Raw genomic sequence first — 72,089 nt, forward strand, 5'->3', positions numbered from 1 at the left:
TGTGAGATGGAAGCGGAGACATTACTTAACGTAAACCGTGCTTTCCTTATATCTATTATTTACGTGTGTAGAGACACATTTTCACCCCCAGGAACTTTTTTCCTTAAAATTGCACCCCCATACAACGCAGTGGGTCACAATTCTTCTTCTAAAAAGCACCAAAAGCAGTAAAAGTAGCCTCTCTAATACACGGGTGTTAATGGCACACGAGTAGCGGTCGGTGAAAGCAAGATGGCTAGTTGCGCAAAATTGTTCTGCCGGCCGGCTTCAGCGCCACCGTGAGGAAAACATAGGGACTGCCAATCTAGAAGTATATATCTGTGGGTTTAACCATTTCGATCAAAGGTATCTACTAGCTGTTGCGAAGGAGATATGTTTCATATTTGAAGCAGTTTTTCTTTAGGGATACAGCAAACGATTATAAATTTTCATTCGTTTGTGCGCTTTTAATTTGTGTTTGATTATATTACTGATATTACTTAGTAGTAACTTTAGTAATTCTAGTAACTTTATCGTGAGCTTTCGGCAGTGTTCCGCGTATTTCGTTGCGCTGTTGTTTTTGTTTTGGTTACGGTACGAGTGATAGTGGAGAGTGAGATTGGAAGTTTGTTGATGTTACAATTTCTGGTTTAAAAATTTGTTTCAGCCTATTTATTTCATTGTCTACGTAATGGTAATGTGAAATAGCATCAACTGATTCTAAATCATTAGTGATGAGTGGGAAGTGAGATGTGAAGAATTCTTTCGAACGTCAACGAGTGCAAATTATTTTGGTGCGTGTAGAGTGATTGGAAAACTGATTATCATTGTTTACTACCCAGACGGCACAGGAAGTTTTCGTACCTAAATACGAGGGTGGACAATCAAGATACAAAAATCGCGCTTAGGAAGTTACTTAGAAGGTTTTGTTTCTTTATTTCCTTTAATGACGAAAAAAGATGCAAGAGGACTGGCAAATTCATATGCATCGATAAAATTGTATCTCATCGATAAAACTGTATTCGGTCTGGGACTATTTTCTTTCGCGGGTGGTGCCATCTGGTGCCATCGTGCCATATCCTCCTAGAAAGATCACATGCCTTCACAAGCCGTTGGAGATGGCATGGTTTACGTCACGTCTCACCACATTTCAGGGATTTTTGTGGTTAAGTTTGTGAAAAATAGAGTGTCTGGTAATGGTGAAGTTTCCCCTATTCTTTAATTTCATTCTCTGGGCTTCAGAAACGTGTTTGTGAGATATTTTTGTTAAAAATGCCTTCCGTGTGTGTAATGTCGGGATGTAATGGAAACTCCGGGACATGGCTCAAGTTTTTAGCTTTCCAAAAGATCCTGAGTTGAAGAAGAAGTGCATTTGGGCGATAAGAAGAAAACATTTCACCCCTACGAAAAACTGTGAGGTATGTACTCTTTCTCGCTGTAATTATTTGGATGTAATTTTAAGTTAGAAGTGGCTTCGGGATGTTGATGCATCAACATCCCGAACTATTCAGTACTGAAGTACTATAGTACTATTCAGTACCTAAAATGATGATTCAAAATATTGTAGCAGCAATTCTTTTGAAAATTCTTGCATTTTAGTTGTCTTTTTTGTATTAATTCATTCGGTAAACGTGTGGTTAAAGGAGAAACTAGGAATAAGCTGCCAAGTTTATAGGATCGAGTATTGCTTCTTAGCTTGCCCTATGGCGTATTACACGTCGGCTTTCATCATTTCAAATTATCTTATGCTATAGTTTAAAACAATAAAAATATCAGGCATAAAAATATTTACTATATTTACGAGCCTAGTAATTTGATTTCTCATGCAGAAATACCAAAAATTGGAAATGATTTGACCTAATAAGTTACATGGTATTTTATTATTTATTAATTTTAGGTGTGTGAGCTTCACATCGCACCTTGTGATATCAGAAAATAATCTGTGGCCTTGGACGAGAAGACGAGGAGAAAATTCTTGCTGAATTGAAGGTGCCCAGATTGGAGGAAGGTACCATTGCTTCACTGTTACCTGTCGCCAAGAAGACAGACATTGTGGCAGAAGTGACATATTTGTGGATGTGGATTTGATTTGTGCAAGTTGGTGCAGTGATAGTGGACGTTCATCGGAGAAAGTATTGACGATAGTTTGTATGTATCGACCAGTCCTCTTTTAAATAATTTTCTATTCGAAAGAGAATAAGAGTAATTGTTTCGCTAAATTAGATGTGGGATAGAAGAGAAAATTGGAAATATTATTGTGGTTGACAATAGAAAATATATAATATATGTATTGTATTTCTGTGGGTTTTTTCTTTCCTGCCTCTTTAAAATTTCTTGCGGTGGTGACTTCATGCAAAGTAAGTATAAAATCGGAGGTGTGATCTAAGAGATGCCATGTTTTATTTTACAAGTGTTTATGCTGGTGATTTGGCAGGACTTTCATATTTTTAATAGGTTGATACATTTACTGCAGTGACCTAGGGACTTTTACTCATACCAAATAATTTTTCAAATACTTTAGCGCCTGATATGGGTAAGTTTTAGTAGCTGAGACTGAACTATACGTTAATTTTTGCTTGCATTTTGATGAATTCGATCATACTAATAGCAGATGTGTCAGCAATCCGGTTTCATCGGCAATTTTTATTTAAAAATTTTATTTCGTCAGGCTTTAGGGTAAGCTTTTTAATGCTCGTGGGCTATGTGATGTCTTATTTAGTGTCAAAATTAATAAGAATTAACTCTCATTAACATCTCAAGGTTTCCAAGTAAGTACGAGCCACTTAACAATGCTGGATGCTGGGGGTGCGTGAATTAGCCATGAGAATCTCATTTTTCGCAGAGTTATTTAAGTGGCCGAGTAAGTTTTGTAAGTTCTCAATGGGTAAATAATACTATATCATGAATTCTAATTACCATGAAAAACTCACAACCGACAAAAACTTTGTCGGTCGTGAGTCTTTCATGGTAATTAGAATTCATGATATGGTGTTTTTTACCTATTGAGAACTTACAATTCATAATGATTCGTATCAAGGTTCTCGCTACGGTCGGTAGCTATCGATTGTGTTGCGTTCGATACATTTTTCGATCGTGCGAGTTACGATATATCTAATTTCGACCTAATCGATTGAGATTAGCCTGAGTGCCGTGTTCCTGCGCGCTTCGTATCCAATCGTACGTGCTTAGTAGCGGACATTCACATGCTGCGTACGCGCTTCGTCGACAGGCCGCGAACGGAAATTATCCATTGACGAAAAGCGACGGAGCGGCATAGTATCCCCTTAGTCAATGGGTACTATGTACATACGAATTAGATACGGAGGGTTCTGTGCCGTCTGGGTATAATTACGTTATAGTGTTTTAAATTAAGTGTGAGTCAAGATTTTCATTGAACCAGTTGATTCAGAATGTACGGATTATAAGTGTCATAAAGACAGCTCGTGAAATGTGAAGTGAAATGTTGTGTGCGTTGTAGTGCTATTTGTGATATGATCAGCAATAAATAAGTAAAACAAGATACGTTAATTATGCTTTGTTTTTTTACATTAACCACCTCTAGTAAACTATATGCCCTATATTTCCGCACGCTGTCAATATTTGAAATATTTAAATGTAGCGAAACAGATTGTTGTTTCCTTGACTAACATTTTAGGAGTTGCAAACATATGTTACTAATTACTCGCACGTAGATGTTTGTAACGTAATAAATGTGTATCATTCCCACATTTATCTCAACGTTAATTTGTTAACGTTTCATTTCTGCATTGCAAAAGTTTTCGTTTCTACTCCGGCATTGAGATGTATTTCTGCTTTCCGAATACAGATATGTATAATATTGACGTTGCTAGTTATGTTTTTCCATACTAATCACGCATACACTAATGGAAACAAATATCGGAAGTGCAAACAATACGCAATGTATATGATCAATAAATATACGGCCGTTTGTAAAGCAATAACTGCATCTCAAACATACAAATGCTTCGGTATTACTCATAAATCTACCTTTTCCCAAAGGTATTGCATAATTTTTGTGTACAGCAATCAAAAAATATGTCTGAGATGCGATATCACATCGAATTATCCATTATGAAGTAAATATTTAAATGCATTTTGCTGAATCAATTTCTTTTGTTTGATAGTGTTACGAATTTTGCGCGCCGCGGAGGAGCCAGATGCAGTGTTGTCAAGCGTAGCCTAGCGGGTTGAACCCAAATCGCTACCGAGTATCGGCTGCCGAGCTGGCTAGTAGCATACTAAGTTAGTAGCTCTTAGTAGCTCACGTAATACAATCCATGAATACCATATCTTAGTAGGCGACTAAAAGGTCTTAGTAGCCGACTAAGTTAGTCGCCCTACTAGCGTGTTTTAGCGGAAATCTATGAATACGGCCGATACTATATATTTGATTCCATTGATTCTGCGGAACTGATACTCCACACGAATATTTGTTTTAATTTTTTGAACGATTGAAAACGTCTTCCATCAAAATCCGATTATATTTAAGGATTCAACGCCCAAATGTTGGTTCGGAAAATTCATAACTCGCACTGCGTGTAAGGATCAAATCATAGAATAGTTTTGAAACTTTCATCTCTACCGAACTGATGCTCCACACAAATATTTGCATTAATTTTCTGAACGTTTTAAAAAGTCTCCAAGTAAAATCTGATTAGAATTACGGATTTAACGCTCAAATGGTTGTTTAGCAAAGTCTCTTTTGGCACTCTGCGTCAGGAACAAATCATATAATATTTTTGAAACAATTATAGATGTTAAACTGATGCTCCGAGGAAATATATTTTATTTTTCTGAACTTTTTAAAACTTCTTCTACCAAAATCCGATTAGAATCTTCTCTATTATAAACAGCGCTTGGGGTAACTGACTGACTCATGGATACAAATTCCCGACCACTTCTTGAAGTGCTGGAGAGCTGAAATTTGGCACGCGTGCGGGAAACCCGAAATGATCCGGAGGAAAAATCCGAAAACCGGAAGTTTCAGCCACGTGTCGCCGCTACGACGACAAAATGGCCGAAATCGCGCTTTTTCCGGGGACCCTCTTTCGGTTTTAATTTTACTGCACGCGAACTGTGCGCACCACACGGATCGTTTATGCTTTTTTTGATAGCTGATAAACGTGAGCATGTAATTAGGTTAATTTATTAGTTTCCATTTGAAAAAACTGCAGCCAAAATGGCGTCCAAAAATTGATTTTTCGAAAAGAATTTCATACCTTCCCCTCCCCTCGACTTAATTTAAGGTGTTGGATAACGAAAATTATTATTATATATGCTCATAACATCGTCTACGAAATGTAGGTAACAATTTTCTTTCATCGTGCTTGGTACTCATAAAAAAAATCAAAGTATTCGGAAAATGACCGAAAATTACGATTTCCAAAAGATTAACACAAGGTCTTGTCAATTTAACCCGACCGATTTCTTTCAAACTTTGTAGTTAGATACAGCTATGCATTGTCTTTCAGACACCATAAACATTTTATAAATGATTTTATGGATTTAACCGCGAAAAAAAAAATGGCGGGCACTATTCACTTTTTTCAGGGACTGGTTTTCTTCTTATTGTATTACTCTCGAAATATGGATGTCATAAGGCACACTTCTTTTAGATATGACAGTAAATGAATGTGATCATATAGTATCGTCATCTTTAAACCCCCGAAAACCCCGAAAAAATTAAAATTAGCATATAAGTTGCATTTTCGGATACTTTTCGTCACAATTCCGCCGCTTTTCCAATCCTTACCACTCATCGCTACGGAATTGATGTGGACGATTGATGACCGCTGGCAGTAAAAACCTTAACCCCCGGTAAACACTCACACACCCCCCCAAAAAATAAAATTTTTGCATATAAGTCTACTGTTTGGGTACTTTTCGTGACTATTCCACCGCCCCCAGCGACTCATCCCCACGGAATTTATGTAAATGGATGGTGACCGCCAGGAGAACACACATTTAAACCCCCGGTATCCCCCTGAAATCCCCCCAAAATGTAAAATGTGTCATTTAGTCTCCTATTTGGTAACTTCTCGCAAACATTACGCCGCACTACCCGTACCCTCTGATCTCTAGATCCGGAATATTTGGTAAGGGCGAGCCACCGTAAACCATACGGGAAAAAATACCAGAACACCCCCGATCATCCCCTGGAACATCGCCGAAAAAAAGATAAAAAATTATAAAGTCGCCTTTCCGAATAGTTTTCGTCACAATTTAACCGGTGCCCGTACCACTTAATAAAACCCCCGATAGCCCCGTGAAACCTCCCAAAAATTTCTAATAAATGCCTCTCAAGGTAAATGAATCGTCATACCACTGTTCCAGACCCCTAGGACTTATCGGCATGGAATTTATGAGAACGATATGTGACCACTGGTTTAACGTAGGGATAAAACCCGCGGTATTCCGTTGGAATCCCCCGCAAAAAATTGAAAAACATGCCATTAAGTCTTCTTTTATGGGCACTTGTAGTCACTATTACTCCACATTGCACTACGCTTTACAGTCATCGCTACATGATCACTGTGGACGATTGGTGAACGCATGCATAACAAATTAAAACCCCCGAATCCCCCTGGGCACCCCTCTTGGTGGAGAACAGCATTAATGAGGACTAAGCGGAGCAGCCGCGGGGGGCTCCACAACAACAAGGCGGCGGAGCCGCCCCAAAACGAGGAACGGCGAAGCCGTTCCGAGGAGTAACTGGCGTAGGCGAGGGGGAGCTTCAGTAACCCTCGGGCAGCGAAGCCGCCCCGATGTTCAAGCGGCGAGCCGCTGTGGATCCCCCCCATCTGTGGGCGGCGAAGCCGCCCCTCAAACGAATAACGGTTAAACAGTTCCGAAATGCCCTCACCCTCTGGGCGGCTATGGCGACCCCAGACGAGGAACGTCGAAGCCGTTCCGAGTATTAAGCGGGGTAGCCCCGGGGGGGCACACTCAACCCCTGAGCGGCGAAGCCGCCATGCAACGAGGAACGGCGAAGCCGTACCGCGGAATGAGTGGAAGCCTGCCTACCCCCTGGCAAGCGAAGCCGGCCCCTAGCAGAGGTGAGATTATTCGAACTTCAAAAGTCCTCGAACGACCACAAATGTTGACGGCGAAGCCGGAACCGGGGTTTTCAAGGGTCGGAAACGTCAATTTTCTATTATCATAAGTCATCTTCGGAATATCAAAAGTCATCTTCGGAATACGGAATGACATCTTCGGAATAACGAAAGTAATCGTCGTAATATCGAAAGTCACCTTCGGAATACCGACATTAATCTTCGGAATACCGAAAATAATCTATAACCTTGGCAACAAATTGTTTTGTCACCATTGCTTGCCGAGAAAAAAAATAAAAAATGCTGAAAATCACCAAAAAGTACAATTTCCAAAAGAGTAATACAAGATTTCGTCCAGTTTTACGCGATCGATTTCGTTAAGACTATGTACTTACATAAAACTATGCATTTTGTTTCAGAAAATTAAACGTTTTTACAATATTGCCATCGATAAACCAGCAAAAATAAAAAATGGCGGACACTTCCCATATTTTCCCGGGAGTTCGTTTACTATTTACCGTTATACAGGCGATAAATTTCCGTCACACGGACCCTTGTTGTATATGATGAAAGCAAATAAATGTCGCTATCTACTTATGTAATAGGGAAATTGCATACTTTTTATAATCAGTATGCTGATATACTACAGTAAACACTTAGTACCGCAATATACTTTTTTCCGCTTAAAATTCAGTTTTTACCCTAGAAAATGACTCCCAAAAGTCTCCCGAGTTTCGCGGGCTAAAAAATACCGCCCCCACTAATCTTTGGCCGTGACGTCATAGTTCAGTACGAGTCCAAGATCCAAGCCCAGTAACTGCAGGTTTGGAAGAGCCACGTTGCGTTTAAAGGAGAACATGGCTGAAATAAGGAAAAATTACAAGTGGTGCATTGTTCCTCTGTGCAATAAAACCCCAGAAAAAATTTTCGTCTGCATTCCCACGGAGGAAATTAGAAGAAAAGCCTCGATGCATGTCGTCTGTCGGGATGAGCGTTACGGAAAAATAAGAGTATAATTAACGGAATGATAAACCCGTGTGCTATGTGAGCGAAGATAACTTTAATATTAATAATATATCCATATTTCATTGACTGAATAACTTGAAACTGAGATTTTTCGATAATTCGGCCGCCGTAGAATAAAAACTCAACTTCACAACAAAAATCGAGATAGGTGTTTCTCTATGGTTATGATGGACTTAAATTATTTATGGCACTTGTTCAATTTCAGTTACGGAAGGACATAGAAAATTCCATGATGTTTAAAATCAAGAGAGGAAATATGAAAATACAGAGCAACGTTGATCCTCATGCATTCGAGTGCCAGCCAAGAAGACAGCGTTTTCTTCTACTGTCGGCGTCAAAATGATGTGCCGCAGTACTTTGCAAATTTATACCCTGGCTTCACTGCATGCAGTACATAATGAACTATATGTCATTTTAAAGGAAATTTTATCTTAAATTCTGATTTATTTTATTACAAAAAAATTGAAAAATGTATAGACACGGCCAGTGCAATATAAATGACTCCGCGCACCGAAAAATTAGCCGTTTTGTCAACTTCATGAACTTTGCAACTCAACCTAAGGAAAACTACTACGTCTACAGCATTCATCATCCACATTAATTTACACTCGTCAGTGCGGATTAATAAAATGGCTTTTGGGTATTTTTAGAACTTATATTTTGTTATAAATTAATGAAAATATTTAAACATCGTCTTGTCCCAAAGATAAAGGAAGTTGTAGATGGAAAAAGAATGGAATCCAGAGGTGGTCACAAAAAATGAATCGCAGCATTCTTTGATTTTATTCTACGCCGGCTTGCTTTTCAGAAAAAGTTGAGTCACAATGAGGAATGTTCCGCGGCCCTTGATTTGGAAACTGTGGAGATAGAGGAAGACGTGTGGATCAGCAATTTCCATTTAGTTAGTTGTCAGGATAAACCAAGGATCCATTTAAAGGTTGTTAGGCTATCGTATAAAGATAGGACTGATGTGCACCACAGGGGAAATGGGATGTTTGAGGGAAAGTCAAACCCAAAGTTGTCCAAAGAATGTGCAGTTCTATGTTGCTCTTTCCCAGTTAAAACCAAATAGAAATTGGATTGGGATGATATTTTCACCACGGGTTCCAGTGAGAGTGCAGGTGATCATGGTCATCGTCGAAGGTCATCCCTCTAGGATTTCCGATACGGAATTTTTAAGTGACAACCGATCGCAATGACGATGAGCTCGCCTTTAGAGTAGGTTTCAGATATATCGTGAGAAAAGCTCCCAAAATGTATTAAATACTGTTTGGAAAATATTCAAATTTTAATGTTACTTTAGGAAGGCCTTCTAATTACAAAAGTAACTTATTAACACCTGAAGACGTTGTATTTATTATATTAATCGAAATGCGATTGACCGATTCTTTCTGCAGAATAGGAAGTGGTTTCGGGGTTTTGAGTTACAAGATGGTAGATTGTGTTGGAAGTTCGTCTATATTATCGCTACTAAATTGAAACATTAATAGTCTGGCTTCCTCAGAGCTTCCTGTCGCCCTCCAGGCAAGGTATTTTTAAGTTGAAAGTATCATCGACAGCTTCGAGGTGGAAATAAGTTCACCGTAAGACTCTCTACCGGACTGCCAAAAGAATACACATTTCACATGAGTATACGCTTTCGCCAATGTTATACGCAAGTCTCACTTTGTTATGAACTATAAAACATTTCAGATGCACATCGGTTGGTTCCTTTAATTGCGACGATGTTGCCCGGGCGACCACCATATCGAATTCCCATCGTAAAAAATGCCCCAGATATGATACGCTAAATTTTTTTCGCGTATAGAAGCCGATATTCACTTTTAACATTGTTTCTTATGGGATATATGTTTCGATTAACGTCATTTCGTTTATCGTCACATTTTTCAGGAACGAGGACTCACTGTACTGGAACTAAGAAATGCCTCACAACCAAGCCGTCGCTTGTGTCCAAATGCCTATGCTGCTTCCTTCGCTTCCTCGTACTGAACTATGACGTCAATTTGCCGCTAGCCAATCATCGGGCGTTTTCGAGTCCCACTCGTATTTGAAAATTCTCTTGAACTTTAATGAATAAAATATCGCTAACGACATCAAAAAGTAATAAAACCTTTTCACTGTGATACGCAAACATGTATTTCTACATGATTTTGGAGCTCACAACTGTTTATGAAATGTATGCAAGTTCCCTATTCTTGAAGTTAATTTCAAACTAAAACGCTTTCAAAATGGCGTCCAAAATCTATTTGTCGGAAAATATTTAATATTTTCCACTGCAGTCGGCCTAATTTTATGAGTTGGACAACGAAAATGATTATTATATATGTTCATAACATCGTCTACGAAATTTAGGTAACAATTTTCTTTCGTCGTCCTTGGTTACTCAGAAAAAAGTAAAATATTCCGAAAATCACCGAAAATTACGATAGGATTTTGTCAATTTATATCTCACCGATTTCTTTCAAACTTTGTAGTTACATACAGCTTAGCATTATCTTTCAGAAAACATAAATATTTTATAAAAAATTTAATGGATATAACCGCGAAAAAATAAAAATGGCGGGCACTCCTAATTTTTTCCGGGGAGAGATTTACTTTTTATTGTTTTACTCTCGAAATATGGATGTCATAGGGGCAACTTCTCTTAGATATGATAGTAAATGGATTTGACCATATATTATCGTCATTTTTAAACCCCCTGAAAATCCCTAAAAAATTAAAATTTGCATATAAGTAGCCTTTTCGGGTACTTTTCGTCACAATTCCGCCGCATTTCCAAGCCTTACCACTCATCGCTACAGAATTGATGTGGACGATTGATAACCCCTGGCTGTAAAAACCTATAAACCCCCAATAAACCCCCGGTAAACACACATACACCCCCAAAAAAATAAAATTTTGCATATAATTCTACCTTTTTGGGTACTTTTCGTGACTATTCCACCGCTGGTTCTTACCCCAACGACTCATTCCCACGGAATTTATGTGAACGGATGGTGACCGCCAGGAGTACACACATAAACCCCCGGTATCCCCTGAAATCCCCCCAAATGTCAAATGTTCCATCAAGTCTCCTATTTGGGAACTTCTCGCAAACATTACGCCGCACTACCCGTCCCCTCTGAGCTCTAGATCCAGAATGTTTGGTGAAGGCGGGCCACCGTAAACCATTCGGGAAATTATACCAGAAAACCCCCGATCCCCTCCTGGAATCTCGCCGAAAAAAAATAAAATTTTTAAATTCGCCTTTCCGAGTAGTTTTCGTCACAATTTAGCCGGTGCCACTACTACTTATTAAAACCCCCAATAACCCCATGAAACCTCCAAAAATATTTCTAATAAATCGCCTCTCCGGGTAAAAGAATCGTCAGAATTCCGCCTCTATTTCGGACCCCCAGGACTTATCAGCACGGAATTTATGAGAACGATTTGTGACCACTGGTTTAACACAAGTATAAAACCCCCGGTATTCCGTTGGAACCCCCTGCAAAAAATGAAATACTTCCCTTTAAGTCTTCTTTTATGCGTACTTGTCGCAACTATTACGCCGCATTGCACTACCCTTTACAATCATCGCTACATAATCACTGTGGAAGATTGATGACAGCATGTATAACACATTGAAACCCCGAATCCCCCTGGGCACCCCTCTCGGAAGAGAAGACCATTTATGAGGACTAAGCGGAGTAGCCGCGGGAGGCTCTTCATCCCCAAGGCGGAGAAGACGTTCCGAGGAGTAACTGGCTTAGGCGAGGGGGAGCTTCAGTAACCCCCGGGGGGCGAAGCCACCCCGATGTTCAAGCGGCGCAGCCGCCGTTGGCTACAATACACCCCCCCAAAACAAATAACGGTGAAAAAGTTCCGAAATGCCCTCGTCCTCTGGGCGGCTATGCCAACTCCAGACGAGGAACGGCGAAGCCGTTCCGAGTATTAAGCGGGGTATTCTCGGGGGGGCACACTCAACCCCTGGGCGGCGAAGCCGCCTCTGTACAAGGAACGGCGAAGCCGTTCCGAGGAATGAGTAGGTCGCTTCCCTACCCCTTGGCCGGCGAAGCCGGCCTCTAGCTGAGGTGAGATTATTCAAACTAAAATTCTTCGAACGATCACAAATGTAGACGGCGAAGCCGGAACCGGGGCTTTTAAGGGGCGGAGCCCCTTAACGAGCGCGCGCAGCGCAGCGAGTCTCTATTATAAACAGCGCTTGGGGTAACTGACTGACTCATGGATACAAAATTCCCGACCACTTCTAGAAGTGCTGGAGAGCTGAAATTTGGCACGCGTGCGGGAAACCCGAAATGATCCGGAGGAAAAATCCGAAAACCGGAAGTTTCAGCCACGTGTCGCCGCTACGACGACAAAATGGCCGAAATATCGCTTTTTCCGGGGACCCTTTTTCGGTTTTAATTTTACTGCACGCGAACTGTGCGCACCACACGGATCGTTTATGCTTTTTTTGATAGCTGATAAACGTGAGCATGTAATTAGGTTAATTTATTAGTTTCCATTTGAAAAAACTGCAGCCAAAATGGCGTCCAAAAATTGATTTTTCGAAAAGAATTTCATACCTTCCCCTCCCCTCGACTTAATTTAAGGTGTTGGATAACGAAAATTATTATTATATATGCTCATAACATCGTCTACGAAATGTAGGTAACAATTTTCTTTCATCGTGCTTGGTACTCATTCCGAAAATCACCGAAAATTACGATTTCCAAAAGATTAACACAAGGTATAGTATATTTTTGAAACTATTAATTCTGCCGAATTGATACTCCGCTTAAATATTTGTTTTGGTTATTTGAAGGTTTTAAAATGTCTCTCATTCAAATCCGATTAGAATTACGGATTCTACGCCCAAATGTTGGTTTTGAAAGGTCATTCTTGGCACTGTGTGTCAGGTACAAATCATAATATATTTTTGAAACTATTAATTCTGCCGAACTGGTGCTCCACTCAAATATTTGTATTAAATTTCCGAATGTTATTAAGCGTCTCCCATCAAAATCCGTAAATATTACGTATTTTACGCCCAAATAATGATTTTGAAAACTCATTTTTGGACTTATGCGTCAGTTACAAGGAATAGTATATATTTGAAACTATTAATTCTGCCGAACTGATACTCCACTTAAATATTTATATTAGTTATTTGAAGGTTTTAAAAAGTCTCCCATCAAATTCCGATTACAATTACGGATTCTACGCCCAAATGATAGTTTTGAAAAGTCATTTTTGGCACTGTGCGTCAGGTACAAAGCATAGGATATCTTAGAAACTAATTATTCTGCCGAACTGATACTCCACACAAATATTTATTTTAGTGAACCTATTAAAACATCACCCATCAAAATCCGATTACCCTTACGGATTCAACGCCCAAATGTTGGTTTCCAAAAGTTATTACATGCACTATGTGTCAGGTACAAATCATAGTATATTTCTAAAAGTATTAATTCTGCCGAAGTGATAATCCACTCAAATATTTGTATTAGTTTTCTGAAGGTTTTAAATCGTCTCCCATCAAAATTAGATTTGAATTACGAATTCTGCGCCCAAATGTTGGTTTTAAAAAGTCATTTTGGCAATGTGTGTCAGATACAAATCATAGTATATTTTTGAAACTATTAATTCTGCCGAACTGATCCTCCACACGAATATTTTCATTGATTTTGTGAATATTTAAAACGTCTCCCATCAAAATCCGATAAGAATTACGGATTCCAAGCCCAAGTGTTGGATTTGCAAAGTCATTTTTGGAACTGTGCATCAGTTTCAAGGAATAGTATATTTTTGAAACTATTAATTCTGCCGAATTGATACTCCGCTTAAATATTTTTTGTTTTGGTTATTTGAAGGTTTTAAAATGTCTCTCATTCAAATCCGATTAGAATTACGGATTTTAATCCCAAATGTTGTTAAGTCTTTAATGCATGCAGCGCCATTGTAGGCAAGTTGACGAACTACATCAAATTCGCGGGTTAGAACGGTGAAAAGAGTTCGACGTGGGGAACCTAAATTGATCCTGGTGAAAAAATCCGACTATCCCCGGTTTCCCCCACCAGGAAAACCTCAGTCCCGTGGGATAGTAACTACGTTGCACAATTCCCAAAATTCCCTAGCTCCAGGGGCGGATCCAGGATTTTTTTCTGGGAGGGGACAAGCAAGGCCGTATCCAGGATTTTGTTCTGGGTGGGGCACAAGGATACCTCGTAATACAAAACAAATGCAATGATAATGGGACCGTATTAAAAATCATGCATATTTTTGAGGGTCTGGGGGGGGCACGTGCCCCCGTGCCCCCCCCCTGGATCCGCCTATGCCTCCTCCATCCATCAGCCATCGGCCCCTCCTCCGACGCTTTCCTCATCTTCGAAATCAAACAAAAGGCCCCAGCTCGCACAGGTTTCGTACCGGGTGAGACGAAGTGTTTACCATGTGTCATTTATGGCGAATAAGGACAGGCACTTAGTTTGAATCTTTTCCAGGAGATGAAACTACCATAGGGAGAAACTCAATGCCGTGGCAAGAGGTGCCACCTGTGTAATATATTTATGGCCTGGCCGATCTAGTACGTACTCCAAGGATAGATGGCGTTAGTTGTCACCGGGAAATTCAAACCGTGCTTTTCCCCAATTCTGTTTAAGTTTTCGATTTAATATTTTTACATGGAGATTTCGGCCTATAACAATTCAAATTACCAACAATTAAATAAACTGGAGGTAATTTGAATTCTTATAGGCCAAAATATCCATAGCAAAACCACTTCATCATTATTAAGCAGCTAAAGCAGCTTGTTGAGAATTATTTGTCACTTTACTGAGAACTTCAGAATTTAATGAGCATTCATTCATCAATCATTACAAAAGATGATGATAAATCATATTATCGATAAAAATACCCCTAAAGCAATGGAATAACTCTAAAGGCAATTATAGGCAAAGTTGAAAATAGCATGCGCTGCTTTAAAAAAATTCAAATAATATAATATTGTCAACACAAAAATTTAATTAACTCAATAATGTGCAGCTACACAGTAACACAATTCATGATTAATAATGAAAAAAGTACAAAAATATCAATTTTCCTCTTTAGTCTTGCCAGAAATTATAGCTGTTCTTCACTTTTTCCACAATGATGATCCCTGATTGCTAAATCAACCAAATAACCTGAAAGAAATGAAGGACACGAATAAGACATGGCAATCACCATCATGCTCTCTAAGGTAGAAGTAATATTAAAATCCTAGGAGAAGGGAGAACCAAACTTTTTCTAAAATAACACATTGGTCACCGACTTAGTAATGCCTTTATACTATCATGTTTTTTGTTTAGGAACAATTGGAACAATTTAATTGGGCCTCACTTCATCATTAGGACCTAACATGATGTCTTGGGAGCCCTACTCCCATCTTTTTGGAATGATTTTGTAGGAATACAGAAAAATCAATTTAAGGTTGTCATGAAATTTATAGGTTGTTCCTAATACATTTGTAGTAAAAATTTAAAAAGCAGGTGATTTGGTAAAAATTAAAAAACATCAGGAGATACTGTAAATATGAATGTTTGCTAACACACACTCAGGAGTTAATACAAAGGAGCTGAAGATAACTCATCTGTCACCTTAAAGAATAGGCCGAATGCCACTAACTCTTAGAATGAAAAATTCAATCGCTGTCATTCAAAGGAAAACTGAGTGTATAAATATTTTTTGTTGAGATAAATTATGTCACCATATGCTTAACAGATCCCTGACAAAAATAAACTCCTCCATTGTGGTGAGGTGTACCCTCCAATGAGGGTAAGGGAAGGATAGGTGTACCCTTCGTATACCCTTCAGCAAGGGTAGACGAAGGGTATTTTAGAACATTGGTGGGTAGGCCCTCTCCTTCCTGGAGTGTACGGGAAGGGTTGGGCCAGCCTCAATAAAGGGTACAGGAAGGGTAGGACTAATATAAAAACTAAATTAAAATAAATGGGGATGAGTTGTAACAGTGATTTCTAAAGTTATAAGACAGAAAAAAAATTAGCCTTTACATTGTCTTGAATCCAGAACCTACATATTGGAGGATAATGAACTAGTGCTTTAACAACCTCAGCTATTGAGGTACTTGTCAGATGTTGCTTCTCAACGGAACTTATACTACAAAATCTTAAGATGAGATTCGCACCCAGGCCTATGTGGAAGAAAGCTGTAACTTTTTTCTACCTATTTCGTTTCAGAAAATAAGATCGGCATTCAAGTACGGAACATCACTCTCGCGATGTCCCATTGTCAGCCACACAAATATGTTACATCCTAAAAATGTGAATGAAAGAACTTCTAAATGAGCTTTTTTTCACACAATTATAGAAACTATTGTGTACAGTGGCATAGCAAGGAATTTCGTTTGGGGGGGGCCCAAAACCAGGTGGGGAAAGTTTTGAAACACAGGATACTAAATAATGGGTTTTCAACTAATTCAAACACTTTTCATAATCGAAAAAACTTCAACAGTTAAAGAAGTACATATTTTTTAAATTCATTATTTTTCAATATTTTGTTTTCTTTTATGAAGGAAAATGATTGTTTTTATATTTCGGGGGGTGAGGGTCCAAATCCCCCGGGACCCCACCCCTCCCCTGTGAAAAAATTCTATAAACCTCTTTCAAATTTTTATACATTCTTATACATTGCCATGGTAATGTATAAGAATGTATAAAATTTTGAAACAGGTTTATACAATTTTTTCATAGGGGCTGGCTACGCCACTGAATATGTATATTATTGTTTTCCTTAAGGGAGTTTTAAAGATAGGTTGTGTAGCCCGTCTATCTTTGCTTTCAAAGACTGCTAATGTTCTTGTACAGAACTCAATACTCTTTAGCAGGTGAAAGTAGCTGAGGAGACACTTTCAGGATATGTTTTCCTCAGTTATAAATGCTAAGTCCCAAGGAAGGGTAAACGAAGGATTTTTCTACCCTTAATGGTGGCTACCTTACCCTTAATGATGGCTAGAGGAAGGGTACACAGATGGTAAGGGAATGAGTTCCAAGGAAGGGTAGACGAAGGATTTTTCTATCCTTCCCTTACCCTTAATGGTGGGTAGGGCGTGGGTTGTGCAAGGGTAACTACCCACCATGAAGGCTACTACCCTTCCTTTACCCACCATGGTGGAGTTAATTTTTTTCAGGGAAATTAGTCATTAGTGTATCATAACCTAAAAGGCGTTAGCGTAAAGGCATTACTCATTCGGTGTCCACTTAATGAAAATGAAACAGGAAGCACTGAATGATAGAATGATTCATCAAATTGTTGGCACACTCTTTGAGGAAATATCCTTATGAAATACTTCTGACTTTATGAAATTGTAATACTAAACTGAATAAAAAATTTAAACATATGAAATAGTTTGATCAGAAGATCTGAAGGCAGAGTGACAGAATTAAAAATAACAGAGGACCAAATGTAGTTGTGAATTGATTTCTCAGCTGCTTCCAACAATGAATATGTTACTGTATTCATGAAGTAACAAGTAATGGCAGAATACTTGAATTCATAGAATAGCTGAAGTCATCAATAAGTTTGGTTTAGAGCATCAAACTTGTCAAAAATTTATGAAAATTGCATGCAGTATTACAAGAGAATGACAAAGAGTTAGAGAATCCACATTCATATAATAGTTAACAATCATTCTGGACAAAATTTTGTATGAAGTGGAATATACATGCAAAAATACATGGTGACTTCATTTCAGGCCTTGGTCAATATACTTCCAAGACATGATACTAAAAATCCATCAATGAATTCTTTTCCTAATCGATACATACTTTTTAAAATGTGAGCCTCAACATTCGATCAGAAAAGTGAGGATGGAATGGAGAGATTTAGAAAATTATTACATTTCCTCTTGAATTACTTACCTTTAGCAAAACAGTAGATTCCTAGACCATATATACGGCATGCCATCAGAGGTAACTGGAATACATCAACCGGCTTGCTGCAAGTAATACAATGGATATACAGTGGAACTTGGTTAGTACGTTCCTCCTTAGTACGTTTTCCTCTTTAGTACGGCGATTTCCCTCGGTCCCGGTACCATCCGAACAAAATACAGGTAAAAGAATTTGGTTAGTACGTTTGAAAAAATTGCGCTTTCCTGGTTACTACGCTCAATTGCTTGCCGTGACGCAACCCGCAATTCGTTCTTAAGTGTCGTCTTAAGGGTCGCAAACGTCTGAATTCATGATTTAATTTATTATTATTAGCCATTAACATTCTTCCATTCATTCCACATCTCTTTCTTCTACCGTAATTTATCCAAATGCATTTCTGAATTCTTGTGACGTGCTGAATAATAAAATGCGGCCATTTTTCGGGAATGTCTGACTATGAAAAACTGCAGCCAATAAGAAGCCCCAATTTTCCCCACCCCGAGCTTCTCACCTTATGTTGCCTTTGGAGCGCTTGGGAGTGCCCACTGCTGAGCACAAAGTTCGTGAGTGGGCAATTGTTGCTATTGCACGAGTTATCATGATGAAGAAATGAGTCTTAACGGTATTAGACAATTCCCACATTATCTAAAGCAGTACTGCTCCATAAACTCGACGTCGTGCATATTAACTTGACTACTGTTGCGAGAGCAGACGATTCTCTGGATCTCCTCGCGAAGCTTAGCTTAAAAATACTTGATCTCGGAACGAAAGCAGACGACATTAGAAAAATTTTGAAAGTAAATTTCAACTGTTTAATATAAAATTTTCTTGTAATTACGTCGTAATCTAATAATCTTGCGTGTCATCAGTCGATATATCGATCGATTTTACAATCGAAATGGTATCATTCCAGAAGCGAATGTCTACGGCTGTTGCCGTAATTTGAAAGTCAATATAATTTTGCCCAATTTTTATGATGTTTAAAAAACCAGTTGACTTACTCCGGGTTGTTGTTATATTCTCCGAGTACGCTGTGAGAAAGAAAAATGACTTATCTGAGCTTCACTCGTCCTCGTTCTGTAAATATATATAGCATAAATCACGGGAGATAGACGCCGTAATCATGAAATCGTCTCCGGGATGTCCATGAAAAATTGCGATTTTTAATCACATGGTATTGTTTTTCATGGTAGCGCTCATTTTCTTGATTTTAAATGTGAAAAGAGTTCAGGAAGGCGATCCTATGAGAACTACCGATAGTAATTGTAATTATGACGACTTTTTCACTGATTGCAATAACCCCGACTGCTATTATTTATACTTTCCTCGTTAGTACGTTTTCCTGGTTAGTACGTTCATTTTTCGTGGTCCCTTCAGAAACGTACTAACCAAGTTCCACTGTATTGGTGGCAATGATGACAATTGTTTCAGATCTAAAAATTAATGTATACATATGGTTCAGTCCCTTTGTAGTAACATACCTTTGTTTCAACAGCAACACATTGATCATCCTCATATCTCTGTCATGCCATCTAGAGGTAGCCAGAATGCATCAAAGAGCTTGCTGAAAATGAAAATGATTGATGGCAATAATGAAAATATTTAAATGTCCAGCTATTGAGTAGTCATTTATGAGCAATATAATTTCAATTCATACCATCATATATCTTCATAAATGATGGTATGAATTGAAATTTATATATTTCATTCATACCATCCTAATGTGTCATAAGAACCAATTAACTGCAACTACATTTGTCAAACAGCAACTACTCATTTGTAAAATTTTCAGTGGAAAATACTCTAATCCTATATCTAAGGATTATTTCACATCTGCTCAGTTATTTCTAAGCTAAAATTCAATTTACACTCCCAAAATTTGCTATACGAAGAATGACTGATGGAAAATAAGAATCACTTTATAAATGGACACTAATTAAGTAACAACAGAAACCCTCCTCCTTTTTCCGGGCTTGGGACCGGAAACACAGGCCCTGAGATATCAATACCTCCACTGCAAAAATAGGTTAACAATCACCCACCGAATCAAATCTTTATACAAACAGGAGGTCCACAAATCACATGAAAAAGTTCTTATACTACAGCGTATATTAATAGAAATACTTCCATGCATCTCCACCGATGGCTTAACAAGTTATCACTCTGCCTCTCCTCCTTTTATAGAGAAAATAATTGTGTTCAGTTGCTACATGCAATTAAAACGGTACGTGGAAATTGCTGATGCAATGATCATGTTAACAAGTACACTCTGAAGCATTTCACCAATCTTGCAGAACGAATGTCGGACAAATATGAATGACAATTGGTGAAAAATAACGAGGGTATCTTGAAAACGTTGCATCAACAACGTTCACCACCAGCATTTCCAACAACCCCATCAACTTAATAGACACATTGGAATGATTATCGAATGAAAATCAAAATTCCTTGAAGAAAGAATTACATTATTAGCTAATATGGCTTGAAAACTTAACAGATTATATCAAATAATTATATATATGACTGAATGAAGAAAACACTCACCTGGAAACAGTTCGCGGAAATTGAAAAAACTTGCAATCTTTCGATTGACAACCCCTAACTGCACATTTATCGCGCATTTTGAGGCGTTAAATGTCACTACACTTCCAGAAAATTGTCAATTAACAAACCTTTTCTGCGTTAAAAGCAAAAAAGAACACGGCCCACAACGAGTATGACGACAACAACAACACAGCTGATGGACGGCATGGAACGGTGCGCAATGTCCGTTGAAACGATTCAAAACATAAACACATGTGCGAATGAAAATATTACTTTTCGTTATGTAGTAATGTCAAAAATATCAATAAAAATAAAAATACGAATATCTGAAAGTACTTCATCATTAAAATTGAAAAAATATATTTGAGTTATAGCTTACTCCAACTATAGGCGGAGTGGCGGTCGCTGGTACCTCTTCCCCCGGGCCTGATAAACGGCCTTGGCCGTGGGATAGTAACATTAGCGCATTTCCCATGATCTGCTATCCCCCTCCATTCAGCACTCGCCTCACCCACTCTGATGCTTTCCTCTTCTCCAAAATCAAACAAAAGGCCCTCGCTCGCGCAGGGATCATATTACGAAGACCTTAGCTTCGGAAAATATATCAAGTTACACGAGAACAATAAAGACGTGTCTCACGCCCCCCTTTTCTAACCCAATGACCTTTTTCAGCCTACCTGCTTCGAACTTCCCCATTTCTGGAGGTCAACTGCTGCATAAGTACGGTGAGATAGTTACATTAGCGCATTTCCCAAGATCCGCTATCCCCCTTCATTCAGCACTAGCCCCCCCTCTGAGGCTTTCCTCTTCTCCGAAATAAAAATAAGGTCCCAGCTCGCGCAGGGATCATATTACGAAGACCTTAGCTTCGAAAAAATATCAAGTTACATGAGAACAAAAGAAATGTGTTTCGCGCCCCCCCCCTTTTTCTCACCCAATGACCTGTTTTAACCTACCTGCTTCTTTTCCAGTTTCTGGAGGTCAACTGCTGCATGAATCACCTATTAGCCCAAAAGGTGTCTAACAATGACTTTCGGCAATTGATATTACACCTTTGTTGGATTGGAGTATTAGTAATGATGGCGTAATTTAAAAAAGAACAAGACCAAACGCGACGCATTTCTGACTTTATTTAAGCAGTTTGCGCGAGGAAATAAATGTCAAAATAGGACGGAGACTTGGCATTCTGGCGAGACTCGATATGAGCAGCAGAGCTTCTCGGAAGTTGATGCCATATTTTTTTCCGAAACATATATCAAGTTACAATTTCTGAGTGGTGCCATAAAACTTTATTGTTACAGTCCCAGACGAAGGGATATTTTCTCAGGATATTTGGTTTCTCCCTGATAGCAATTCCAATTCATCTTCGTATCTCGTGAGAACTCCCAAAGATGGACTGAAAATAATTGAAGGGAATCCGGTGGAGGAGAGCATGTATTTTACGAAGTGCCTCAGATTGTCAGCTAGCACTTGGCAGCAGGAGTGGGGGTAAAGCGATGTTAGTTGAATTAATTATATGCCCAATTGTGTCCATAAAATTAAAATATTCCATTAATCAGCTAAATTCCTGTTCGAATCCTTTAAAGGAAATCGAAATTACTCCCCAAAATCTAATGTTGCCTGCAGCATAGGTAACCGAGTCAAACATTCCAGCATTCATCGTTTAGTATTCGACGTATTCGAAATTCTAGGTATTCGAATATTCGAGCAATGATTTAATATTCGAATTCGATATTCGAGTTCCAGAAATCTGCTATTCGACCCATCTCTAGTATATTTTTGAAACACTCAATTTTGTCGAACTGAAATTCAAAACAATTTTTGCTTTAGTTTTATGAACGTTGTAAAACGTCTCCCATAAAAATCAGTAAAGAATTAAGGATTCTACGCCCAAATGTTGGTTTTAAAAAGTAATTTTGGCGATGTGTGTCAGGTACAAATCATAGTATATTTTTGAAACTATTAATTCTGCCGAACTGATACTCCACACGAATATTTGCATTGATTTTGTGAACAAACGTCTCCCATCAAAATCCGATATAAATTACGGATTCCAAGCCCATATGTTGGATTTGCTAAGTCATTTTTGGAACTGTGCGTCAGTTACAAGGAATAGTATATTTTTGAAACTATTAAATCTGCCGAACTGATACTACACTTAAATATTTGTATTAGTAATCTGAAGGTTTTAAAACGTCCCCCATCAATATCCGATTACAATTATGGAATCTACGCCCAAATGTTGGTTTTAAAAAGTCATTTTTGGAATTGTGCGTCAAATACGAAGAATAGTATATTTTTGAAACTATTAATTTTGCCGAACTAATACTCAACACAAATATTTGCATTAGTTTTCTGAACATTTTAAAACATCTCTAATTAAAATCCGATTACAATTCCGGATTCGAAGCCCATTCCTTGGTTTTCAAAAGTCATTTTGGTACTGTGTGTCAGGTACAAATAATAGTATATTTTTGAAACTCTTAATTTTGTCGAACTGATACTCCAAAAAATATTTGCTTTAGTTTTCTGAACGTTTAAAAACGTCTCCCATTAAAATCCTAATAGAATTAAGGATTCTACGCCTAAATGTTGGTTTACAAAAGTCATTTTGGCAATGTGTGTCAGGTACAAATCATAGTATATTTTTGAAACTATTAATTCTGCCGAAGTGATACTCCACTCAAAAATATTTATTAGGTTTCTGAATGTTTTAAAACGTCTCATATTAAAATCCGATAAGAATTACGGATTCTACGCCCAAATGTTGGTTTTGAAAAGTCATATTGGCAATGTGTGTTAGGTACAAATAATAGTATATTTTTGAAACTATTAATTCTGCCGAACCGATGATCCACACAAATATTTGTATTGGTTTTGTGAACATTAAAAACGTATCCCACCAAAATCCAATAAGAATTACGGATTCCACGCCCAAATGTTGGTTTTGCAAAGTCATTTTTGGAACTGTGCGTCAGTTACAAATCATAGTATATTTTTGAAACTATTAATTCTGCCGAACTGATACTCCACTTAAATATTTGTTTTAGCTATTTGAAGGTTTTAAAATGTCTCTCATTCAAATACGATTAGAATTACGGATTCTACGCCCCAAAGTTGGTTTTAAAAATTCTCTTCAGGAACTGTGAGTCAGGTACAAAGAATAGTTTCTTTTTGATACTCTTAATTCTCCCGAACTGATACTCCAAACAAATATTTGTTTTAGTTTTCTGAACGTTTGAAAACGTCTCTTTTAAAAATTGGATTAGAATTACGGATTCTACGCCCAAATGTTGGTTTTAAAAAGTCACTTCTGGAACTGTGAGTCAGGTACAAAGAATAGTATATTTTTGAAACTCTTAATACTGCCGAACTGATACTCCAAACAAATATTAGTTTTCGCTTTCTGAACGTTTTAAAACGTCTCCCATTAAAATTCGAAAAGAATTAAGGATTCTAAGCCTAAATGTTGGTTTACTAAAGTCATTTTTGGCACTGTGTGTCAGGTACAAAGAATAGTATATTATTGAAACTATTAATTGTGCCTAACTAATACTCCACTAAAATATTTGTATTAGTTTTCTGAAGGATTTAAATCGTCTCCCATCAAAATCCGATTTGAATTACGGATTCTACGCTTAAATGTTGGTTTAAAAAGTCATATTGGCAATGTGCGTCAGTTACAAATCATAGTATATTTTTGAAACTATTAATTCTGCCTAACTGATACTCCACTTAAATATTTGTATTAGTTATTTGAAGGTTTTAAAATGTTTCTCATTCAAATCCAATTAGCATTACGGATTCCAATCCCAAATGTTGGCTTTGAAAAGTCATATTTTGCACTGTCCGTCAGGTACAAATCATAGTCTATTTTTGAAACTATTTATTTTGCCGAAAAATGTAGTGTCTTTTCTTGACCTCTTCTTGTGGCATTCCCGGCACCTTCTTTGCACCGTTCGTTCCTCCTGCTTTTTTCGTCAATTGGTCGGGTTAAATGGAAATGCCGTTATAAGCCTATGCCTCAGAAGGGACTGCAGGTGAAGGGCCTGATGGGCGAGTGAAAGCAGGTGAAAGTAAAGATTTGATTACCGAAAGTAATAAAATGAATATCTGGGATTCAGTTTCTGATATAAATAATAGCTGTTGAGGAGGAGAAGGTGGAAGATGTGAATGCCGAACTTCTTATACTACTTGAGAGTTTTTTGCTCATTTGGCTAATAGGACATCATCTGACCAGTGTGATCTATGTCCCCCATTGCCACCTTCCTACTTGCAATTGCCTCAGGTTTGGGAATAGATCCCCCTCCCCTTAGTTGGGGGACATCCATCATTTCGCCGCCATACTGCGAACTGATCATCAGTACTTCTCTCTTGTCTTTCCACTTCATGACGTCATCAGTGTAGGCATTCACAACTCCCCCCTTCTTTAATTTTTTGAACTAATTTGGGGAGCATTACCCTTCCAGTTAGTTCTCTAAGTTCCGGTACAATAGGTCTTCCGCTTCAGCAGTTGGCAGGCCAAATAGACACTGCTGTAATAGTTATCTATAAATAATGAATGGCCAGCATCAAGTTGACCCTCCATTAGTTTATTTACAGCAGTGTCAACGTGGCCTCGGCCTCCTACATCAGCATCACTAGATCCTGTGTAAACAATAAATCTGAGAACTATCCCGAAGGTTCCGTTAGCATGTAAATTTTGTCACGGCATTAGTAAGTGAGTCATGAAAGAGGTCGATTAGGGGGCGAATTCTATTTAGTCGGTCATTTGGCTGAGGCTGACCAGATTCTGGGATTTTCGCTAAGTGCAAGCTTTGCAAAATACCCGAGAACCTGTCACAGCTCATACATCCCCGAGAGCAGGGAAAGTTAAATAGGAAGTCCTTACTCCAAAAGTCTGATATCCTATTTAATCGGATTGTTCCCATGTGGCACAGGATGCCTAACAACGTAAGGAGCTCCTCTTTCATCAAGGACTTCCATTTAACAATCCTTGCTTTCGGGGCTACATTCTGCACCTTTAGCTCGTCAGCAAATCTATTTGTCTCTCTCACTGTCAATTCGAGAATACTGTCAGTCAGTAAAAGATTATTAAAGTCTGGATTAAAAGTTGGTCTCCTTGAGCCATACCAGGGGTCTGGGTAAATGGAATGGGGTCTATTGCCGGTCTGTCAGAAGTCCAAGTGCAGGTGGTGTCTCTCAGTCTGGCAGTGGTGGCTTGCGAAGAGGTGCTCCGGCCTCATTGTCATAAGCTGGGGTAGGATGGTTACCAGCGGAGGATTGTAAGGGTCTGACCAGCAGGTACCCGGAGAACAGCGGCCGTCCCGTTTTACACAGAGCACGCGCAGATTAGCTATTCGCTGCCGCGAGATGACATGCATTCCGAAATATTCCCAGAGGGAATCCCCGAGCCAGTCGGTAGACCATTGAACTCTGCTCATACTAAGAAAATATCCTCTGACGCAGTCCTGCTTGAGGGTTCTTCCGCCCCAACACCCTCATCCCTAATGCTTTTCACGTTGCGATAAACCCTCTTTGTGTCTGCGAAACTTCCGAAAGCAGGGCCAAGAAGGTTGCGTGGCACCACGGCAATTGATGAAACAAAAGAATTTACGGAGAGAGTGAATATGGTATCTGAAAAGAGTGAAACGTCGAAGACTACTAAAGATATTGCTAGCAACCACTTCAACTCCAACTTTCAAAACATACTTTCCTGAACGGCCAAATGTCTTATGGGAATGACAACACTTCCACGGACAATTATTTTTCTTGATTTCCTGATGATGCAGATACCAAGAACACAAAGTGATTTTAATTAGCAAAGAACAAAAATATATTTTGTTACGCAGCAAGCGAGTACCGCAAATTTTTAACAAGAATACCAAAATATTCTTTGATATTTTGAGGTTTCCAGCATTATGCTAGTGGTAATTAATCACAAATAAATGCAACACCACTTTCATCCTTCAGTAATGAAGGCATTATATGCTGATACTAACTAATAATAGGTACGAATTTACGAAGAAAAATTAGCAATCTATGCATAAATTTGTAATGCATTGATCCGAGGATTAAATATAAAAATTTAGGAGCGCATATCTGTTATTTGAAAAATAAAATAAATGAAAACATTTTTTGAGCAAAAATAGGAAATAGCTACGTTTCACAAAAAATATTTTGAAGCAAAAAAATATAACATAATTATGTAATCGTTAACTCACCCACATTGAAGAGAGACGAAGGAAACAAAGAAGATCAAATCACAGGATCGGGATATTTACAGCTCCTGCATTCTGCAATCGATTCTTTGCTGCTGGAGAATCTTGTGTAGGAAGTAATTAGAAGAAATAATGAATACATGGTAAATGGGTGTTTTAAATGGCAAATAGGATCTATGTACAATAAATGATAAAAAATGCATTCAATACTTCATCACCGTATTTCATCGCTAGTTAGTGAAGAATATTCAAAGAATATTTTGGATAACGACCATTTATCGCTGTAAAGCCGAAATAAAATACCTAACTCTGAAAATTTTCATTTCCTTTTAACTTGTAAAACATAAACCTAATTATCAACATACACATATATAACATATATATCAACACACAATAAGCTAAATAAAAGGCACATCACGCATATTTACCACAGAAAATGACATAGCACAAGGAAAAAAATGTTTACATACCTCCAAGTGAAAGCGTCTTCGATCGTAAGATTCACCGAAGCAAGAAAAACTGACCTTTCCCAAGCAATGGTGGGAGTGTAACTTACGGCTGTGAGCCCGCTAGAGCCCCTCCGAACGACTCGGATGCAGTGGTGCAGCTATTAAAGCCGCCAGGTAGGGGACAAGAATTCACGTCGAGCCACCATTAGCCCTGGACGTGAATTCACGACCAGCCACGTGGAAAGGGTTAAGTAACAGAAAACACAAAAAAATGTATAAATAATAGTATATGTCAAATCAAAGAAATCCTTATCACAGCAGGGCCAAACAAAGAGGCCAAAATAAGCATTCAATATTAACACAACGAATGCCACCACAAAACATGCCTATTGAATTTTCATCACTATTCAAGTGACAGGTTAAAAATATATCACATACGCTATGATTGATAAATGAAAATTGTCTTTCAATGTAAGATGATGGAGCAAAATATAACTGAACTGTTTTGACTTCATACTTCTCTCTTACACAGCCACTCAAGACTGGTAATATCACTCGTATTCTCTGTCATAGTGGTTATGTAGATGTAAAAAAAGCAAATGTGTATGTAACTACTCTTCGGCTTCATTAGAAATAAAGCCTTTCTTTTGTAGGTCGCACTCGCACTGCCCGAACAGCTGTTTTTGCCTTGAATCCCTTTAGCGCAGCCTTCCTGGTGGCCTCACTCGAGTGACGAATCTTCAGAAAACGATTTCCACCCTCCTCATCAGTATCTGAATCAGAGAACTGTTCACTTCCTGAATCCTTCATATCCTGAAAATGAAGACATTATAAGAACCACTGTGAGCCAGGAAAAAAACAAGAAAACACACATCCCTAGCTACGAAAGACACGGGGGTGACCGGGGCACAATTAAAATAATTTAGGTTTTTGATTTGTGCATTATTTTCTCTAAGTCTAATTAAAAACAAAATTTATGTCCCTGTACAGAACAATTTCTTGCATAGCTTCTGATCATTTTTTTCATATAGTCATAGTATTCATCAGAAGCTATGAAAAAATGTCATTAGTCATAGAAAAAATGTCAAGAAGGAAAACTCTCCTGTGTATGTGAAGTTTACCCAAGCCACCTGGGACATGCTTAAATTTCTAAACAATTTCAGTTTGGGATATGAAATAAAAATTTGGAATATGAAGTCTATCATATGAGCAGTAGATGATGGCAATTTTTTACCAAATCACCAGGCAAACTTGTAAGTAGGTTTAATTATAGTGTAAATATATTTCTGTCAACTAGCAGCAAAAGAAAATTGTACATTGACTTTTATTTATTATGCACACACGAAGAAAAGTAAAAGTATTAATGCTGCATATTTGTAATTTCATTCAGATGGATCAAATCAATGGATTTTCGATTAATCAACTTCAATTTTGATTTTTAAAATCAATATCCAAAAAATTCAATTTTTTTGGACCACATTAATTGAAAAGTCAAAATCTAAGTTTAAAAATGGTGAAGTAATTGTCAACTGAAATACTGGAAGTGCTGTTATATTAAAATGTAAAATATGGTCTAATTGAATCACTAGGGATAGGCAATGTTAAACTCATACAATTTATCATGTTAAATGTATAAACTTGTGATATAACACCCATTTCATATAAAGCAATAGCAAGCAGGAAAAAAAAGACATATACAGCTAAAAAAACATAAATAAATAAGCAATGGTTACACATTGAATACTTATAACAAACCAACTAATTCACAAACATAAAAAATGTTTGATTTAATACTTTCCTGGTAAGCACAATTTTTTTCATGAATTTCTCCATAGCGAGCAAATTTCTCCATGGTCTGAGTGCAAGTCAGAAAAATTAAAGTAGCAAAAAAAAATGATAAATGATAACAGACTCACAACCAACAAAACAGATTGCCAAAATTTTAGCCATGACTTAAAAACTAATTGAAATGAAACAGCAAAAAATTACAGGCAGTGTGAATTTGACAATTTCCTGCTTTAAAGTTAGGAATTGTTTTTTTTACCACACTATCATGAGGGCAAAAGATAAGTGATCCTAGGGCAGACTAGCGGGCCTTCAGGCCTGCTGCCTGCCAAGACCGTCATGTGTGGTGAAGAGCCACATCCTCCACAAGGTGCCCCTGGTTTTCACAGAACATAATGGATCTAGACGTGGCTGGTCGATAAACTGCTCCCTTCACTACGGTGGACCCCTGCGCCAAGGTGACCACGTGAGGTGGGCGCAGGGTTAGACGTCTCTAGCAGGGGTGACTCCGGAAAACAGGCGACCTCCCGTTTTATCAAGCCTTACTCATGCAAGCGGGGCTCTGTGTGGGTGGACCCATTTCTACCTAGCTACTCGTGGGACCAACTATGAATCAAGTTAAACCAAAAACTTCATCACAGGCTGCTGAAAGGCAGTCTCTGCGTTTATCTGGGCAGGAGGAGGAGGCCCTGTTGATGAGCCCCTGTGGGGATCGAGAGGGGAGCAATTCAACCGCCCTGACCATGGGGGGCCCTTTGGGATCCCCACCAAAGCTGGCCCTACTTCCAACCCCTTATTATCAGACTCTTCGGATTCAACACTCAAAGAGGCACCCCATACTCCCTTTGCGGTAGAGTCTGACTCTGGTGCCTCCACCTTAGGGAACGTGGCCTCTGACATGACGAGGCTCTTCTCTGAAAGTAAGAGCACCGCCAAGAGGGATTAGAGGTTGCGGAAGAGGGAGAGGCGAAGGGCTGCTAAGGCTGCCAGGGGATCTGTGCCCCCACTGCAAAAGGGTGCACTGCTGGGGACAATGTACCCAGCAGGGGCCCCGAGCGTGGTGTGGTTAGTATGGAGACTCCAAAGGCCGCGGCAAAACGGAGCCGAACCCAAGGCGACACTCCATCCGGCAAGGTGCGCGAAAACAAGAGGGTCAATCCCTCATATGCCGAGGTCACCAAGGACCTCAAGAGGATGGCCATCGTTCCTCATAACTACCCGACAGGGGTGGTGACGGAGGAATAGATTTCGGAGATTGAGGGGCGATTGGAAAAACTCTGGAACGCTGTCCCAGAGGGCCAGGAGCTCCCGATCTTCATGGGCACCAGACTCATCAACGGTGCCATGGAGGTTGCCTGCTGCAACGACCATTCAGCGTCATGGCTGGTGACCGCCACGGAACAGATGGAACCTGTAGAAGGGACCATCTGCAAATGTGTTGAGGCGGACACCCTCATAAAGAGGAGGAGACTGATGGTCTGGGTCCCAGGACACAGCAGGCCAGAGGTCAAGCCTCTACAAGAGAGACTCAAACATGTCAATCCTGGGCTTAACATCAGCCTTTGGAGGACATATGACAGGCAGGTGCTAGCAAAAGGGCACCCAATTCATTTTGGGTGTCGATGAGCCATCTGCCGATATTATATCTGGGCCCAACTTCCAAAAGCATATCGGCCTTAGCAAAGTCGAGGTTGCTTTCTTGGGGACTGCAAGGGGGACGGATAAACCGAAACCCCCTGATGAAGAAGCTGCCTCAACCAGCAAGGAGGGAGTGGAGACGTAGCCATGGCAGGCATCACTATGCTCCAGGCCAATCTCCAGCACTCCAAGGCCGCCTCAGGGGTCCTGCAAAGGATCCTTTATGAAGGTAAGGTCAAAGTTGCTCTGATCCAAGAACCATGGGCTTTTCAAGGGAGGATCAGAGGCCTGAGTACAACATCTGGTAAAATGTTTCATTGTACCAATGTTGATAGACCAAGGACATGTGTCTTTGTTAATGGGTTGAGAGCCATGCTCTTACCACAATTTACCTCCAGGGACCAGACGGCAGTCCTGCTGACTCTGGGGACTGGTGCTAGCATGAGGAGGATTGTAACCTGTTCTTCCTACCTTCCTTATGACTCTCCAGAGCTGACACCGACTGCGGAGTCGGAGAGGTTGGTAAGTTATTGCAGAACTAATGGTCTAGAATTACTAGTGGGGTGTGATGCTAACTCTCATCATTTTGTGTGGGGGAGCAGTGACTCAAATGATAGATGTAGAGCCCTAGTGGAGTACCTCATGTCAACAAACCTGCAGGTACTGAAAGGGGCTCCTTACCCACATTCTCCAATAGTTTGAGGGAGGAGTCCAATGAGGTCTCATTGTCAGACCACAGGCATATTCTCTTCACTCTTTTGTATGCCACTGAAAAGCGAACCACATACCGGAATCCCAGGAGCGTGAACTGGGAGATGTACAGAGACTATTTAAGGGATACCCTGTCACAGACCATTCCCAATAAATTTAGCAAAGTGGAGGAGATTGATGCTGCTGCGGAATATCTGCAGAAGCACATCATCACTTCTTATGAAGTCAGCTGCCCACTAAAAACCAGGAAAGAGAGTGGTAATACAGTGAGGAGCAGAGTTAGAAAGTCTCCGAAAGGAGGCAAGAAAACTCTTTAATAAGCAAACAAACAGGGAATGCTGGGCAAAAGAATAGGGGAAAACCCTTCATCGTGGAGCCCAAGTGTGGTTCATGCATGGCTCCATGGAAGAAGGGAAAGCAGGGGCATGTGTTTACAGCCAATCCCCCCCTAGGAGCATATATGTCCCCCTAGGAAGATATGCCACAGTGTTTCAGGCAGAAATTTTTGCTATCCTTACCTGTTTGTATGCTATTGAGGAGACAGGTCTCTACAAGAGACCGATCCATACATGCACCGATAGCCAGGCTGCTCTAAAAGCCCTGAACTCACCTTGGTGCAGGTCCAAGCTATTGGCTGAATGCCACAAGGCACTCAATATTTTGGGCAGCCGTTGCAAAATAGAACTTTTCTGGGTACCAAGACATTCAGTTATTACCGGAAACGAGAAGGCGGATGAACTGGCTAAGGCCGGCGCTGAACAGAACCCAACTGGTCCAGAAACAATTGTGCCAGTTGCCCCCTCAATGGGGATGGCTGCAATCAAAGTGTGGGGATCTACCCAACACTCAAAGATCTGGCGAGAAACACCGGGGCTACGTCAGGCAAAAACTCTTATAGGAGAGCTCTCTCCTAGACTCGAGAGAAGACTTCTCCTTATGAACAGAAGTCAATTGCGGACGGTAGTAGGCCTGCTTACGGGACACTATCATTTAATGAGACATATGCACCTGCTGGGGGTAACAGACTCAGATAGGTGTAGATAGTGTGAGATGGGAGAAGAAACAACCACCCATCTAATATGCGAGTGCCATGAGGACTCGATATAGACACCTGGGCTCACATTTTATAGAGCCCAAGGAAGTAAGAGATCTTCCCATTGGGGACATTTTGTCCTTCGCTAAGGACATTGGCCTCTTTGGGTCATCCATTAACAGTGGTTAGCACAATGGACCTACATGTCTAAGTGCCCTGGGAGCTGATCCCCCACCGCATAAACAAACCTATCTATCTACCCACGTTCTACAACAGTCTGAGATAGGAGGTATTAGATATTACCTTTTGCACCAATACACTGGTTAGCTCAGCGGGTGAATGGAGTGTCTAACAAGGTCTCATTGTCAGACCACAGACATATTCTCTTCACTCTTTTGTACGCCACTGAAAAGCGAACCACATACCGGAATCCTAGGAGCACGAACTGGGAGATTTACCGAGACTATCTGAGGGATAGCCTGTCACAGACAATTCCCAATAAATTTAACAAAGTGGATGAGATTGGTGCTGCTGCGCAACATCTGCACAAGTGCATCATCTCCTCCTATGAAGCCAGCTGCCCGCTAAAAACCAGGAAAGAGAGTGGTAATCCACCCTGGTAGGGAGCAGAGTTAGAAGGTCTCCGCAAGGAGACAAGAAAACTCTTTAATAAAGCAAAGAAAACTAGATTGCCTCAAGATTGGGAAACCTTTAAGGACAACCAACGCAGGTACAAATCAGCAATTAACAGCTCTAAAAAGAAATCTTGGAGGCGCTTTTGTGAGATTATGGAGTCAGCCACTACTCTCAAGATTTCATAAAATCATTGCATAAGACCCGGAAGCTGGAGTAGGGTCTCTTTTGCTTCCCTCGTGAGAATACACGTCTTCTGACAAGGAAGCATTAAAACTTCTGTTAGAGACTCATTTTCCTGGCTCCAAAGAGTCAGAGGAGATGCAACAAAGGAAACCTCCCACCCATTCGGCTTGGACGGACTGGAGATTGGCCTCCAAAATCATAAAATATGACATAACAAGATGGGCTATAATAAGTTTTAGCCCTGACAAATCGACCGGTGAAGATAATTTTTTTTGCCACCTCTTCAAGAGGGACAGGAGCTGGTATTACTACCCATGGTGGGGATATTCCACTCCTTCCTTGCGTATGGGTATATCCCAAAGATTCATACATCAGAGATAGTATCATTGGGGATCCCCCTTCGGGACCATCCTCTGCATTCACATCAGCACGCATACCAGAAGGGCAGGTCTGTGGAAAATGCACTCCACAACCTAGTCTGCAGACAAGAGAATGTGCTGGAACATGGTTCGTTTGGATTTGGAGCCTTTCTAGATATCGAAGGAGCCTTCAATAATACATCCTTTGAAAAAATCTGTCTGGCAGCAGACAGGCATGGAGTCCATACACACATTGTGAGATGGATTAGATACATGCTCGAGCAGAGAACTGTTACCGCTACCCTTGGGGGGAGCTTACTGATGGTGACAGTGACAAAGGGTGTCCACAGGGTGGGGTGTTGTCCCCATTACTATGAAATATGGTAGTTGACAGTTTACTGTCAAACCTCAACAAAACCGGTGAATTCACACAAGGATATGCAGATGATATTGTCATCCTGGTTTCAGGTAGATTCCTAGAGACAGTATGCGAGCTTTTGCAGAAGGTCCTGGATAGAACAGCCCAGTGGTGTTCCAAAACAGGACTCTCTGTTAATCCAGAGAAGACTAATCTTGTCGTCTTCACTAAGAAGAGGAAAAGAGAGGGATTTATTTCCTCATCAGTCAAATATCTTGGCGTCATTTTAGATTCCAAGCTCAACTGGAGAGAGCACATGGATAGCAAACTCAAGAAAGCAGGTCCTCACTATGACAATGTAGAAGAGCCCTTGGCAAATCCTGGGGTCTTCAACCCAGAGCCATTAGCTGGTTATATAATGCAGTGGTGAAACCTAGTTTCCTCCACCGCTGAATTGCATGGTGGAAGAAGACAAAATAAATTACTGTAAGGAATAAGCTTAACCACCTACAAAGAATGACCTGCAGCGGCATTACAGGAGCAATGAGGACAACTCCAATCTTGGTGACGGAAACTCTGCTGAACCTAGCTCCACTCTATGTGGAAGTGGAGGTTCATGCAAGAGCCACTTTATACAGATTGAGAAATCTAGGTATGTAGTATGAAAGAGGAAATTTCTCTGGACACAGACAACTGTGGACGAGACTGAGGGAGTCCGGCAGTATTTTTGAGATGGGGTCGCATTCCATGGTGGCTATGTTCAATTCTTCACTGCCTCTTTTTAAAACCCACTTTCCAAACAGGGAATGTTGGGCAAGAGAAGAGGGGAAATCCTTCACAGTGGAGCCCAAGTGTGGTTCACGCATGGCTCCATGAAAGAAAGGAAAACAGGGGCTGTTGTTTACAGCCAATCCCCTCCTAGGATCATGTATGTCCCCCTAGGAAGATATGCCACAGTGTTTCAGGCAGAAATTTTTGCTATCCTTACCTGTTTGTATGCTATTGAGGAGACAGGTCTCTACAAGAGACCGATCCATACAAGCACCGATAGCCAGGCTGCTCTAAAAGCCCTGAACTCACCTTGGTGCAGGTCCAAGCTATTGGCTGAATGCCACATGGCACTCAATATTTTGGGCAGCCGTTGCAAAATAGAACTTTTCTGGGTACCAAGACATTCAGTTATTACCGGAAACGAGAAGGTAGATGAACTGACCAAGGCCGGCGCTGAACAGAACCCAATTGGCCCAGAACCAATGGTGCTAGTTGCCCCCCCAATGGGGATGGCTGCAATCAAAGTGTTGGGATCTACCCAACACTCAAAGATCTGGCGAGAAACACCGGGGCTACGTCAGGCAAAAACTCTTATAGGAGAGCTCTCTCCTAGACTCGAGAGAAGACTTCTCCTTATGAACAGAAGTCAATTGCGGACGGTAGTAGGCCTGCTTACGGGACACTATCATTTAATGAGACATATGCACCTGCTGGGGGTAACAGACTCAGATAGGTGTAGATGGTGTGAGATGGAAGAAGAAACAACCACCCATCTAATATGCGAGTGCCATGAGGACTCGATATAGACACCTGGGCTCACATTTTATAGAGCCCAAGGAAGTAAGAGATCTTCCCATTGGGGCCTCTTGTCCTTCGCTAGGGACATAGTCCCCTATGGGTGATCAGTTATCGGTGGTTAGCACAATGGCCCTACAAGTGCAAGTGTCCTGTGATCTGATCCCCCACCGCATAAACAAATCTAATCTAATCTACCACACAGTCATCATCTGTATTTTGGCAGCAATGAATATGCAGTGGATATTTTATGCCCAGAGGATGTCAACACATATTCTTTAAATTTTCTCCTAAATTTCTACATGAGCAGTAAACAGGTATCTTTCGAGTTCTACCAGAGTTAACAATGAGAATGACAATAGTACATATTGCTCCAATGTTTATTAGAGTGACAAAATGAGCAATTACCTCCTGGATATGCAACAGAAGCAGTAGGACTGCTAGTGGCTGCTGAAGCAGTAGACTGCTGGTGGCAATTTTTAAAATGCTCACTCTCGTCCATGGAGTCGTAAAACATACTAAGAATTTCTTTTGTTTTCATTTAAGGATCCAAACTATAATCTTAATTAATTGTAAAGAAAATTAAGACCACATTATGCCCTTGTGATTAGAAAGACATCAATGTAATTTCTTTTCTGAAAACCAAAAATAATATTTCCAAGAACTCTATCCTTCAAAAAATGTTAGTGAATAACATACATATTTCGGTATCCTTATTTTCACTTACTGTTGTCATTTCATTTTTGTTCCACAATACCATTTCACTAAAAGCTGTAAAGGTAACTTTTACGACATGAACGAGCAGTCAAAAGTAGCATCTCTTATAATTCTATAAATATTCTGAACCAGTAATTTCTATGCTGAGTCTAGCGAGTAATCACTTTCATGAGGGCCATGACAATGTTTATCAACAAATACATGTGTTGCCTATGCATATGTTTCTGCTCAGCAGCAAGCTATTACTCTGATTTAATGTTTAGGTTGTTAACCTTGCAAACATGAAATCTGCATCAACCACAGAAATGTGGCAGCATCTCACTCTGTAATTACAACTCCCAACAATTAGATACTAAATTATAAGGGAAAATATACACATACCTAACTAGGAAAAGTTTGATTTTTTCTTGGACTCGTTTCATATGTGAATGTTGTCAAATCTTAGAATTTGTAGTAAAACTTAAAATTTATTTGTGCCTGTCACAATACCTAACTAGGAAAAGTTTCATTCTCAAACAAACATTCATATCCATATTATGTACCTGTTTTAGAGGGATCTTAACCTGGATCCGCCCAATGTAACAAAAATGTCACACCCTGTATCGCTCCACTGTAATGGCTCTTGCATCGTTCGGGCACAGTATATTGTTGTGTTTTATACCTTATGAGAAAGAGGAAGCTAAGTGCTTCAATTCAAGGTAAGAATTGTCAAGTGAGAGTGAAAACGTATCCTTTAAGTACCCCTGGTACTTAGGTGCCCTCCCTAGACACTAAAAATGGACGTTCGCTTTGTGTAAATATTCAATTTTTTCATTAACTATATGTGCTACAGCGACAATTTCTGGTATGTATCAACATAATGGTACAATATTATTAATAATACATTAATATGTTTGGTATTGCTTTCCATTTCTGTAATATATTCTGATAAATGTTACTGTGACATAAATGTCACATTGGGCGGATCCCTATGCAAATCTTCAAAGTTTCGAATTTTATGCTCTAGTTAGAATTTATTGCATTTTCAACATTTTTTCCTTCGTATTCCCGCCAAAATATTTATTATTTATCAATTAATCGATAAATTTGCATTTATTAACTTTTATACCGGTAATTACTTTTGAATTAAAATTTTTAATATTAGGGATATCGATAGCTCAGAGATATTACACTGTGTGAAGCCAAATAGCTTCCGGAAAACGAAGACTTTGACGAAGTATATTCAATATACCTTGAGCCATCAGAAGCAGCAATTGTCACTGATGAGAACATTGCAATTGACCAGGCTGGTGGACTTGTGGAAAATTGAACGGGATGACAACTTCGGGCAAGAGTGGAGCTTGTTTTGCAGCTTGATAATGATAATACTAATGAATTTCAAGAGAAGTCCGGAAGAATTTCGGTACCAGTTACACGTAAGGCAAAGGATTCGAAGTCAACGAAGCGTACATCACTTCTCCAACAGAAAAAAGTAAAAATAGAAGCAGCCAATTGGCGACGGGAAGATCTTTTTGTAAGATATGGGTTATTCCCGAAACAGATCTTCCTGAATTGAGGGAAAAATCATGCGTAGAAATTTTTGAAATGGTTTTTTTCGGATGATATTATTTTCTCACAGCAAAAACAGATAATTATACTACATTTATTGTTTTTTCATCTCCTAGTATCAGTAAAGAGGAGATACTAAACTACTTGTCTCCAAAATTTTGCACTCGTTATGGTCTCATGCAGCCGGGAATTTTAGAAGCTATACGCCCCTTATACCAGGGAAATAATCACATCCATCGTATTATGACATTGCACAAAAGATTCAGCAGGGAATTCTTCCCCATATTCTCCGAAGTGTGCTTCGCCCACGTCTCACCTAGAATGGAATTTACTATCGTCGGGACAACTGTGGACACAGGCGACATATTGGGCATTGAGACTGCCTCAGAGGACAATCATTTCGGTGGTGTAGTGGATAAAATATCTAGTAATGAATCATAGGTTTCATGGATCAAGTCTCAGTGACGGATGAATAGATGCTGCACACACACTGCAGACATTTATCTGATCTTAAAACCTCAAAATAGTCTGCTGTATATGAGGAAAATGTTAAGTAAATATTTGGTGGCTTAATGAAAATATTTTTTTGGTAAGACAATGACTAGATTAGATAAAACACTATAATACACAGGATGGGTAAAAAAACTCGCACCTCTTCATTGAATAGAGAATGTTGGCAATTTGGCCAGCAAATGAACACATTGCAAAGAATTGTCATTAATGTAATCAGATGAATAAAATCTCTTCATTATTAGGTAAAGATAATGAGCAACTCAGTTTGTATTGGGTACATTTTTTTTGCTTTTGAAATTGTTACGACAAAAATCCATGTCAGATTAGGGGGTTTTATACATTATCATGATAATAAAATACTGTCACACAACCACATTTCTAAGGCGAAATATACCCATGTCATTGAGCTCTTTTCTATTCCTAATCCTATGTTGAGTGTTAAAAGTCATCATATGCTGAAAGTATGGACTAAATAAACAGAAGAAAACACCGCAGTCAAAAATTTCTATGACTTCGAAATACAATTAGTTCGAAGTTAATGATGAAGTGTTTTTAAAAACTGTATGCATAATGCACATTTTGTCAAAAAATTTAAGGGCAAGCGTAACATTTATGTAGTTACCCCAATCATTTACTCAATATTTCTGACAAAATACATACAGAGACGCCCCAAATTTCCCAACTGAAAACTAATGACTTTGATATTCTGCCTTTGCTCAGCTCTGCGGAATGTACGAGGATTTTTCCCTTGAAAAGAGGAGGAGGAGAAGGCCATGACATATCGCACATGCTGATAATGTTAGGGGCCTCAAAGCTGAAGAAGGGCTGGACAATTCGGAAAAAGTAGTCAAAATTCACTCCACAGTCAACTGCCCAAATGGTTATGCAAAAAGGGTTGAATTTTGACAAATGAATAAGTGCGTAAGAATTAAAGAGGCATGCAGCATCCTCTGGACCTTGTGATAGGTTTTTCGAGGTTTTAAGATCAGATAAATGTCTGCAGTGTGTGTGACGCATCTATTCATCCATCACTGAGACTTGATCCGTGGAACCCATGATTTGTTACATGATATTTTATCCGCTACACCACCGGAACGATTGTCCTCTGTGGCAGTCTCAATGCCCAATATGTCGCCTGTGTCCACAGTTGTCCCAACAAGAGTAAACTCCATTCTAGGTGAGTCGTGGGCGAAGCACACTTCGGAGAATGCGGGGGAGAATTCCCTGCCGGATCTTCTGTGCAATGTCATAATGCGACACATGTGATTATTTCCATGGTATAAGGGTCATACAGCTTTTAAAATTCCTGGCTGTATGAGAGCATTACAGGTGCAAAATTTTAGAAGACAAGTAGTCCCTGAACTGGCTGCTTTCAGATGCCAATGAGCTTTGCGTTAATTTTTTCCGCCACTGTACACATGTACATGGCGCTGCAGTTGAAATTACATTGAGTGCCAAGAGTTGAGCAATGCAGTACATTTGTGAGTCGTCAGTACTACCTTCTCAGTTTTGTAATGTAGTGCTTAACATGTAAAGTCACAACATGGGACCTTAGATCCAGGAAGGCTGGTTTACCTATTTTCTTTATTTAATTTAGAATGAAAGCATGGGTCTTTAAAATTAATTTTAAATGCATTTTCATAATTACTTCTTTTTATTTTAAATGAATAGGTGGATTTTTAGATAAAATTTATGCCAACTGTAATATGATTTGTATTTATAATTATCATATGTTATTTGCCAAAAATGGTGACTCGTACTGCCACTGAAGAACTATAAATAGCTTAAGGATTCTGTCTCTTGGTTCTGAACTTAAATGAAAATTTTAAGGTTTATTCCAAATAGCAACATTTTGCATGGATGGACAGACAAATAGACAAGAAAGTGACTTCATACCTATGTGGTACAAATCATTTGGCTTAGTCATGATTCAATACCGGATCTCCCAACGGCCAATCAAATAATATTAAGCAAAATTCATACTGTTGAGTCCAGAATACTAACAAGATGTTTGTGTAAGAGGCGCACCCGTATTTTGAGCATTGAAGCTAAAGAAAAAAATTTGCAGCATTTTTCTAATCCTATCGCATGGTGTTGCAGACGCATGCCTGGACTTTCGACAATTATCAAAATTTCCTCTTTCACTACTAATTATCTAAATACTATGATATATTATTTTGAAATATATTAAAAATGAAATATATTAAATTGAAATACTAATTGAAAGAGGAAATTTTTATAACTGCGGCGGCAATATGTAGCTGCATTTTTTCAGCAAAATTTACACAATATGTATGGTGCTTGGACATAATTATGTTTTCACTAGCAGTCTTAAGCCGTGTCCCAATTGGCCATTTGGCTATGCCAATTCCAGGATTTAGCCATGACGCCATCTTGGAAGGATGTCCCAACTCGTTAGCCAGCATCAGGGAGGGAATTTAGGCAGCTAACGCAGCCGCCAGATTTAGGCATTGAGGAGTGCATCCTTCGCCCGACTTTTCCCATGATTCAAAGCGCCTTCAGGAGAAAGGGCATCATGGCTGTCAACAAGGGATGGTACTTGTTTGCAAGTAGTGTTGATATTTTGAGACTTGTTCGAATAATTATTAATTTTTATTTTGTTTATAATAATGAAATTGCGTTAATGGAAGTGTAAGAATTACGGAGAAATTAGTTAAAGAGAAGGCGGCGTTAATTTTAATGCTAATTAATGTTTATATGCTTATGTAGGTATGTATATGTTATTTTATAACTTTTTATACCGGTCACATGTTACCTTTTGCTACCGTTTACAATTTTAACGTGTTAAATAATGCTTATTGATGTTTATATGCGTCTAATGCACACTTTATTATGTAATACTATGTCTAAATTCTTATTTATGTAACACTTTTTTCTGCATTAGGTTAACACCCGTAAGAATAAACAATTATTATTATATGTTATTGGACAAAGTCCCGAAATTGGAATCGGAATAAGTAACGAAAATTAAAATCTATAGTGATTATAAGATGATACCGAAACCTGATTTATGTACGTAAACCATACTTAAAATAAATTTTGAAAATAATTCCCAAGTCAGACGGTAACCGTTTTGAATAGACTAAATAGACCTGTTCTTAATAATACAAAACTAGAAATTAAATTAAATTGCTAAAATATAAGGAATTCGAAAAAGTACTTGGTTGAGAGACGATTGAAATATTACAAACCAATTAAAAGGAATATACGCTAACATTTCGCCACAAACTTAGCTAAAACCTCTTGAACAAAACCATACAAAACTAAAAATACGAATTTAAAAGTATACCCCAACTTTACTATTACAAAAAGGTTGTCTAAGATACTAAAATTATGATTAAATACTCTTCTCCAACATCTAGTACTCAAAATTACTTGACACATCACATTTTCACAATTTAGGATGGGTTTTGTTCATCATTTGTTCAAATCATTCCGATTATCTCTTGTTTTGCATTGGCCTAGTGCCCAGTAGATGGCAGCACCTGCGTAAGGATGTCCCAATTCATGCTCCCTTGTGGTTGGCTGCCCAGAATCTGGCTGGCTAAATACATGATGCCTAATGGCTAACGAGTTGGGACACGGCTTTAACCTTATGATGCTTACTACGCATGGTCGGATCTGATACCTTGGATCCAAATATTCACGGATAATGCCCTCCACCTTATACTCCGGATCCAATTTAGTGGAAGAAATTGAATCTTAAACCGAAATTTTAAATCAATACTTTCGTGAATGCAGCATCCCATAAGAGGGAGTAGAATGAGTTCCAATCCTCTCTTCGCATACCCCGTTGCTCTACAATGCTTGTCCTACTCACGAACAATTGTGTTTAAAAGCTCTCACAGGAGTGTTGCAATAGAATTGCAGCCGTGGAAAATTTTAAGGCATAACACGACAGGCACATGGCATGAACCTTCCCAAGAGATTGGACTATACATATTTTCCATGTTCACCTCTCAGGTACGAGCGTGACGGCGCAATGCTTACAAGAAAATCAAACGGGAGCATTTAAAAAACAAATCACTGAGGGATAAACCCCTCTGCCTGCCGCTTGTTTTTGACCCAGGGTTTCAGATGACTGACTCACTCTGAAAACCAAGGCCACTCACTTGTAGTTCCCCTTAGACTTGAGACCGGAGAAGGGGAGGGGGAAGACAAGAAGTTTGTGTTGTGTAGGCGCACCATCACTTTCAGCTGCAATTTCTGGGTGCCTCTTACACGTGCTTGTACGGTATTGTACACATTCTCTCGTGTGGGTGCAATGATTTTTACACAGAGGGTGAAATTTGGCACGAAAAAAATAATTTGGCTTGCAAGAAGAGTGTCCGATTTTTGTAAACGTTTCTTGCTTAAAATATAGGCAATATGACACCAAAGAGGGAGTAATTCAAGGACAGCATCAGATGGACTGCAAATCTACAAAGCTTGATTTGATTGAGAGATTGCAAATTCCTCTTGATAGCTGGGATATACATAAACTCAGATCTTTCACATGCCAGTGAGGTGTGCCACAAGTTTCACAGATAAGCCATCTCCCTCCAAGATGAATTTTTGACTAGGTTTAAAAAAATAGCACCCACATGCATAGCTACATTTGTGCAGGGCTTCGTAAGTTGTGAATGATTACCTGCATCACAAAGAGTAGACTAGGACATTTATATATAATTGAATGGTGTCCGACTGTTAACCCATCACTCAAAAACTACTGAAATGATTGAAAACAATTTATCAGGAAGGTCCTTGGCAAACTATGTTCACAAATAGGCTAGAAAACAATAGGTTATGGGCTTTGGAATGCCCTCAAGAGGACCCTAACACTGCAATAACACAATGACCCTGGAAGGGAATATGGGGGTTGTAAAGAGGTACATATTTTATAATCTCTTTTTAAATTACTTAAAACTGAAAGTAGTAATTATCACAGTGAAGTGAATGAAAAATCTAAGTTTCAAATTGTTTCCATCAGTTTGTTTCTTTGATAATGGATTTTAGAGCAATGGGGTTCATGAGGCCAAAATCATTTTTTATTCTTTCTAACAACAGTGTCTTTATATAGATACCATTGATTTAGAATATGTATGTATTCATGCATTTGAGCCTGCACTTGACAATCAATAAACAAAGTAATGACTTTAATTCTAAGGCCGTTCATATTAAGCCATATAAATGACGTTAACCGCTGATACGGTATACGCTTACTTTTAACAAGGTTCCTCTTTCATTCTCAGTAAAATATCAACAGGACCACACGATGTACAGGAATAACTAGAGAGGGGCAGGAAAGTTTTCAATAGCCTGTAATCATCTGCCCCACCCTCCCTTCAACACAGCCTCAAAACAACCATGTACTCTCACAAGGCTATCATGTTTTTCAGATTTCCAACACATTGCTAGTTGTATACTGACAACAGTTTTGCAGACAATCCTAGCAGTATCTTCTGGCTCCTCAGAAGAGGAGAGTAATGCAGAATGCATTTGTGTCTCATGGCAGTGGTGGCCGTGGTCATTTTAAAGTCATATTTGGGTGTTGAGAGAGTGGGTTCCATGAAAAGGTCTCGTTATTGAGCATGATCCCATCATTCGTTAGCAATGGACTCCGAGATGCAGAGAGAACATAAACACAAGGTGAGTAAACAAATTAAGCACTGCTGAGACAATATTAACATGAATATCTATGAAACAAAAATTGCTATTTGAAGCATTTCGAAAAGTTCAAAAAGAAAGCTGAATAATTGGCATATTTTCAAAATGGCAGTTTTCATCTATTCACATTGACATCTTTCTGAAAACTATTACATTGAAAATTTTGTGTGGGCAAAAAACTGCCATTTCAGAAGTACTCATTTTTCAGTTAAGTATGTTTTTATTTCCCTGAATGGCCCACACTAATAATCTGTTTGGGTTTTCCAATTCATCTAAATTGATGTCAAAGAAAAGTTGAATCTCAACTACCGATATAAGCACAGCATGGCCACGTAAATTTGAGTAAGCAGCCAGAAAGCATTTGAAAGGTCTTTTAATCCTACAATCAAAACCAATCTGCATTACACCCACCTCCTCCGCTTCCAAATAGGCCCCAACAGCTTCTGGATCTTTTACGAGTACCTTGGACCTGCATAGAGTTATGCCAAAGCGTTTCTTGAAGGAATATAGCCAACCGTTGGAAGCAGTGAAATTCTCCATGCCAGCCAAATGAGCATAGACGGTAGCCTCAGCTTGGAGCTCCTTGTTCGTCACGTGATCACCCTTTTTCAACTTCTTAAGTAACCATTTCCAAGTTTTACGGTTCACCTTATCAAGAGGAGTCTTTCGAAAAGCACGGCAACGAGGATTACCAGTGTTTCTGCTGACCTGAATTTAAAATTAATGCTTACATTAGATAAAAAACTAGTGATAAGGCAAAACCAGTACAAATTTTGGTACTTCCATTCAGAGAGAGAGTCACACTTATTCAGACTGACGTTTTAAAAATGGATCCCTGAATAAGTTTGGCAAAATAAAAGAGTCATGCATCTAGCAATGGCACTACACATTACCTCTTTGACTAAAATCAAACAAAAATAAACCATATACGTACATTAAAATACCACAGTAAAACCTATAATAAAAAAATGACTTGGCAATAGCTAAGTACTCAAACAGCCAATAGTTAAAGGAGTTACATGGTGAAATTGCTTCTAATTAAATGCAATAACTTCATTAATTTCACATGACCAGTTTGAGATAAGAAGCATCATAAGGGAATTTAAGTCTAAAAAATATAAAGGTGTTGATTATATTTCTGCACACGTTATTATAGCAGTTAATGCAAATATTTCAGAGGTTCTTGCTCACAATGTTAATTTAAGCATGTATACAGGAATATTTCCGAAACAGTTTAAAATTGCGATAGTGGCACTAATTTTTAAAAAAAGGTGATAGAATGAATGTAATAATAACAGACTCATCATCATCATTAGTCAACAATCCTAAGATTGGTTTGACGCAGCTCTCCATTTCTCTCTCCTATCCGCTAATCTCTTCATAGCTACATATTTATTCTCTTTTACATCCTTTATAACCTGTCCGATATCACTCATTCGGGGCCGTCCCTTGCCCTTTTTCCCTTCCACTTGTCCTTCAACGATTGTCTTCATCAGACCATCGGGCCTCAAAATGTGGCCAACTAAGTTGTCCCTTCTTCTGCTTAATGTTTCTAGGAGGCTTCTCTTTTCTCCTACTCTCCTTAGCACTTCATGGTTACTCACACGGTCAATCCATTTTATCTTCATCATTCTTCGGTAGCACCACATTTCGAATGCTTCCACTCTTGACTTCTCTGCTGCTGTCAACGTCCAAGCCTCGCTTCCATAGAGAAACATACTCCATATGTAGCATCTGATGAATTGTTTCCTTACTTCTATGCTGGTATTTTCAGCTGTAAGAAGATTCTTCTTTTTGTAGAAAGCCCTCTTCGCCTGCGCTATTCTACTGTGTATTTCTTTCTTGCTCCGTCCATCGCTGGTAATTCGGCTTCCCAGGTAAGAGAACTCGTTCACCTCTTCAAGCTTATGCTGTCCTAGGTTGATGTTTGTTTTAGCCTCCTCTCTTTTACTGCAAACTAATATCTTAGTCTTCTTTTTGTTGGTTTTCAGCTGATATCTGGCCATTGTCCTTTCCATGTTTGTCAACGTCTTCTTCAAATCCTTCTCTGTCTCGGCTATGACTGCTATGTCGTCAGCAAATCGCAGCATACTAATTTTTTCTCCGTGGATATTGACACCCGAAACTTTCTGCTTGATTTCGTTGATGGCTTTCTCTATGTAAACATTAAAAATTAAGGGGGAAAGCGCACAACCTTGTCTCACCCCTTTTCTTATTCTCGCTTCGGCACCGTTTGGTCCACATTTGATCACAGCTACTTGGTTTTTATACAAACTATGAATAATTCTACGATCATTGTAGAGTACGCCGATTTCTTTCAAAATTCTAAGCATTGAATTCCATTCCACGTTATCAAAGGCCTTCTCTAAATCGACAAATGCTATGAAGGTTGGTTTGTTTTTCTCCATTCTCTTCTCTATGATCATCCTAAGAGCCAAAATTGCTTCCCTTGTGCCCCTGCTTTTCCTAAATCCGAATTGGTCCTCATCCAGGAATTCTTCTGCTCTTCGTTCAATTCTCCTGTAAATGATTCTTGTCAGAATCTTCGACGCATGTGTCGTCAGGCTTATGGTCCTAAATTCTTCGCACTTCTCAGCTCTCTTCATTTTGGGTATGGGAATGATGATGTTCTTCTCAAAGTCACTAGGTAAATCTCCTGTTGAGTACATATCGCAGATAGTTTTATACAGTTGAGTTAAGACCTTTTCTCCTGCATTTTTTATTAACTCTGCTGGAATGTCATCTATTCCTGGGGCCTTATTCTTTCGTAGGTCTCTTGCTGCAGCGTCGAATTCCTATCTTAAGATGCTTTCTCCAATGTCATCCTTTTCAACTTCACTTTCCTCTTCGAGAACTTTTGAGCTAAGTTTGCTCTCGTTGTATAATTTCTCCAGGTATTCCTTCCATCTCTCGGCTTTGTCTTCGTTTTCAATTAGAATGTTTCCATTCCTGTCCCTTATGCTATTACATTTTGTGTTTCGTTCCTTGAAATGGTTCCTCACTATTCTATAGGCCGCTTCCACTTTCCCTTTTACGAGGTTATTTTGTACGTCCTCAGATATGTTCCTCATCCACGCTTCTCTGGCTTTCCTCGCTTGGCGGCAAATCTCGTTCCTTATTCTCTTGTAGCAAGCCTGTCCTTCCTCAGTATTCATATTCTTATACTTTCTCCTTTCTTCAATGAGGTCTAGGATTTCATCCGTGATCCATGGCTTTTTCTTAACACATTTTCTTATCCCTAGAACTTCTCTAGCGGCCTCCTGAAGTCCACTTCTTAAGGTAGTCCAGTTATTCTCAACTGAGTTTTCAGACTGATCTAGTCCTATCTTGCGCTCCACTACTTCTTGAAAGGCCTGTTGATTTTTTGGCTCCTTAAGTTTCTCTAATTGCCAGGTGTTCTTTGCTGATTTCTTCAATTTCTTGAATTTCAGATGGCATTTCATCATCACTAGATTATGATCACTGTCGATATCTGCCCCCGGGTAGCTTTTACAGTCCTTTATCTGGTTTCTAAACCTCTGCTTCACTAAAATATAGGCTAGTTGAAATCTTCTTTTGTCTCCTGGCATTTTCCATGTGTATCTTCTTCGCATGTGATTCTTAAATAGAGTGTTGGCAACCACTAATTTGTGTTCTGTGCAGAACTCTAACAGCCTTTCTCCTCTTTCATTTCTATTTCCTAATCCATATTTTCCGGTTATTCTTCCATCCTGGCCTTCGCCGACAACAGCGTTCCAATCACCTAAAACAATTAGGTTTTCTTCACCCCTTACCTTTTTGATTACTCCCTTTATATCATCGTAGACGTCTTCAACTTCTTCATCCTCGTAGTCTGTCGTGGGCATGTAGACTTGTACCACTACGGTATCTACTGGCTTAGTCTCTATCTTCACCATAACTATCCTTTCATTGTACTGTAGGAAGCTTTTCACATGCATTCCGGCGCTCTTTCTGAGCATTATCCCAACCCCAGCATTACCGTTCAGGGATCCTGTGTGTATAATCCTATAGCTCCCACTCCAAAAGTCTCCCTCCTCAGGCCATTTCATTTCGCTGATTCCTAGCACGTCGATATTCAATCTTTCCATTTCTACTTTAAGGTTTTCTAGCTTACCGCAAGTCCTGAGTGATCTCACGTTCTATGTACCTATCCTCATAACTTTATCACAATTGACCTATGTACCCTCTCGGGTAGTCCCCACCCGGAGATCTGAATGGGGGACTAGTTTACCTCCGGAATTTTTTACCTTGGAGAATTCCATCATGTCAGACAATTAAAAGTTGGAGTAGCTGCGCCTCCTCGGGATAATAATGTGGTGGTTTCCCCTTGCCTTCCACATCGCAGTACTACAGCCGTTAAAGTAAATGTTACCACGCCTGAAGTGCAATGAGTGTCGCTGTACTGACCATCGTAATCTCCACCTTCACTCATATGAAGAAGAGCTGCTGCCCTCTCCTCCGGGTGATGTGAGGCATAATTGTTGGCAGCCTCTCATCGCCAAGTCACGGTATCTTCACAGGTTTAGTGTATCATTTAGATGGCCTATTTCACCCAGGGATAGACCCATACCACCTCGGATAACCGCCGCTTTTTGTCCACGACTGCTTATTCGACAAGTAAACTTGCTTATATCGCAGCTAACCTCTATATCTAGAGGTTGACCCACCATCCATGTGTAAATTTTTGGAAAATCACAAGTGAATGCAATTGGTAAGAAAACAAATCACTGAATATACAACGAAATAAATTTATTTTTCATGCATGTTTGCACCAGACCTGTACAAAGAGTATACGATGGTAGCATCAAAACTATTCCAAAAGGGGTACCTATAGTTTAAAGTATACCGGGACTAGCCACGGTGATAACTTTTACGGGAGTCACCCGCAATGCACAATCGTGCGAAAGATCCACAGAGAAAAAAATCATTCGCCTCGACCAGGATCCCGGTCAAGGCGAATGATTTTTTCTCTGTGCATCTTTCGCACGGGGTACCTATATATTCCACCATCACAAAAGTGTTCTCTCATGTAATGTATTTGAATATAAGTGGAATATATGTTGTTATATTATTACATTATGATTATATAATAATTCTCAAATAGCAACAATTAAACTATGTATGTTGTTGGAGTATACGTTATTAACATAATAAGTTCTTTTGTGTACATGTATAATGTGGTTGCAGGACCTGGGTGGGGTTCGGAAAGGCATTGCCAAGGCAGCGTTTATGTTTGATGCAACTGTTTTCTAGTGCACAGTGGAAGTGTACGTTTTAACCTCTTGTGAATAAAAGGATTTTTCCTGCGTGTTCTAACATATGTAACAGCAAAAACTCTTCTCTCAAAAAAGAATTTTGTGTGCATTTCTGCCTCCTGAATTCATAAGTCTAATTGCCCACTCTTATAGTGCATATTATGTACTCAGCCACAAAAAGATACACAAATCTACTTAAGTACATAATACCAACACGGCAAATACATTATATTGACGCAGAAAAAAACGTTAAAACCAAAAGCAGATGAAAATGTGCTCACATCAAAAAGATGCATTCAGGGAATGTGGGACTAAACATTCAACTACACCCCATTATTTCTAAGCCCCTGCTTTTCCCTTACGATGGACGTATTTCTGTGAGCCAACTGTGAATAATATCATCCATCCATCCATCCATCAATAGAGTCCCTCAGCATCCAAACAACCCTTCTTTTCTAGTGCTGTTTTCCCACTTCCTCATTTTTCCAATGGAACTTCTCACCTTTATCCACACAATTTACAGGACATATCAAAATATGCATTGGCATAAATATTGCATTGTCATCAATTGCAAACGTATTAGATTTGTGCAAATACTATGGGCTGTACGATATTTAATCTATCATTTTCTTATTCAGGACGTCAAAATAAACTTTGAACCCCTCCACAAGGTAGCTGGTATGTCAGGAATATCTGGATCGCATATAAATGGTGATGAGCTAGATGGAAGAGGGAAGAGTTCCATGTTTTAGAGGAAAGGACATTGAGGAAGAGAGTTGATGGAAGAAGTGAAGGAACACCATTAAAGGATAAGCGATGAGAAGGGATTTGGCATGAAGCTGCAGCACAATCAGAAGCGATGCAAGCAATGGTGTGCGGCGGAGGCGTTTGTTTGTTCAGGGATTGACTGCACGAGTAGACATGCAGGTGAGGCAGATAACAATGCAACGAATAGGGCCTGTGCTCAGCAAAGGAGAAATAAACTGCATACTGTGGCTCAAAGAAGAGAGATAGGGGTGCTTGTGGTGACTTCCAATGCCTCCAGAACAGAGGAAGGGAATAGTGGGGAGGATATGCGACTTCACCACCGAAAAAGTACAGAATGAAAAAAAATATTAAAAAGTAATTACTTCAAGGTGCCAATACTAAAGTGTACCACTAAAATATGAATATTAACAATGAAAGACACTTTGTGTCTTCCACAAGTTTATAAAAATTTTTATTTTATTACCAGTTTCGGCTATTACACCATTATCAAATACTAATATGGTATTAACAGTGTTTATGCTGAGAAACATAATCCCTTTCACTCTTGATTCGTAGTTTGTGCTGTCATTGTAGGAATAGGTTATTAATTGGTATGTTTCATATTAAGTATAATGATGCCAATTTAAGTTGTTATGAATGGGGCTGTGAGCGTATTTTGTCATGATTCAACAAAAGAATTGTAGTATACAAATCATTATATAGCATTCGATAATGGTGTAATAGCTGAAACCGGTAATAAAATAGAGATTTTTATAAACTTGTGGAAGAAACAAACTGTCTTTCATTATTAATATGGAGCCCTTTCACCACAAGCGTGCTTCAAGTTTCGATTTCAAATATGAATGGTTACAAATGAAAGAGGAACTAAGTTCCTACATACATACATTGTGTAAGGCTGGGACTTAGCCATAATTTCAACATCAAGAAGTTTTTCAGTGAAGCAGTTCAATAGATTGAGGCTACGGTAACAATATTACTATGATGGAATCCTTTTTTTCTCAGTCAAATGCAGTAATTTATAGAGATTTGTTTCAGGCAAGTAATTCTAATATATAAGTAAATTAAAAGTTACTGGCAATTTTCTGCAAATACTTCAGCTCACAGGTGGTAGCACATCTTTTTGTAAAAATTCTACTGTTGAATCATGACAAAATACACTCACAGCCCCATTCACAACAACTTAAATTGGCATCACTATACTTGATATTGTAGGAATAAACACATCCTGGCTGGAACAAAAAAATGTACTGAGTATAGAACGATCAGCTTAATTTCACATGCTGCTAAAATCCTGTAAAGAGTGCTAAATCGAAGGTTAAAAAGTATAATGGAAGAAAATGCTGGTGAGGAGCAGTTTGGTTTCAGGCAAGGAAGAGGAACGAGAGATGCCATAGGACTACTGAGGATGGTTGGTGAGAGATATACGGAAAGAGGAAAAGGAATAAATCTGTGTTTTGTAGACTTGGAAAAGGCTTTCGATGGGGTACATTGGAAGAAACTGATCTATGGGAATTATGAAGATGAAGAAAGTAGACTGGAAGGAAAGAAGACTAATAAGTGAATTGTATTTGGGACAAAAGGCAGCAGTGAAAGTGAATGAAAATATGACTGAATGGGTGGAGCTAGGTAGAGGGGTTAGGCAAGGATGTTGTTTGACACCAACTCTATTCAATATGTATGTTGAAGACATGATTAGTGCGACATTGGATGAAAGAGAAGAGGGAATAAGTATGTATTGGTGGAGTAAAAATAAGATGAATTAGATTTGCTAATGATATGGTGGTTTTAGCTGAGGACACAGAGTCATTGCAGATATTGGTAACAGCGTTGGAGGAAGGAATGGAAACATATGGAATGAAAATAAACGTTTTTAAGACTAAAGTGATAAAAGTGAGAAATGTAGATGGTACGAGGGTGAAGACAAAAGAAGGGGAAATACAGAATGTGAGAAGCTACAGCTACTTGGGAACTTTGTTAACTGAAGACTGGAAAAGTATAGGAGAAATAAAAAGAAGGATAGGAATGGCGAAAGAAGTTTTCAAGAAGAAGAAGAAAAGAGCCTTGTGTAACAAGGCACTGGAATTAAAATTGAGGACGAGATTGGTGAAATGCAATGTGTGGAGTGTGTTTATGTATGGATGTGAGACTTGGACGATGGGGAAGAGAGACAGGGACTGGATGGGGGCGTTTGAGATGTGGGTTTGGAGGAAGATGGAGGGAATACGGTGGACGGATCGAGTTCGGAATGAGCAAGTGTTAAATAGGATAGATGAGAAAAGAACGTTGATGTGCAAAATAAATGAAAGGAAGGGTAACTGGCTGGGACATTTGATGAGAGGGAATGGAATTTTGAAAGTAGCTTTGGAGGGAACGGTGGAAGGGGCCAGAAGAAGGGGAAGGAGAAGGCTGAAGTTCATTGACAACATAAAAATTGGAAGATATGGAGACTTGAAGGAGATGGCCAGAGACAGGAGGGAATGGAGACAGCATTGGCCGCATTGGGGGACCTGCCGACGGGCAGAACACCACAAGATGATGATACTTAATATGAACCATACCAATTAATGACCTATTCCTACAATGACAGCACAAACCACGAATCAAGAGTGAAATGGATTGTTTATTAGTATAAGCAATCAATTATACTTGCTAATCGATAATATCAAAAGAAACTTGAGCTTTTCTAAATTATAGACTACTGGGCCATTTTCATTTGTTGTGAACCAATGAATGCTCTTTTAAGGTTCTCAAATTCATAGGTTATGACAAGTATTGTGACAGGATATACCCTGTGTAGCAATTAAAAAATTTCCTCAACTTTCCAAGGGATTGATTTATTTTCCAGGATGCAATCCTGTCCTGCACAAGCATTTTTGTCTAAATTTCTCTTATCATTATCAACGGACATCAATCCTACGATTAATTTGACATGCCTCTTCACTCAATTCTCCCATCGGCCAATGTTTAAACAAATGAATATTTTTTCTGTTTTACATCCGTAATCACCTCCTATGTATATATCTCATATTCATTCCTCTTTTCACATTCTCAGCCATAAAATTCCCAAGTCCAGTGAAAAAGTAGAGACAAGAGCAAAGGAGTTGCAAACAGTGGATTATAGTAGTCATGGATATCGAGAATGGGACCCAAACAATTAGGTATGTATCATTATTCAATGCTATCATTGTAACGATGTTTGAGTTGATGAATCAAATTTTGAGAACAGAAACAAAGGAAGCCGACCACAGACAAGATAATGAAGCAGAAAAAGAAGACGAAAAGAAAAGGTTGAATTTGCTGGAAGCAGAAAAAGAAACAAAAGCGAGAGACAAATGATGGTACAATAAGAAGGCTGTGAAATTTACACTGTTTTCTATCAGAATGGATGATTTGCCGAGCTATGAGGAGGCATTTCAACATGGTTGGGAAGAATCCATCAAGAATAAGATTGTTGATAATGCAAAAAAACATGGAATGTGGGCATCAGCTGTTTTACCAGAGAATGAGAAAGATATCGACACTCACTGGGTTTTCAGAAGGAAACTTGATGGTTTGTAAAATGCAAGGTTAGTAGCAAAAGGGTACCACAAAGAGACTCTACAGTGCATCCATTCTTTAGTGACTACAAGTGTTGTCACAGGCTCTTGAAAATAATAGGCAACTTGATAAACCAACAGCCTTATTAAATGTGAACTCAGAAAGTGACATTTATATTAAAATCCCTCTGGATGTTAAGTAGTGTACATTGTGGGTATGCACTCAAGCTGAGGAAAGCTTTAAATGGTCTTTAAGAGGCACCAAAGAAGTTGAACCAGACCAAAAAATTATGAATCCAGAGGTTTGGAATAATGGATGAAAACATTTAGGTAATGACGAAAGATTTCGTGCTTTCCCGGCGAATGGACTTAGTGAAGAGTTCTGGGGATCGCCACTGGGTCAGGAACTCCATAACTAAATTTATAAAAATATAAAATCTTCACTAAATATATTCAGGTCATGACATTTGTTTTTACAGTTGCTACAAAGAATGGTTATTATTTTCTGTAGACAGCACTTCAACGACCAGTAATAATAGTGAGCAAGAGTAAGAGAGGATTCAATGCCAGAGGATCAGGCAAACTAAAACATTTACGAGGAAAGACATTATGGATAAGTGAGGATGTAATTCAGATTTCCCACGGTACATACCTTAAAAAGGTTTAATATGAGTGAACGCAAGGGATCTTTAACCTCCATGGAACATAATTTTCAAGTAGAATTAAGTGAGAAGATTGTTACTGTACCATAGAGAGAGATAATTGACTCATTAATGTATGTAGCAACTGTCAGACATAGCTTCTGCCACATCGTTTCTGAGCAGGTTTTTTAGATAAATCCAGCAAATAATTTTGGATTGCAGGAAAGAGAATTCTGAGATATCTTAACTGTAATTGTAAAGCTGACAATCACAAAAACAAACAAACAATCTGAGAACGTAAGCATTGTTGTTGGGTACTGTGATGCATGGGATGGAGATCGTGTGGATTGTAAAAGGGTAAGTGGTTACATGGTATTTTAGAATTGGATTCTAGTGTCCTGGAGATTAAAGAAACAGTCTGCAAAGGCATTATTAACAGCAGAGGCTGAGTACATCACGTGTGCTGTCCCAGCAAAAGAGATGGTCGACTTAAAGTGGGGTGGTACAAGACTTTTACAAATGCTCAGCACAAATGTGTTTCTATACCAAAAACAGTCAAAAATGAAATTAACGGAAAGTCATGAAAATAGAAAAATGTCAAAAAACATAGACATTACAGCCCATTTTTTTTAGAACAAATTGCCAAAAATATAATTGTGCTGAAGTATGAGAGAAGAGATGATTACATTGCACACGTTTTAACGATGTCATTAAGCAATACGAGCAAAAATTGAAAAATGAATTGCTGCAACCGTATTAAGTAATTTTACTTAAATTAAGTTACTGAAATGCCTCATATTTCTGTTTACTTTGAAATGCAGTCCAATAATTCAATTATGAAGAAGTTTACTCATAAACTTAATTTGCTTGGTTAATATCGTGAATACATTTGCATTTTCTTATGATTGATGGGCATATGATGTCAAAGTCAACGACGAATGAAGCAAGGAAATGATTCTCAAGGCCTGGTTACACGATACATTAACACGTACGGGACACTCGATTCAATAGACACTATCTCTTAAGCTATGAGATGTGGTCCTATGTGATCCAGTACCTCCAACAACAAAAACGTATGAGCAGTTATGCTTAATATTGAGAAATCAGTTTTCACCGTTTGTATCAGTTTATCGCAAACGGATTGAGTTTTACAAGATGCAACAAAATTCACCTGAGTCGGTGGTGGAGTGGTTTGTGCGTTTAAAACAACAGGCGATGGACTGTAAATTTGGAAATGAGCTGAATAATATTTTAAAAGACAAATTCATCTCTGGACTGTTTCCTGGGCCTATTCTGGATAGAATTTGTGAGGAAGAAGAAACTAAAACACTACAGCAAATCGTAGACATTGCTGTAAAGAAGGAAGGCTGTATGAAAGAGGCAAAATCAGAATTTTTTGTTAACAAACTTTTGGAAGGCAGAGTAGCTAGGGTAGTTTCTAAAGAGAAAATTGAAGCTGGAGTGCAAGTTAGAAGTGATAATTCTTTAAAACAACAGGTAAATTTTGCAAAAGTTTGTTATGCTTGTGGCGAAGCTAATCTTGATTTTACAAAATGTAAATATAAGGCTTATAAATGTAAGAAGTGTGGTAAAATTGGTCACTTGGCCAAGGTTTGTAAAAAGACTAATGGTAAAGAAACTAATTTCATTGATACTAATCAGACATTCAAATAGTAAAGAATTTTCAAGCTATGAAAGTATTGAATTATTCAATGTTACCAATGAATCCTATATTGGAGGTACACCTATTGAAATGGAAATTGATACAGGTTCTGGAATCTCTATAATTCCTGAAAACATTTATAAAGCTTTATTTACCAGATTTATATTGCTTCCAACTAGTGTTAAACTCCAAAACTTATGTGGGTTCAGAAATCATTCCTGAGGGTAAATTTGTTAGTTCAATTACGTTTAATGGTTTGAAAAGGAAGGGTACATTCACTGTGGTAAAAAAAGGTGTCAGACCATTACTTGGTAGGGATTTAATACGCTTATTCAAGGTAAATGTTTTTGAAATTTGCAATGTCAATTTTAATGAGAGGAAAGATGAATTGATAAGAGAGTTTAAGGATTTATTTGAGAAAAGTTAAGGTTGCTACAAGTTGAGAAAAATACAATTGACTTTAACAGAGGGTGTAAAACAAATTTTTTGTAAGCCACGGCAAGTTCCTATTTCATTTAAAGCTAAGGTTGAGAAGAAACTTGACAGGCTAGTATATGAAGGTTGTATTACCAAAGTAGATAATAATGAATGGGGAACACCATTAGTTCCAGTTCTTAAACCTAATTTTAATGTTCGGTTATGTGCTGATTACAAGGTTACAATTAATCGTTATCTTGATGATGTTAATCATGTCATGCCCACAGTGGAGGAAATATTTCAAGCAGTTCAAGGTGGCAAGAAATTTTCAAAACTTGATATGTCAAATGCTTATAATCAATTAGAGCTAGGGGAAGAAACAAAACCTTTGTTGGCATGGAGTACACATAAAGGTATTTATATTCCTAATAGATTGCCATTTGGTGTGAAACCAGCTTGTGCTATTTTTCAAAAAGAGTTGGAAAAAGTGTTGCAGGGTTTGGATGGTGTAAAAAATTTCTTGGATGATGTCATAGTCACTGGTAAAAGTGATGAAGAACATTTACATAACTTGAGGTTAGTTTTTTCCCGGCTTAGAGAAGCTGGATTTCGATTGAATTTTGATAAATGTAAATTTTTTGAAACAGAAATTTCATACTTAGGTCATATTATTGATGCTGCGGGAATTAGGAAGGATCCTTGCAAAGTAAAAGCTATAGTTAAGGCCGCCAGGCCTACTAATGTGACAGGTTAGATCTTTCGTTGGTACCTGCAATCACTATGGGAAATTTGTTCCTAATATGTCAAAAGTATTAGGTCCATTGTATAAATTGCTGCAAAAAGGAGTAAAATATGAATGGAATGATGATTGTGAGAGAGCTTTCATTCAAGTTAAAAGAATTATGTCATCAGATGTGATATTAGTGCATTATAATCCTGATTTACCAGTAAAATTGATTTGCGATGCCAGCAGTAAGGGAATTGCTGGGGAGTTGGTGCATATTTTTGAGAATAGTGAGGAAAAACCTATATGCTTTGTGTCAAGAGTTCTATCACCTGCTGAAATGAATTATTCTGTAATTCACAAAGAAGCCTTAGCAATTTATTGGTCAATAAAAAAATTTTCTCAATACTTGTTGGGAATATTCATTTTGGAGACAGATCACAGGCCTTTGTTAGCATTATTTGGTGAACATAAAGGTATTTCACAAATGGGAGCTAATCGGTTGCAGAGGTGGGCGTTGTTTCTGTTTGAATATGACTATACAATAAAATACATTAAAGGCAGCAGTAATTTGGCAGATGCATTCTCTCGACTACCAGTTGATGAAAATGACATTAAGGATGAAACTGAGAATTTTGTGAATGATTATATAAACTTAGTTAGTAATTGTGTACCTATTGATAATGATCAAATAAGAATTGCTACAAAAAAGACAAGGTTCTTAGTAAGGTTTTGTATTACATTAAGTCAGGATGGTTAGATAATTGCGATTCATTGGAATTGAAGCCTTATTTTGTAAGGAAAAATGAATTGTGTATTGAAAATGGAGCAATCATGTGGGGTTATAGAATAGTCATTCCAGAGAAGTTTAAAATTCAGTTATTAACTGAGCTGCATTCTACTCATATGGGAATGTCAAAGATGAAAAATTTAGCCAGAGGTTATTTTTGGTGGCCAAATTTAGATGATGAAATAGAAAATTTTTGTAAAAGTTGTAATGTTTGTATGACAAATAGCATAAACCCAAAGAAATGTGAAGTAATCAATTGGCCAGAAACTAAAGAGGCATTTGATCGAAATCATGCAGATTTCCTAGGTCCAAGTAAAGGTAAGCAGTATCTCATTGTAACAGACAGCTTTTCAAAATGGCCTGAGGTATATGAAATGGCAAAGCTAGATTCAGAAACAACCATTGAAAAGTTGAGAGACATATTTGCCAGGTTTGGAATTCCAAAATTGCTAGTGAGTGACAATGGAAGGCAGTTTGTTTCACAAGAATTTGTAAACTTTTGTGCTGTGAATAAAATTAAACATGTTACTTCGGCTCCATTACATCCAGCAACCAATGGTGCTGCTGAAAATGCTGTTAAGACTTTCAAATATTCTTTATATAAACTGTTAAGTGATGATAAACACAAAGGTTGCTCATTAAATACACTGATAAATAGATTTTTGTTTAGCTATAGAAATACTCCACACTGGATAACCAATGAAAGTCCTTCTTATAGGATGTTCAATAGGAAAGTTAGAAGTAGATTTGATTATCTGAAAGAAACTACATTAGATTGCAAACCTTCTCGGAGACCAAGTGGTAGGGAGGTATACTTTGATGTAGGAGAAATTGTTTATGCTACAGATTATCGGAATGCTAACAGAAGAGTATGGCAAAAATGTAGGGTGGAAGAAGTGTTGGGCTGCAGAAATTATATTGTTAAACTTGAAACTGAAGATTTAATATGGCGTAGACATGCTGATCAGATGATCAAAACGTGCGAGTTCAATTCAGGTTTGGAGCAAGGGCAGGTTATGAATAGTGACTTCGAAGAACTTTACACTAAAAATGAGTTGTACAAGGAACCTTTTTATGGTAGCATTGAACCTTATTCAAGTCCAATTGATTGTGAAACTAATGCCAAAGTGATGAACCCAATTGAGAGTGAAAGTGGTAGAATATTATTGAAACCTGTCGATGCTAAGGGTAAGTAAGGTCCAAGTAAAGATTTGGATTGCAGGATTGAGAAAAATATTGGGTGTAAAAATAATGAAAAGATGACAACAACAAGTAGACCAAAAAGACTTATAAAACCACCAGATAGGTTAAATTTGTAATGCATATTTGTATAGTCATGTATTATGTAATTGCGATTTAAAGGTGTAAATTGAAATTTTATTGTAAATTTAATTGGAACTTGATGTGGGAGTGTTGTCTTTCTATATTTATTTATGTTGCTAGGTATCTCTGGTAACTTGCCTATTGGCAACTGTTTTGTTTGTGTTGCTAATTACCTGATTGTTATGCCAAGGAGGCTGATGTGTGTGTAATAGTAAATATCCACAGACAGATGGAATTAATAAATAATGAGTTGCATCCAGATCAATAACACAGATTCTTGATTTGCGAAATTCAGAATGCATTGCGAAGAGTGCATGCATTACATATGTTTCTAAGCGAAGAATAACTTTTTCTCAATCACAAAAACTGAAAAACCATTTATATAAAAATATGAATAAAAAGCGGCGGAGAAGTGACATACCTCGTTCAAAGTCAATAAGCGTTTTCCGTTTTTTTTAATTTGATTCACAGAAGTTTTGCTAACTCCGAAAGCTCTCGCAGCATCCCTTTCACTAACATTAGATGCGTAACTCAAAATATTAATTTTTTCTTGTAGGCTGATTACTTTTCCTTTAACAGGCCTATCTGGACACTTCTTGCTGCACTCTTTAGAACTCAAATCTTCTTCTTTATCATCACTGAGATCTGACATTTCACTAATTACATCGTCGAACAACGTGGGTTCCCTCTCCGATGGCTGCGCGGTGCTTTTCTTCTTGAACACAACCCGCCGGTTACTCCTTCCAGTGCCTGACTTTGAGCCATCCCTTTGTTTACCTCTTCCAGACATGTTCTCAACAAACTTCGAAGATAGAACTCAGGTCTGCAGAGAGAGTAATAAGTAACAACGGAACCATAAACCAAACAAGACTAGTCTTCTCAGCGATTAAGACACTTCACCGCAATCAGATGCAGACACATGTATATTTTAGGTATTACCTGAAGATAATGTGAGGATGCTTCACACTAGTCTCACTCCTTATGCATTTAAAAAATCATATTTCAAACAATAGAGACGTTTAAGATTTTCATAACACAGCACACCTCATAATTCTGCAACCACAATGCAACGAACGAAAGCCGCCACCATTATTTTCTGAGTTGAATATCGATATTATGTTTCTAACGAAGAGGCGCCAGCGTTCGAAAGAAGTCACTTTTTCGATTTCTGCTTAAGTGCTCGTACAGATATCGAAAATATTGTTATACTGTCAGTAATTTGAAATATAAATCTTTAATTTTACATTAACGTAACGCATCATTAACCTTAAAAGCCATCCTTGAGTTGGAACTCATGAGGACTGCGCGCGCATTCCCTTTCATTCCCCAGTCCCCCTCTCAGGGAACGCGTTCAGCTGCGCGGGAGTGTTCAGTGCGAATAAAAAAAAATAAAACAAATTTCGGCTGCGAAAGGGCCGCGGAAGGTCAGCTTGAGCAGTTGAGAACTGACTGTGTTCGGTGCAACTTGTGCGAGGTATATTGTTTCAAGTTAAGTGACGTGTTTGGTTTCTTTCGCCGACCGGGGGGAGATCCCACCCACCCAGCCGGGGTTACCATTATTGCAGCAGGCATGGTAAATACATACCTCAATCATTTTTTCACATCACGTTCCCCGATTTCCCATTTTTTTACAGCTTTTTTCCACGAAAATTCAGGCATTAACGTAAGCCTTTGATTTTTTACCCGCGATCATTTTGTGTAGTGTATTATGCCGATCTCAGGATATAATTCCTGGTGCTTCGTGGATCTACGGTAAATCCCACTTGCGGCTCCCGAAAAATTTCTTCCCACGTTCGTAGAAAAGTTAAGTATTGCATCGTGTGTTATCTCAACGACAATTATTGTCTTCATAGCTTTTAAACTTCATTGCGGACGTTTTGAAGAAAATTCTACGAGCACAATTTGGGTTGTCACGCTGATCGTTGTGTTTACCGAGTTGTAGCAACGACCACTTGTAACCCCAGAGATAGAAGAAATCGGGATTGAAAATAGTGGAAAAGTTGTCGCTCGTGAATTTGAAATTTCTCCTAAACCGCTCTTGGGATCGCATTTTCGTAAAGACTTGGAAACCAGTAAACAGTGCAGCATTTCCTTTTAAGTGTGAATATAAATCATTTGAAAGCTTAGAATGCTTGCAAAAGGCGCAGAATAGCGGCCAACATTTTGCGCGATCCGAAGGAAAGGATACTCTCAACACTTCGATACCAACAATGTCGTTAGAAACAAACATTCGTAAAGTTTTAATTAGCCCCATAATGATTCGCTATCTGGTAGTTTTAAATTCTGGTGAGGAGTAGTGGAAGTTCGTCATATTATAACAAAAATAACGATTGCACACGATAAATAATAACCGTGGAAGATGGTAATTGGTTTTAATATCATGATATATGTAGCTATTTTTCATTTTGTTACTATTCTACGGACAATATTTCATGCTGTTCTTGATTATCTCAGTTTCCTTCAACCCTTAGGATATTTCCGAGTTGAGCATGATATATACATTTTTGATGTATTACTGCTGACCTTAATTGGAATCTTAAATGAAACAGGTCATCACAAAATGAATGTATTAGACATTGCATGAAATTAAGCCATAGTTGCAACTTTTTTGTTTAAAATCCAATGAATACTTTTTCTCTACCCTTAAAATTAGTTGAAAACCATGTATAAATATCAGATAGATATGCATCAGTGATTACAAGTCAATGATTTTGATCATGAAAGATACCACACTTGAGAGTGAACAAAAATATAGCAATAAGGGCCCAAGAGGCCCGCCTTGCCCGGCTAGGTGCGTAAGCATTTTGAGGTGCACGGGGAGGGGCTAAATGAAGAACAAGGGAAACGTTAATTAGCAGTAGTAAACGAATCTCGGAAAAAAACATAGGGTGGGAGTCCTATCATAAGATAAGCTACAAAAAAAGTTTAAAAAAGCCAAGTGGCAAAGATCTTGAAATATTTGATTCCTCAAAGCAATGAAATATCTAGAAAAGCAATAATCAGCTGAATGATGACTGGCCAATCAAGTTCGAAGTAACCAATTTTTAAGGCTAAATAAGATGGGGTTGGTATGGATGCTGGTGTATTTACTTCACACCCTGTAGTTTTGGCTGCGGTGGGAGTGAATTTTTAGAGACTACCCGATCCTTGCCAGAGTGTTGTGTGGAGGACGCCTCAAGTACACCACTCCGTCCGTCGAATGGGACGTAAAGCCGTGGTCCCCTTGGCGTCTTTCGTTGAGAGCAGGCCTAATGTCGACGCCGTGTCTCTCTGTACACCCGTCCTTCCATATCTTTCTCCCATGCCGCAAATCATTTTAGCCCTTCGATCCTCCTCCTCCAAATATACCTACTTACCTGCTGAAGAAGAGCAGCGAATGTGATTTGGTGGAAAGTTGCGCCTAGTATTTGCTGAAATGCCCAGTCCTACTCGTGCTATTTCTCATCAATGCCAATTGCTGTTATTACACTTTGTAATTCGTTCAACAAAATATTGAGTATTAAACATTTCCCGCTCAGCTGGGTCCGGAGGCGCGAATCTCATCCTTCAGGAAACTCCGTGCACAAATGTGAAAATGTTCCAAAGACGTCCGTATTCGGGAAGCATTATTCTTCAAATTTATCGGAGCAAAGGTCTCTTTTTTATTTCAATGAAAACCTCTAAATTGTGTTTTTTTACTTTTCTTCACCTCAATTTTTAACGTTGATTAGGATTGTAAAAGCAATGATGGATAGTTTGTTTATCAAATATAATATTTTTTACAAAAAAGTGTGTATAAACTAATAATATTCATTGCAAAAAATCCCTCATGAGAGTATAAAAATATATCGAAACGTAGGCCAAAAAGTTTGCATTTAATTCTTAAAGACCTGCATTCTAAGACACTAATCAACGAAAAACATTAAAGTTTATATCGGTGGAATTTCTCAATCATGGTGGGAGAAGAGCACGCAAACTTTTTTACTTCCCACTCTTGAATCAAATTAACATCGACCTAAGTTTCAACGGATATCTCAAAGTGTCTAACACCAGTTAAGTACCCAAATGTGTATGTGTAACTATTACTGTTGGGGACCCCATCCACTGCGGATTCAATTTTATGTAATACTATAGACAAATACGATAAAATGAGGTGGAGTGGAGCGTATTTTGTGGAGATGTGGAGCAGGATGCTTGCATTGATAAGGCACGCGGGCAGAAGGGAGTTTAGTAATTCGAGTTGAAGAACATTATAAGTGCATGAAAAATGGAGAAAGCACCACTGATTTCACAAAACATTTGAGAGATAGTGACCCTCACAGTGAATTTTAGCTATCTCTTTTGCATTTAGAAAATAATGGACTTAAATTTTTGGATTACCTTGAAATATTCGAAATTCCTAATGCCCCTGACGCAAAAGCTTTATTTAACGACCACGTTTATGACTTCCGATCACCGTTGCTTAGTGTTGGCCTCCCTCAAAGGAATCATTCATGAGTGAACCAGCCTATTCTTTCCCCTCAGCCTATAATATCCTCTTTTGTGACCCTGTTGTCTATTTACCATGCTCTGGTGTTTTTATAAGTAGACTAATTGGTAGGTGGCTTACGTTTTCGGGTGTCCTATGCAGTGATTGTCCTCATCATCCCCCCCTTGTCCCCACTCCTTGAATTTTTGCTTTCTCGACCCAAGTGTTACAGACTCTTCGGATTCCGGCACTTCGCTGATGTTCGACACCTTGAGGAGGACGGTTGGTTATTCGTTGAAACCCGGGTCGGTGTAAGCTCGACAAAAGTGTGAAGAATTTCAAAAGCCTTTGTGCCCTTTTGCCATCATACTGAATATTGGCACAATCCAGGACACGATGCGGAAATTCCTTGAAAAAGCATAATCGAAGAGTGAGGTGCGATTTAGGATACTCAATGGAAAACGAAAGATTAAAATTAGTTTGGTTTACAACTATGTTTGAGAAAGGCGCGATTCGGGTGCCATAACATAGTTACATCGTCAGGTTACGTAGTTACATCTGACGAAGGTACTTGGTTACGAAGCCCAGGTGGCGCTTTTTAAATATATTAGTGAACCTAACGAAGTAATATTAGTAAACCCAACAAAGTTTATTATTTCATTTTACACAATGGAAAAGTTTCACACAGTTAAGCCTGAAATCATCGGTTATGTATAAAGGAACCTCCAATTGGCATGAACGCGGAAGTGAATTCGACAGCGGTTCAAATGAGTTGAGAGTGGTTTGCAGTATCGGCGGCCGTGGAGGATCAGGGGCCCTCCGTAATTTCTGGAAAAATTAAAAGGACGGTAATTTTCAAGGTTACCCTCAAATGATTGTTTTTATTTCACCAGATCAACAAAAATGTTTAAAAATCATTTTTTAATATCTAAAAACACTTGCCACTTGGCCACGGGTTCGCTGAGAGTATTGCTTACATGCCGAAAAGGCACGGCAGAAGGTATTGAACCGCCCCTTAGGTAACAAACGACATTAATCCACCTCTGAATTCAGCTATGGGGATAAGAGTACTGTAAATATTTCGCTGTGCTTAAATAAGCCTTCGGGTGCTTGGTGTGAGAATTCGTGGAACCCATCAAAGTCCACGGATCAGAAAAATGGACTGTTGGAAAATGTGTTGAAATTAGGAAGCAATTCATCGGAATCATACATTCGGGACTAACGATTAAAATTAATCGTTAAACTTAAATTTTAATATTTATTCTAATCTTTAATATCAGTAAAATTTAAATTTTCACTGCTTTGCGTAGAAATTTTACTAAAATGGTTCAAAATTAACTTTAGTTGAATTTTATTCGTAAAATCCTTTTATAGGCTTTCGCGGTGTGGTGAAGATTCAGCCGAAGCTTTCGGGCTGTACACCGCGTGTTTCAATCTTTGAAGACAAATGGGGACACTCGCAGAGCATATCCTGAAAAACCTCTCCGCTGTATTCTTTAAACTGTGTTGAATGTCGATCTGTTCCAATTTATGGTCGATTCTTGTCCAAAATACAAAGGCGATAATAAAACGGTACCTAAGAATGCAATATCAGAGTAGTTGTGCAAGAATGAAATGAGTAGAACCAGATGAATAAACGTGGAATACCAGTTAGATTCTGATCCTTCAGAGAACTCCGTACAGAGATGAGAAAATGTTCTAAAGGTGTCCGTACTTTGGAAGCATTTTCCTTCGTATTTATCGGAAGCCTCATTTTTATTTCAAGAAAAAGCATTTAAGGTCAAATTTCGGAACTTCGGAGGTTTCGGAACTTCCATTGTGCTATTTACAAGCTTTTATGCAAAGAATTGATTATGGTTACTAGTGCCTATTACGTGGTGTTGTTAACAGTTACTGAGCTAACATAACTTAGTTACCATCCATAACTTACCATCCATCCGATATTTCAACCAATTCAAATCCTTTGGCGTGAGTGATTGACTGTCTTGAGAGTAGATAAAAATTGTGTGCTATGTAGGACGTGAATAATGTGTGTTTCTGATGTTTTATTATAGTGAGTGTGTACGTTTTATGTTTTTTTACATCGATCACTATTGGATATGATGCTTGCCATTTCTTCGACGATTGTTGAAGACATTTTTGTGATGGTTTTTGTTTCTTTACCCAAGGAGACCTACTGCTGACGTCATGTTTTATAAAACGAACGGCATCAGGGTTTGTTTTGTGCACTTGCTAAATGTTGGAAAGAAAAAAAACTTTGCGAATTTCAAAAGGCATGGACATTTATAGCGTCTCTAGTGAAGGCCTGATGATAACACAGTCTGTTAAGACCCGAGTCGCAATACATGTTCATGCCGAGTGAAATTCGCAAAGCTCGAGTATTGTTCCGTCATGTCTTTTGCTAACTAAAAATCCATTCACTGCTGATTTGGCACATTCCTTGAGATAATCACGAGCCTATCCAGAAATTTGGGCTGAAAATGTCATCGTCTAAGAACTAGAGGTTCCATCGAACAGACACATTTTAAACTGACGGTATGGGAGTCTGTTAATTGTTTTTATTGCCAACTGAATGTCAGAAGCGTATCTTGTACCAAGTGTCTTCTTAACCAAGGGCATCAAGCCCGTGGAGTCATCGGGGGACAATATTTTTTGGACTGAGCTGTTGTCAATGTAATCTATCTTTTTGACTTGTCAATTTATTTACGTGATCGCCGAAAGGAATTAATTAAGCTCAATTGTCCATCTTATTAGTGACGGTGTTTAATTGTTTACCTGTAGAGACAGCCAATGGGGACGGCTGGATTATCGCTTTGCCCCGGTTAAAATATCGTGGCCAGGTGAAAACAGTTATGAGAGATTATTCGATCCAATAGTCGTGACAAATATCATTTTCAGAAAAAAATTGATTGGAAAAACAATACGCATACATAAACATAAAATGAAAACGGTTGCACAATAAACAATACGCGATAATTATCTCTCTTCAATTTTGCGATGTTTTTGGACGGAACTAAACATTTAGAAAACCATTTATTCCATTATTATAATGCGTATTTATACGTAATATAATATAATTAGTAAAAACGGTCAGTTTTATGCATTCATTTAGCACCTATTTTGGCTGAAAAATATTTTCCTAGAATATAGCAGACAAACGATAAATAAAAATTCATAATCATTTGCACCTGAATAATTCCAACTGAAAAAATACAGTTTTTAAAATTTCAGTTTAAAGCATTATAAATTTCCTGCCAAATAAAACGGATTTATAAGGATGTGGAAGTGCTCTAAAAAATATATATATTTTGGATTCCAGCAGGTAAACTATTCAAATAAAAAAGTTGTCCTGACAGACTGAGAAATAAAATAATTTAAAAAAATGTTGGTAAAGCATTTGGAATTTAAGGAGATACTTACCTAAAAATGTGTTAATTATTTTTGGCGACAGCTTTCAGAGAAAATTTTCCGTTTCCAACATGAAAATGAAGCGAAAGCATCGAAACGCCTTCAATAGTCTAATGAATTATATTTAAGTAGAACGAGTAAAATCTCTTTCCTTAAAGATCTATCAATTTGATTACTTTTAACGGTTTAATAACTTAAACGGTTTAATATATTAATAATGCTCATGGAGAAAGGTTGAATATGTTTGGAAAGGGAAACATTCTCTGAAAGCACTTCCCAAAATGGAATTCAGCATTTTTTACATGGGAAGTTGACTGATTCAAACAATAACAATACACTTTAATTCATTCTCCCTGTCGACTAACCATATTTTCATTTTTTCTGGTGAAGCTCATGATTTGTTTTGGGGGAAATATGTGTCAACAGAATATATTAGAATTTTGGAACTGTGCAGTTGAAATGTTCGAACTCAAACATGACACAATTTATATTGATTTCTCCGGCGTGACATTGTATCTGCTGGATCCCTTTAATTTTTGACGAAACTGTCCCACCACATCTCACCCAGAACCAAATTTTTAAATTAATCTATTTTTTCAGTTTTCTCTCCCAAAAATTTCACTAACAAACCCTCCTAATGGAAAACGATTTTTTTTCTAGGATATTTTTTTCAAAATTTTATCATCAACTGGCTTCTATCAGCATGGAGGCACTTTCAATCGCAGATCCGGAGGCAGCAATGTATTTTTACGAGTGCTGTTTACAGCACGTTGAGAGTTCCGATTTAAAGTTCTTTCACTTGAGTGTTCAACACTGTGTGCTCGAGTTATATTAGAAATACATCTTTATCAAGTATATTACTGGTATTCCTTCATCAGCACAATGTGTAAGGAGGTTTATTGCTTTGGAAATTCTTTCTTCGGAAAAGAGAGGACAGCATTTTGAAGAAGTGTTGTATAAGTTTAACTACTTTATAATTTAAAATGAAATAAATTATTTTTGAACTTGTTTGAATTTTTTTATTTTTATTTAGAATATTGCAGATTTTCAAATTACTATATGGTTATTTTTTTATAAAGTTGATTAATATTAATCTGGAAAAATATAATAACATTTAATTTAACCGGTTAATTTTTCAAAGAGTTACTTTAAATTTAACTATTTAATTTAAACCGCGATTAAATTTAACGTTCAACGGATAATATTTTTGTTAACTTTCTCACCTCTGGTAGTCACTACCTTTAACAGCTTCAGCATTCCAAAATTTTCCCTATTAGCTCTAATTTCCCTGGATCATTAGGGATCAGAGATAAGATAACGTTGTTATGATATTTTAAAGTATCATTTCACGATCGTCTAGTTTTAGAAGAGAAGGCATGTAAGCCTTATTCAAAAATTCGCTCAAAAAGATGAAATTTATAACTCTAAATATATGATTTTTCACATTAATTCAACTCCTCTCTCGTCTCATACACTCGGTCGCTTATGTGATCGCGACTTTGTATCGATTGCTGTAGTTTAGTTTCATTCATTCGATATTCCAAAAGCTTTTCGATTACTTGAGACTAATTTCGTCCACAATTAGCCGATTTAAATCGTCCAATATTTCAAGCGTAGCCCTGCCAGAACCTCAAAAGCCAACGCGTCGATTTTGGATTTTGAATAGTGACAGCGCGGTGGAGCAGCCCCTGATATCTCCACATTCGTCGTGACTAATTCATTCCATTCCCTGCTGTGGCACGCTAAAAATTTTCATCGTTGTCGAGCGTTTACTCCTGTGATTCGTGGTGATTACTTTGCACGTAATTGTGAGCACGAAGCGAACGATGTTGTCCGCTTATTTGAGCAAGACCCTGATTAGGCATTCTAACAAAACGTCCACTTTGTTGGCGGTCCCGCGGTAAGCGGATCTCATATCCCAGGTGCCTGCCACCGCGTGTGTTTAATTGCTGGAAAGCGAACAAAAACCTTTAATCAGATGATTTGGGAATTTAAATGACGTTTCGCGTCAAATCCACTTGTTTCGAAATCGGCTGCATTTTAATTAGGCAGGAGATTCGTTTAGAAACGAAATCCCCCACGTTTGTTTTTTGTTTACCTGAACTTCTGAGTATATATCTTTAATTATATCTAAATGGTAATTATATCCAATGATGTAAATCGGTGTGTATACTCATAGTTATAATTGGTGATTGGTATTTGGCTAAAATTATCTATCATAGGGCCTATTAGTCAGTATGGGTTGGTATGATGTTTTGGTTGAAATGACTGGATGTAATTTATGAAACGTTTGCCTTCATAACAGTGTAAAATTGTGCATGTGACACATTTATTTACAATTATGATGGAGAAAGTGTGAGTAAGCCACGATCTTTTGAGACTATGGGCCGACTATTCCAGAACCTGACTCTATCTTGAGTCCTACCTCTGTGGTTCAGATCTAAAAGTCAAGGTGAGTTTAAGTTAGTTTATATTTTAGAAACTGTAGTTGAAGTTATAACTTCAGCTCAACTCACTTCAGCTAGATTAACTGTGGTCATATTTTCAAAATAATGCATTTACCTGCCACCTACATTTTCATTCATAGTTTCTTGCTCATCAAAAACTAGCGTTACTGGATTTAATAATAACACGTAGAAGTATTTTTGCGAGAGATATTTCACTTTAAAAACCTGAGACGATGGCGGCGGACATCTTGGAACTTGGCGACTCAATTCGAGTGAGGTCTCGTAATATCACCGTGGCAACCGAGTCGAGTTTGAGTTGGGATCACGACTTGATTAGTCCATGTATTTCCACAGGGGAGAACGACGCACAGTGGGCTAGAATCGAAAAAAGCTGGCCAAAACCTCAAAATCGATTTTTTTGAGCTAGGAAGTTGAAACTTCGCATACACATTCTCAAATAAATTGTACATAACTACCCAGATTATTTTGGTCCTGTGTTTTCACTTTAACAATATATGTGAGGTCAAAGTTGAGCAAATTTAGCGAAAAACGACCACCCTCGAATTTTTCTGAAAATTGCCGACTTTATCCTCGTGCAGTGGTTTTATAAATAGTTTTATCGAATAAACTGTTATACCATCTTAATTGGAACTTCTTATTCTTTCATTTGAAGGGTTTATAAAGATTTTGTTTCATCAATAACCATAGATACATAACAAAATGGTGGAGCCTGTTTTCAACCCATTTTTTTTACATAAACGTAGAAAAAAAGTAGACATTGTCACCGGCTTACACTAAGTAACTTATATCATGTCGTTCTTTGAAGCTTCTATATTGTGAATCTAAAGTCAAACCTTGCACCAATTTGCAACCCCGAATTTTAAATCGTTTTTTCGAACGCACGGACGACTCCGGTTCTGGCCGGCGGCGGCGGAGAGTACGGAGACGCGGCAAGCGGGTGGATGCAATATGGTCTCATTCACTTTTATGTGTGGATAACAGATATATTAGTGACAGAAAATAATCACCAGAAAGTAAAATTAATAAATATTGCTACGAATGACTCTCATTATGCAATCGCTGGGCACTGCAAGAGGTGCACTGAAAGGTTTCTTTCTTTGAGTGCATTCCGTGGAGAATGGACTTAAATCGCGTGATTTAAGTGGGGAAACGGACTCTTTTACTAACTAATAAACTTTTTAACAATAACAATTAATATATTACTTAAACGTGATGGAAAATGGCTCAATACAGTACATCATTTTGCCGAATTTTCCCAAATCAAGTACTGTCTTGGTGCTTGAAGAGTTCATTATTCTTATCCAGTAAGGTTATTTAGTTTATATTCTTGATTTAAAGCAATTAATAACTATTCCTTATGCAGCACAATTTAAATGTTGCTCTAGTTTAGCCAGTGCAGATGGACGTCAATTCATGTTTTCAGGGTTGTATCGAGAGAACGAATAGGAGGAAAACGAATGCAATAGGAAGATACAGTGACCATCCTCGGAGGCAAGAAGAACTCTTGCTAAGTGGATAAAATGCAACCCCAAGTATTATGTTATGTCAGATTAAGAGGCCCTCTCACTAAGTAATTGTTTCCATGCAGCTCACACAATTTCGGTGTAAGGGTCTTCGAAAATCTGAAATGCCAGGGATATAATATTAACCCCAGCGATGAGAGAGTGACGCGAGCATATGATTTCATTTACCCGAGTGAAATAATTGTAGCAGAGGTTACATAAGAAGTTTCCAAAAATGGTTCTGCATCTTACTGCGACTCGAATCTTAACGTGCATTTCCACAGATCCAAGTTTCGCGTCGAATATAAAGTGCACTTTAATTTGCAAACACGGCTCTGACAGCAGTTAGGACATGCGCAATATAATCGCACGTGAGAACGAGGGCCTATGTCTCATGAATTATTGCTCGTGAGCACCTTTGTGCCTTCTTGTTTAGGTAAAAAATGCTGTTCGTTTGGCGAAGCATGAAAGAGGCACGAGTATTCAAAAGCCATCACAATTATTCTAGATTTCCTCTCCAAATAATTTAATTTTCTCTCTCTCTTACTAGCGCTTTAAAAACAATTTTCTATGCCACCAACCGTACATAAGGTCTTCATTCACGGAGCTGACATTGCAAAAGAGTCCATTATTAATTGCGACAACTGTCAGGGGAAGCAATATAGGCACGGTATAAGAACGTGAGAAAGTTCCGTGAATGGTTGACTAGAAAAATGGCACGAGTGGCCACAAATAGGGATTTATTCCGAAGACAACTCCTAATGTCATAACTGATAATGACAAAAATTACGCCAATTAAACTGGAGGAAACACACAGCTTGCCGAAAAATGTAACGGATCTGTTTTTGAAAAAGGAAAACTATGCTTTAGCTCAGACAATGAAAGTGATAAAAACTCGTCAGATAGTGAATGAAAAACAGTAATCTTTTATTGCTGACAGTGCTAATTGCAGTATGTTAGTTGGGAAAAGTGTATATTGTGTTGCTTTTGTTTGTGTTATGTTTGTATGGTAAAATATTTCTGAAAAATAACCATTTTGTCAGAAGCGCAGTTTATTAAGAATAATGACGTCGATATATAGGTAAGAGATTTAAATCAATACTTTAAATTGAGCAGAAGACATAGATTAAAATGAACTGTATTTCTTAGAAAGAATACATTATTCGATGTGAGTAATATGCCTTCCGAAACTTTTAAAGCTAGCAGGAGTTCAAACCAAAAACAAGTTCG

At 38.4% G+C, this 72,089-nt stretch overlaps 2 protein-coding genes and 1 long non-coding RNA gene across 5 annotated transcripts; 1 reads left to right on the forward strand and 2 right to left on the reverse strand.

Moving 5' to 3' along the window:
- Positions 1-15,060: 15,060 nt before the first annotated feature.
- On the reverse strand, positions 15,061-21,047 carry LOC124157029. Its single transcript, XR_006864519.1, has 4 exons — positions 20,534-21,047; positions 19,471-19,553; positions 17,978-18,054; positions 15,061-15,244 (listed from the first exon to the last, which is right to left on the reverse strand). It is a non-coding gene; the product is annotated as an uncharacterized LOC124157029 (long non-coding RNA).
- A 6,425-nt stretch (positions 21,048-27,472) lies between these two features.
- On the reverse strand, positions 27,473-60,253 carry LOC124157028 (major centromere autoantigen B-like). 2 transcript variants are annotated; one of them, XM_046531497.1, is made up of 4 exons: positions 59,974-60,249; positions 59,456-59,857; positions 44,329-44,625; positions 27,473-28,016 (listed from the first exon to the last, which is right to left on the reverse strand). In XM_046531497.1, exons 2-4 carry the CDS (start codon positions 59,822-59,824, stop codon positions 27,831-27,833), a joined length of 852 nt encoding a protein of 283 aa, XP_046387453.1. In that variant the 5' UTR covers positions 59,825-59,857; positions 59,974-60,249; the 3' UTR covers positions 27,473-27,830. The 2 variants fall into 2 exon arrangements, with proteins under 2 accessions (XP_046387453.1, XP_046387452.1); XM_046531496.1 differs by having other exon boundaries at positions 59,456-60,253.
- Positions 55,856-59,446, forward strand: LOC124157027 (uncharacterized protein K02A2.6-like). Of its 2 annotated transcripts, none has more exons than XM_046531494.1 (2): positions 55,856-56,773; positions 56,860-59,446. In XM_046531494.1, exon 2 carries the CDS (start codon positions 57,756-57,758, stop codon positions 58,905-58,907), a length of 1,152 nt encoding a protein of 383 aa, XP_046387450.1. In that variant the 5' UTR covers positions 55,856-56,773; positions 56,860-57,755; the 3' UTR covers positions 58,908-59,446. The 2 variants fall into 2 exon arrangements, with proteins under 2 accessions (XP_046387450.1, XP_046387451.1); XM_046531495.1 differs by having other exon boundaries at positions 55,856-56,610; positions 56,686-59,446.
- Positions 60,254-72,089: the final 11,836 nt, after the last annotated feature.

The sequence above is a fragment of the Ischnura elegans genome, chromosome 4 (genome assembly GCF_921293095.1).
Source record: "Ischnura elegans chromosome 4, ioIscEleg1.1, whole genome shotgun sequence".
In the NCBI taxonomy this organism is placed as follows: Eukaryota; Metazoa; Arthropoda; class Insecta; order Odonata; family Coenagrionidae; genus Ischnura; species Ischnura elegans.

What these genes read in the sequence shown, in the direction of transcription:
- LOC124157028 (XM_046531496.1), bottom strand. Translation starts at nt 59,824, where the DNA reads ATGTCTGGAAGAGGTAAACAAAGGGATGGCTCAAAGTCAGGCACTGGA. An exon ending in GCTTATTGACTTTGAACGAG is followed by an intron (nt 44,626 to 59,455) that starts GTATGTCACTTC and finishes TTTTAAATTCAG; the next exon opens with GTCAGCAGAAACACTGGTAA. An exon ending in CCTATTTGGAAGCGGAGGAG is followed by an intron (nt 28,017 to 44,328) that starts GTGGGTGTAATG and finishes CTTCATTTTCAG; the next exon opens with GATATGAAGGATTCAGGAAG.
- LOC124157027 (XM_046531494.1), top strand. Translation starts at nt 57,756, where the DNA reads ATGTGGGGTTATAGAATAGTCATTCCAGAGAAGTTTAAAATTCAGTTA.